The sequence below is a fragment of the Scyliorhinus canicula genome, chromosome 4, assembly GCF_902713615.1.
Source record: "Scyliorhinus canicula chromosome 4, sScyCan1.1, whole genome shotgun sequence".
In the NCBI taxonomy this organism is placed as follows: Eukaryota; Metazoa; Chordata; class Chondrichthyes; order Carcharhiniformes; family Scyliorhinidae; genus Scyliorhinus; species Scyliorhinus canicula.
In genome coordinates, this window is record NC_052149.1 from 38636218 (window position 1) to 38707922 (window position 71705).

Here is a 71705-nt window from a genome sequence, read left to right on the forward strand (position 1 = left end):
TTTTCCTACAAGTGGAAACATCTTCTCCACGTCCACTCTATACAGGCCTTCCAGTATCCGGTAAGTTTCAATAAGATCCCCCCTCATCCTTCTAAACTCCAACGAGTACAGACCCAGAGTCCACAACCGTTCCTCATACGACAAGCTCTTCATTCCAGGGATCCTCCTCTGGACCCTTTCCTAGGCCAGCACATCCTTCCTTAGATACGGGGCCCAAAACTGCTCACAATACTCCAAATGGGTTCTCACGAGAACCTTGTATAGTCTCAGAAGTACATCCCTGGTCTTGTATTCCAGCCCTCTTGACATGAATACTAACATTGCATTTGCCATCCTAACAGTCGACTGAGCCTGCACGTTAACCTTAAGATAATCGTGAACAATGACTCCCAAGTCCCTTTGTGCTTCTGATTTCCTTAGAATCCCCCCATTTAGAAAATAGTCTATGCCTCCATTTCTCTTTCCAATGTGCATAACTTCACACTTTTCCACATTGTAATCCATCTGCCACTTCTTTGCCCACTCTCATAGCCTGTCCAAGTCCTTCTCTGCATAAAGGCATAACTTTAAAATTAGAGCTAGACCACATAGGAATTGAATCAAAAATAATAGGGCAACAAAGGAATGTGTAATTAGATCTGTAGCCACCTGGGGTGGCCACGTCCCGATTCCAAAATGGATACTCGCAAAGAGTGCAGGGAAAAATGGACAGCACTAGAAAAACAAGCAGGTACAAGGTTTCCTGTGGATTGGAACTTGCAGAACCCAGACAGAACTGAAACTATAAGCCATTAGCATAGTAATGAGCTATCTCCGGGGACAAAAAGAAACATTGAAACAATCGGTACCAGGACAGACTCCCCGGCGCCAGTGGAGGCTAAAACAAAGGCAGGCCAACGGTTACCTAGAGCCCGCCCAACGATCGGGGAATGACCCCGTTATTGGGGAGAATCGATACAAACAATTGGGACGTGGTCCAATTAATTGGGACAAAGCCCAGGGTCCGCCCAGAAGGGCGCAAAACCCTGGGGGCTATAAAACAGTCCCCAAGGTCAGTGCGCTCTCTTACTCCTCTTTGTCACCTTCACCTTGGCATTTGGCTCTCAGCGATGAGAGGCCCGCCAAGCACCAGCCAAGTAAGTCTAAGGTCAATGCACGCTACGAGATAGACGCTCCTGGCTACTAGTCTATACCAGTTCAAAGCCAACAGTATCAGAACCGGACAACGGCCATTGTTCCTCTGACTGAGTGGGCACTCAAAGCTAAGTATAGGCTTTTAGTAGTAGTTGTAGTTTAGCGAGTAGAGTTTATGCATGAGTAATAATTTTTTTTTTTTTTAATTTAGATTACCCAATTATTTTTTCCAATTAAGGGGCAATTTAGCGTGGCCAATCCACCTACTCTCCACATTTTTGGGTTGTGGGGGTGAAACCCACGCAGACACGGGGAGATTGTGCAAACTCCACACGGACAGTGACCCAGAGCCGGGATCGAACCTGGGACCTCAGCGCCGTGAGGCGGTTGTGCTAACCACTAGGCCACCGTGCTGCCCTGCATGAGTAATAATTGACTGTGTGTGTAAATAAATGTGCATTGATTTCAAACTTACTAACTGGTGTATCGTGTCATTGATCAGTATTCGGCTTTGAACCTTGTGGTGGTACCAGAATGATACCTGGCGACTCTTGAACAAAGGTAATTAGAACAAAGCAAATTAAGGGAAAGCATAATGAGCAACAGATCTAAATCTAATTGATAGATTTTGTGTTTTAAGGACATTGTTCAAAGTGATTAGGTAGGTTGATTTAAACAGTGGTCAAAATGATGGGTTTTAAAAAGACATTTAAAGGAGTGATATATAGAGAGAGTGGAAATTGCAGATTTAGTAATTTGGTTATTTTCAAAAATATAGTTCTTTCCAATCATAGAATGGGTTACAGCAGAGAAAAGATTAATAGGACATTTTTTCCATGCTTATTCTCTGTCAGTGCAACTCAGCAAGTCCCACACCCTGACCTTTTCCTCTTCCTGCTATTTTTTTCCTCTCGTCAGATAGTTATCCAATTCCCTTTGAGAGCCACAAGGGAATCTGGATCTACCACAATCTCAGGAACTGAATTCCAGCTCCTAACCACTCTATACCAAATAGGTTATCCTCTCATGGCCTTTGGTTCTTTTCACACATAAATCAGTGCCCTCTATTTCCTGACCCTTTTGCCAATCGGTAGTTTCTCCCCATCTCTTCTGTCTAGATAGACCTTCTGTAATTTTGAACATCTCTGTCAAATCTACTCTCGACCTTCTCTTTTCTACTCGCTGCTTCCTGTCACTCACCCAACCTCTTATCCATATTGTACCTTTTATTCAACTTTGCTGTTACGTGGCACATTATCAAATCCCCTTTTGAAGTCCATGTGCACCACATCAATAGCATTACACTCCCCAATCCTCTCCGTTACATCATCAAAAAACTAAATTAAGGTAAACATCATCAAGGTAACCAACATTATCAAACTAATGCTGGTTTTCCTCAATTAATCCACATTTGTCCAAGTGACTTAAACTAGTTTTTGTTTCTAATGGTTTTCTCCCCATCAAGGTTAAATTGACTTCTCTGTAGTTGCTGGGTATATTTTACACCCTTTTCTAATCACGGGTTTAATGTTTATGATTCTTTCTGGCATCACCCCTGTGTGGCCACCTAAAATGGTGTCCAGCAAGGGATGCTGGGAAAAGTGGTCAGGGTATGGACAAGCAGGCTGCAGAACAGATCAAACAAATTTGCAGCCCAGGCTTTGCAGACTTCAAAAGATTTTGCAGGTCGTTGCAAACAACATAGGCAAAAGGCCATCTCCAGGTCATCCCAGATGGGGCAATAGAACTGTCCTGTCAATGACACTTATTTACCAGGCACAGCGGCAGCTAAACTCCTTATTTGGAAGGGCCTACCTGCCCCCTACACTTGCAGGCATAGTCACTGAGTGCCCAGCCCAAAATTGATGTGGCAGCCCCTGATTGCACTTGATCGATCAGGCTGACCGATCCCTGATCTTTTATTGATAGCTGACCCAAAAACAGCCCACCAAAGGGCACAAAATCCAAGCAGGATTAAAGTTACTTTACAGCCCTCATTCTCTCTCTGCAGCAGCAACCAACAACGGCGACCCTTCACCGACCAAAGAAGGAGACCATCCACAGAAGGAAGACCAGAGCCAGAAGTGAACCAGATGTTAACCAACTGACAGAGGCTACAAGACTGCGATCACTGATAACAGGCCTGTATCTGCCTAGCACTTGTCGGTCACTGCCAAGTTTAATTAAGATCTTGGAACCAGTGGTGTATAGTGTAACCTATGATTGAGAGTGTGTGATTGAATAACCATTGTGTGCGTGTGAATAAATATTGTTCTGTTTTATAAACTGAGTCTCATAGTCATTTGTCCACCATTTATAGGGTAAAGACACACTGTGGTTCAGACAGGTACAATACCTGTAATTAAGGAAGATTGGTATCCTCAGATGCATCTGATCCAGTCCTGGTTGTTTATCAAGTTTACATACAGTCAGCCTTTCTAATATCTACTCTTTAATAAATTACAGCCCATTTAGTGACTCAACTATAATAATAATCTTTATTAACACTGTATGCTTTCATTAACACTGCAATGAAATTCCTGTGAAAAGCTCCTAGTCGCCACATTCTGGCGCCTGTTTGGGTACACGGGGGGAGAATTCAGAATGCCCAAATTTCCAAAAGGCACGTCTTTCTGGATTTGTGGGAGGAAACCGGAACACCCGGAGAACATGCAGACTCTGCACAGACAGATTCCCAAGCCGGGAATCGAACCTGGGACCCTGGCATTGTGAAGGAACAGTGCTAACCACTGTGTTACCGTGCCGCCCACTAGCTCTACTCCAATGATTTTGGAAGATTCTTCTTCCTCAGTAAAGAGGAAGTAAAGAGATACATAGTAACCATATAGTAGCTCAGCCATGCCCGCTGCCTCCCTGCATGCATATCCTTCTCTGGCCTTTAGTAGGTCCCAATCCCACCTTTACCATTTTTCTGCTATTTATGTGCTTGTTCCCTTTTATATTACTTGCCAGAATCTTCTCATACTCTGCTTTTCTTATTTATATTTTCACTTCCCTACTGAACTTTCTCACTTTTACTTTCTGATTACTTACATCTGCCATATGTATCCTTTTTCTGTTTCATTTCACTATCACTTTTGTCATCCCAAGGAGCTATGGCTATAATTGTCCTACTTATTTCCCCTTTGGGAATGTAGATCAACTTTATCTGAACCATTGGTCACCCATGTGTTGTTCCATTTTGCTGGGCAACGTTTGGTTCCAGTGAAATCGACCCTCCTCCCAACAGTTTTAGTATGGATTGCTCTTTGTTCTTTTCCATAGCTAACCAAAACCTTATGATTCCAAGATGACTGTCTTCTAAATCAGAGTTTTTCGAAGTGCGGATCACAACCCGCAGGTGGGTCGCGGGCAGTTTCAGAAGGTTCAGGGAATTAAGAGTCGCGGTCTGTACTTTTGTTAACGGGGGAAGTGTGGGGGATTCAGGTTATTGGACACACAGTCCTATCCCTCAGACAGTCCACTGAGAGTGAGTGAGAGACAGGTCTGTGACAGAAGAGTTGGGGAAAATACCGAAGCAAAGGATAGTCACTGAGCTTACTCTGACAAATAGAGGATTTTAGGAATATTGGAATCTAAGCATTGGACAATTTAAGGATTAAAAGGCTGGGATTATAGTGTGTTTGACTGCAGTGGTCATGCTATTAAAAAGGATCCTGTTTTGCCGAGCTTGGAAGCTTTTAGGAGCCAGAACGTGAGATTGACCAGAGGAATGTGTTTTTCAGCCTGGGCTAATGCAATGTGTTTTGACACGGGAAGTCCCTGGAGAGTTAATGTGTTTTTCAGCTTGGGGAGAGGATGCCATTGTTGGGTGAAACTAAGAGATTCAGAGAAAGACATTTTGAGAAAGCTTTGGAGAAGACTTGAAGTCTGATCTGGCAACCCTTGTTTTGACCATAAGTAAAGGCAGTTTTCTCTCCCAGAAGGATAGTTGTAAAAGGAGAAATAATACTTAAAGCAGAGCAGTCTTGTCTGAGAACAAGGAAGAAGCTAAAACACACCAGTTGAAACAGCTTTTTGAAGATATCCAGACATAGTCTGCAGAGGTTGTAACATGAGCCAAATCTGTTCTGTTAACCATGTATTATTCTATGGCATGCTGCTTTAAGCTTGATTGAGAGCTAGCTGTATGTTTCTTTTCTTGTTGTTTAATGGGGAATTGAGTGGTAGTGTTTAAGGGCTAATTGTAAGCTGTTCTTTTTGGATGTTAAGTTAAAGACTTTAATACTGTATTCATAATAAAATTTTGTTTTAAATACCAAATCCCTATTCCTTCATGCAACACTCCTGGAGTGAATCATTCTATCAACACAGCCTTACAAAATAAATTAAAATATTGGGGTTTTGGTCCAGTATCCTAGCCGCTGTTGTGGTCTGGTCTGTGATTGTAATATTAGTTGCTTCACCATTATTAATAATTCTTTACGGGATGTGGGCATCGCTAGTTAGGCCAGCATTTATTGTTCATCCCTAGTTGCCCTTCAGAAGGTGATGATTTGTTGCCTTTGTGAATCACTGCAGTCTTTGAAGTGTAGGGACATCCACTATGCTGTTAGGGAGGATGTTGCCCCAGCGACAATGAGGAAACGGTGATATAATTCCAAGTCAGGGTGCTGAGTGACTTGGAGGGGAACCTCCAGGTGGTGGGGTTCCCAGGTATCTGCAGCTCTTGTTCTTCTAGATGGTACTGGTCGTGACTTTGGAAGGTGCTGTCTAAGGAACCTTGGTAAGTTACTGCAGTCCATCTTGTATATAGTGCACACGGCTGCCACTGTTCGTTGGTGGTGGAGGGTTTGAATGTTTGTGGAAGGGGGAGCAATCAAGCGGGCTGCTTTGTCCTGGATGGTGTTGAGCTTCGAGTGTTGTTGGAGCTGCACTCATCCAGGCAAGTGGAGAATATTCCATTACATTCCTGACTTGGGCCTTATAGATGGTGGGCAGGCTTTGAGGGGGTCAGGCAGTGAGTTACTCACCGTAGGATTCCTAGCCTCTGACCCATCCTGGTGGCCACAGTATTAATATGGCTAGTCCAGTTCAGTTTATGAACAAAGGTAACCCCCAGGATATTGATTGTGGGGTATTCAGCAATGGTAATGCCATTGAACGTCAAGGGACGGTGGTTAGATCTTCTCTGTAGGAGATGGTCATTACTTGGTACTTGTGTGGCGTAAATGCAACTTGCCACTTGTCAGCCCAAGCCTGGATATTGTCCAGGTCTTGCTGCATTTGGACATGGACTGCTTCATTATCAGAGAAGTCGCGAATTATGCTGAACATTGTGCAGTCATCCGCAAACATGCCCACTTCTTTTATTTTTAAATTCAGAGTACCCAATTCATTTTTTCCAATTATGGGGCACTTTAGCATGGCCAATTCACCTACCTTGCACATCTTTGGGTTGTGGGGGCGAAACCCTCGCAAACACAGGGAGAATGTGCAAACTCCACACGGACAGCGACCCAGAGCTGGGATCGATCCTGGGACATTGGCGCCGTGAGCCAACAGGGCTAACCCACTGCACCACCGTGCTGCCCTACGTGCCCACTTCTGACCTTATGATGGAAGGGAGGTCATTGATGAAGCAGCTATAGAACATTGGGCCTAGGACACTATCCTGAGCAACTCCTGCAGTGAAGTCCTGGAGCTGAGATAATTGACCTCCAATCATCACAACCACCTTCCTTTGTTCCAGCTATGATGTTCCAACCAGCGGAGAGTCCCCCCACTTCAGTCTACTGCCGGGATACTGTCATGACCCATAGCCTTTGCAGTATCCAGTGCCTTCAGCCATTTTTTGATATCACATGGAGTGAATCGTATTGGCTGAAGACTGATATCCGTGATTCTGGGGACCTCCGGAGGAGACCGAGATAGATTATCCACTCGGCACTTCTGGCTGAAGATTGGTGTGAATGCCTCAGTCTTGTCTTTTGCACATATTTGCTGGGTTCCTCCATCATTGAGGTTGGGGATATATGTGGAGTCTTCTTCGCCAGTGAATTGGTTAATTGTCCATCACCATTCACAGTTGGATGTGGCGGGACTACAGAGATTAGATCTGATGCATTTGTTGTGGAATCACTTAAATCTGTCTATTACTTGCTGCTTATGCTGTTTGGCACACAAGTAATCCTGTGTTGCAGCTTCAACAGGTTGGCACCTCATTTTTCGGTGTGCCTGATTTTGCTCCTGGCATGCTCGCCTGCACTCTCCATTGAACCAGGGTTGATCCCCTGGCTTGGCGGTAATGGTAGAGAGGGGATATGCTGGGCCATGACGTTGCAGATTGTGGTTGAATATAACCCTGTTGTGCCTGATGGCCCACAGCGCCTCATGGATGCCCAGTTTTGAGTTGCTAGATCTGTTCAATATCTATCCCATTTAGCTTGGTGGTAGTGCCACACAATGAGTGCAATGAATGTCTTGTGCTGGCTGTGCGCCACCTCATTCGCTGCCCTTAGCCTTGCTCCTGACTTGTTACAACTTCTCAGTGTTGGGAATCAGTGGCTGCTGGGCTCTCTGTGGCTTTTGTGGGGCATTGCACTCTCGTGCAAAGTGACCTAATTGTCCACAGTTATAACATTCCTGCGGTTTCTGTGGGGGGCTGTTTCTGCCTTCGTTCACCTATGCGGGGTTGTGGTGCGCTTTAATTGCCTGGATATCTGCATCTGCCTGTGATTCCTCGGGTTTTCTAAACGCGGGTTTATTGTGGAAAGATTGCTCCCAAGTGCGGGACAACCTTTTTAAAACCCATTTTTCTTTGTGGGCCTCCTCTGAGGGGTCATAATTAGCACAAGCTCTCTGTCCTGCCTCTGTGTCACGAGAGATAAGGGTTCGGGTCCATTTGGCCATGTTGTCTGAGGACAAATGGGTGCGGTCTAAGTTTCCGAAAACGGCTGTAAAATGGATCCACAGGCATCCAGCAAACGCTGTGGGGTGTTCTGTTTTCTTCTGCCTGCACTTATTCAGGCCTTCTATGGGGTCACCTCTATTATATCCGATCGTGTCTAGGATCGCCGTGTGCATCTCTGCAAGGGTGCCTCCTCCTACATTCTGTGGGTCAGGAAGGGCTGCTACAACAGAAAGGTCTAAACTTAAAATTGTCAGCTTCACTTGCTCTCGCTCATCCAGGCCGTACATGGTCGCCAGCTGCTTCACTGTAGCAAAGAATTGGTGGCGGTCTGAGGTGGGGAGGAACGGTGTGATCTTTTTGCATGCGTCCCGTAATTGGGTCACGGTTAAGGGTGTCATGTAAAGGAATTCCGCGTCTCCGTCCGATGCGGCTCTGCGGTGCGTGGTCACCGGATTCATGGGTGTGTGATCTATCTGCTCGTTGGGGGGTTGGGGCGCTCTTCTCTTTTGGGGCTTTTCTTGCGCACATGTTCCCTGTACATATCTATGCGCTGTCTCATTTAGTTCTTGCCAATCAGGGCCGTCTTCTTCATCTAACTGGGATCCAAATGTGCTTTGGAATCCGTTTTGGACTGAAAGCAGAGACTGCAGTTCTGCAATCTGCTTCCTGCACTTTGCGTGATCTACTGAGCTTTGTCTCTGCTCTGTGGTGGCAGCATGGAGTGCTCGTAATGCTGCTTTTAAATTGCTGCATTGCTTTTGCAATGCCTCTACCTGTATCTCTGTCTCTTCTCTTACCAGGACTGCACATTGTGTGTCCTGATAGGCCTTATCGTATTGGGTTTGGAAGCTGCTCAGGTGCGCTAGACAAGACTGGTGTGCCCTCTTGGCATCATCCATCTCTCTGTCCATTGCTGCCAACTTCCTTCTTAATTCTATGTTCTTTTTCTCGATCTCACTGACATCGTCTTTACTCATTCGATTCCTCTCATCTTTCTCTTTGCGGAGTGTCCGAACTACCTCCTCTGTGCCTCGCAATTGTGCCAGACAGGACACAATTGCCATCGGCTTGCGAGCTTTCCCTAAGCTCTTTTTATGGATTTCACTAAGGTTCTCCCACCAAGTATATCCTATACTCCCAGGACCTGTTTCCTCATTTGAACAAAAGTCACTCCAAAGGGGCCATCCCTTCCCTTTGAGGTACCTTCTATTCTCAACTTCCCAAACGGGACACTGTCCTACTCTGCTGGTCGCTGCGACCACAAATTCTTGAGAGTTCATGAGGCATTCCATTGCCTTCATTGCCATTTTTCCTATCTGTGCTCTTTTTAAATTTGGAACGAGGGATACTAAGGCGGTGCTGCAAACACGGGTATGGCTTTCGCTAATTTCCGGAATACAAACTCCCGACAGATTTTGTTTTACCTTATATCCCTGTTAGTACGCTGGTTTAGCTCACTCAGCTAAATCGCTGGCTTTTAAAGCAGACCAAGCAGGCCAGCAGCACGGTTTGATTCCCGCACCGGCCTCCCCGGACAGGCGCCGGAAAGTGGCGACTAGGGGCTTTTCACAGTAACTTCATTGAAGCCTACTCGTGACGATAAAGCAATTTTCATTTTAATTTTCATTAACACACTTCCGAATTCTGGAGGATTGATCAGAACTGCTTGAACACTTGTGGTTATTTCTGTTCCCAATTGGATTCTAATTCAAATTTTTGGGTTCTCTCGGAGTGGGGGGGCTACTTCTAAGTCGAGTCCTGTGAGAGTTCGCCAATAAATGTTACTAATTGTGTTTAACGCTTAATTTGCTCTGTTTAATCACCTTGCTGTAGAGTCACCAGGTATCTTTATGATACCACCACGAGGTTCAGGTTAAAGTGCTGATCAATAACTCAATACACCAGTTAGTAAGTGTCAAATCAAAACACATTTATTATATACACAGTCAATCACTACTCATGCATAGAACTCTACTTACTAGACTATCTCTAACACTAAAAGGCCTATACTTAGCTTTGGAAATGGCCCACCAGGTCAGGGGAACAATGGCCTTCGGTCGATTCAGAGTCTGCAGGCTTCAAGATGGTATGGACTAGTAGCTAGGAGCGCCTATCTCATAGCGTGCGTTGACTGGAGACTTACTTGGTTGGTGCAGCTGCGAGGCAGGTCTCTCGTTGTTGAGAGTCACGGTCAAGAGTTGTTTCGAGCTGCTGAGAGACCCTGCCAAGAAGACCTGCCAAGAAGGACGAATTTAACTTGGGGACTCTATTTTATAGTCCCCAGAGGTTTCGCGCCATTTTGGGCGGATCCCGTACCTGGTTCCAATTGATTGGACTAAGTCCCAATCATTTGAATCGATTTCTCCAATACTGGAGCTGTTCCCTGATCGCTGGGCGGTCCCTATGTGTCCGTTGGCCTTCCTTTGTCCTGGCTCCCGCTGGCGCCGGGGAGTCTGGTTTGGTCTTGATTACTTTAATGTATCCAATTGTTCCTGGGGATCGCTCATTAATATGCAGATAGTTGCTGGTTTCAGTCCAGTCTGGGTTGCTGCAAGTCCTAATACACAGGAAACTTTGCACCTGCTTGTTTCCCTGCTCCTGACCAGTTCTCCCTGCATTCTTAGCGGACCTCCATTTTGGAATCGGGATGTGGCCAACCCACGTGGCTACAGACGTCTGCCTTGTCGAATGATAAAGGCGGCAGGTGCATGGTAACTTGAAGGTTGCCCTCTAATATCACGTTTATGCCTAACTTTATTTTTGAAAGGGTGGCAGGAAGGAGCACTGAAATAGGGTCAGAGATTCTGTGTTTTTAAATAGTATTAATTTGTAAATATTTCATAACCTTCAATGAGTTTTCTGATATCTGAGAATGCAGTCTTCCAACCTTCACAATAGAAATGCTCCTTTGGCTTTTCATAATTGTCAGGGATGTGGAAATGCACAATCTCAAGCTTTGCTTGATTACCTTTCGAAGTCATGGGGAAATTTTGCAGAACTTTCCCAGTGGAGATTAACCTTAAGTAGAGTCTATCATAGAGTAGTGTGTCTGGATCTTCCTTCACCGCAGTTTTTGCACAGTAATAACATAAGGCTATATATACATTTACTGCAGGTGACATTTAGTATTTTAGGGGGTTATAGGTGTGAGATAAATTAACTTTAATGATGAAATCCGAAAACCAGAGCAACCAACATTTCAGAAACTATTTGAGTGAATTCACCATTGTCATGATATGCAGACACACACATAATGATATACAGACAAGCAGCTAATGGACACCGAGAACAGGACATGACCAATAAGCAGGCAGGACACTCGGGTGGGATCTGACTATAAAAGACACGAGGCACTCACACTCCGCCTCTTTCCAATGATGAACATCTAGAGAGTCAGTCAAGGGTGTTGTTACAATCTCACACCTCCACCATGTGGCAAAGAGCTAGTCTGGCTCAGTCAGAGTAACCACACAAGTTAGCAGAGAGTCGAACTCACGGAGAACTGTGCTAACTGTGCTACTAGGTCAATAAACCGGATTGAACTAACTTCAAGGTCTGGAGTATCTTTCTGATCTAAGCTGCATCCAATTGCAGCCAGTGTTAGACCAGTGTACCTAACACAACATGATACCAGGAGACTACTAATTAAGGTGGCTTATCTCAGTCCGTTCCGTGACGCATGGAGAAGATTCAGGCTCCTCACCAGCTCAGGACCTCTGGCAATCTCAGTGCTAACTGGCAGATATTCAAGCAAAAGTTTCTGCTGTACATCGAAGCTATGACCCTGCCAGTTGCGATTGAAACATGCACAGTGCATGAGCATGCATAAAATTGGTATTCCCAATACAAATCGGCTGAAAATGAGAAACATGCCTCCCACGAGACATTGAGTGTGCAGGCCATCTCCCGGATGCAGCGCCTCAGCATTGAAGACAGCGGCCGTCTCGCACGCTTTTCCCGGAGCCCGCTTTTGCCGACCGTACTGCACTTGTGCGACGACGTACACCGCGTCACGACGCCAACATTATGACGTGCCTGAACTGTGGCAACGCCCACATAAAGGGACACTGCCCTGCAAGAGGCAGGCAATGTTTAAACTGCGGGAAGCCTGGACACTATGCAGCGTTGTGCAGGTCTGCACCACCAGTCAGAGGCCAGCGCTCCCAATTCCAACGATGGCGCGTCCAGAATGTGGAACGATGATTGCAGGATTCTGATCCTGGCAGTACAATGGATCCAGAGGACGAGTGCCCAGAGTCCTCCTCCCGAGTGGGCATCATTACCACACGTGAACAAGCCACACCAGGGGCAGCAGGGTAGCATGGGGGCAGCAGGGTAGCATGGTGGTTAGCATAAATGCTTCACAGCTCCAGGGTCCCAGGTTCGATTCCCGGCTGGGTCACTGTCTGTGTGGAGTCTGCACGTCCTCCCCCTGTGTGCGTGGGTTTCCTCCGGGTGCTCCGGTTTCCTCCCACAGTCCAAAGATGTGCGGGTTAGGTGGATTGGCCATGCTAAATTGCCCGTAGTGTCCTAATAAAAGATTAAGGGGGAGGTTGTTGGGTTACGGGTATAGGGTGGATACGTGGGTTTGAGTAGGGTGATCATGGCTCGGCACAACATTGAGGGCCGAAGGGCCTGTTCTGTGCTGTACTGTTCTATGTTCTATGTTCTAACTCATCTCGCATTCAGTCCATCCTCGCTGTGGATTCGGAAGACAAATGGCATGCGGTGATGCAGGTCAACAGCTGCTCCATCCAGTTGAAGCTGGACACAGGTGCTTCTGCCAACCTCCTCTCACAGGCAGACTTCAAATGCATCAAGAAGCCCCCCAAGGTCCTTCCAGCAGCCTGCCAGCTCCTGGACTATAACGTAATGCCATCACGGCACTGGGGTGCTGCCATCTACCCGTCTCCAACCGGAGTACCCATGCACGGCTAAGGTTTGAAATTGTCAAGCCGGACAAGGCATCCTACTGGGCGCGCATACCTGCAAAAAGCTAAACCTGGTGCAGCGGGTTTATTCAGCGACATCCTCCAGCGTAGATCTTCAAGCTGACATTGATGGCATCCTCGCTCAGTATCCAGATGTGTTTGACGGGATGGGCACTTTGCCATACACGATCCTACTGCGACCTGATGCCAAGCCAGTGGTCCATGCACCACGCCGGGTCCCGGCTCCGCTGAAGGAGCGCCTGAAGGAACAGCTCAAGGAGCTGCAGCAGCAGGGGATCATTTCCAGGGAAACTGAACCGATAGCCGAACCGACTGACTGGGTCAGCTCGATGGTGGTGGTTAAAAAGCCCTCTGGAGACCTGCGCATCTGCATTTATCCCAAGGATCTCAACCAGAATATAATGCGTGAACACTACCCCATTCCGAAGCGGGAGGAACTCACCAGTGAGATGGCACATGCACGGTTTTTCATGAATTTAGATGTGTCACATGGATTCTGGCAAATCCAATTGGATGAGTTCAGCAGAAGGCTCTGCACCTTCAACACACCGTTTGGCAGGTACTGCTATAACCGTATGCCGTTCGGCATCGGAGATATTTCATCGCATCATGGAGCAGATGATGGAGGGCATCGAAGGGGTTCATGTGTACATGGACGACGTCACCATATGGTCCACGACCCCTGAGGAGCATGTTTCCCGTCTCCAGCAGGTATTCCGCCATGTCCATGCCAATGGCCTGAAGCTGAACAGGGCCAAATGTTGCTTTTTCATGTCGACACTCAAGTTCCTAGAAGACCAGATCTCTCAGCAGGGCGTGTGCCCCGACACAGACAAGGTCAAGGCCATCGCAGCCATGAAGGTGCCGGAAGACAAGAAGGCGGTATTGCGCTTCCTGGACATGGTCAATTTTCTGGGCAAGTTCATCCCAAACATGGCCTCACACATCACGGCCCTACGAAACCTAGTGAAGAAGTTCACTGCCTTCGAGTGGAAGGCAGCCCATCAGGCAGAGTGGTTGGAGCTGAAAGCCAAACTCACCACTGCACCTGTATTGGCATTTTTCGACCCAGACACGGAAACAAAAATCTCGACAGATGCGAGCCAGGTTGGCATCAGTGCGGTCCTGCAGCAACGCGATGACACTTCATCCTGGGCACCGGGTTCCTTCGCATAAGGGCAATGACACCCACCGAACAAAGGTATGCACAAATCAAGGAGGAATGCCTGGGCCTTCTCACTGACATTCTCAAGTTTCACGCGATGTCTACGGCCTGCCGACATTCACAGTCGAGACGGATCACAGGCCCCTGGTCCAAATTATCCACAAGGACCTTAATGACATGATGCAGTGCATCCTCCTCAAACTCAGAAGGTACGACTTTGACCTGGCCTACACGCCTGGCAAGAAGCTCATCATTGCCGATACATGCTCCATCACTGTGCCTAGTGAACCACTGAACATCATCCGGCAAATTGAGTCACAAGTTGAGTCACGGGTGCAGCTGTGTGCTAACACCCTCCCGTCATCTGATGAGAAGGTGATTCGTATCTGAGGAGACAGCCAAAGACCCCCTCTTGCAGCGTGTTATGCAACACCTAGCCAATGGCTGGCAAAAAGGGTAGTGCCCTCAATTTTTCAATGTAAAGGACAACCTGACGGTGGTTGATGGTATCCCCCTCAAACTGGACCGGATTGTAATTCCACACAGTCTCCAAAGCTCGGTGCTCCGTCAAATCCATGAGGGCCACCTGGGTTGGAAAAGTGCAGATGCAGAGCCAGGCAGGCTGTCTACTAGCCACGGGATCAGCCAGGACATCGCGAACATGGTCCTTAACTGTGCGACCTGTCAAAGTTTCCAGCCTGCGCAGAGTAAGAAGACACTTCAGCAGCATGAAATCGAAACTTCGCCGTGGTCGAAGGTTGGCATTGGCCTCTTTCATGCAAATGGTCATGATTATGTGTTAACCATTGATTACTTTTCCAATTACCCTGAAGCCGTGAAGCTCTCAGACCTCACATCTTGGACCGTCATCAAGGCCTGTAAGGAGATGTTCTCCAGGCATAGTATCCCACTCACTGTCATAAGTGACAATGGCCCGTGCTTCAGCAGCCATGAATGGTCTCTGTTTGCCCAGTCGTATCAGTTCAAACACATCACTTCCAGAAGAAAGGGGTGCACATAGGGAAGCAGCTCATCTGCAAGGCCGCGGATTCTGTGTCTGACATTCACCGTGCTCTACTTACATACAGGGCGACCCCACTGTCCACTGGCTCAACTCCTGATGAACAGGGACCTGCGAGCGACACTTCCAGCCATACACGTGCCCAACCTGGATCACCTCCCGGTGCTGCAGATAGTGCAGCAACTCCGAGACAGGCAGAAACAGGGCTATTAAGTTCGTACCATCGATTTGCCCGTGTTATCCCCGTCAGACACTGTTCGGGTCAAGATTCCTGATGGAGGCTGGTCAGCTTCAGCTGTCGTTGTTCGACAGGCTGCCCCCCACTCGTATGTTGTATGTCTGGCTGATAGTTCTGTTGTGCGACGAAACAGACGGGCACTGCGCAGATTTGCCTGCCCGCAACTACATTCCTCCGTTTCCTTCTGTTGTTTTGCCACCTCCTGATACCTCAACTCACGAGGCCACCAGTCCGGCTTCAATCCTGCCCATCAAGGCGCTGTCATCCCACCACCACCTCTCCGGCGGTCGACCAGGATCAGAAGCTAGCCACAGAGACTGGACTTATGAACATTTGTTCTGTTTGCTATGTTCTGTGTTCTCGCATTAGACAGCTGTTTTCACATGTACATATGTTCACATCCACTGCATGTATATATTTTAATATTGGCCTTTTCTTGTAAATACGTTCACATATGTCATCCAAACATTAAAAAAAGGGAGATGTCATGATATGCAGACACACACATAATGATATACAGACAAGCAGCTAATGGACACAGGGAACAGGACATGACCAATAAGCAGGCAGGACAATCAGGGGTGGGATCTGACTATAAAAGACACAAGACTCACACTCCGCCTCGTTGCACTGATGAACATCTAGAGCAGGGGTGGGCAAACTACGGCCCGCGGGCCGCATGCGGCCCGCCAAAGGTATTTCTGCGGCCCACCAAGTCATTAAAAAAAAAAAAAATTTATTTAAAAAAAAAAATAAATTTTTTTTTAAGGTTAATGGGGGGGGGGGGGGCTGTTGGGTTACTTACTGGTATAGGGTGATACGTTGACTTGAGTAGGGTGATCATTGCTCGGCACAACATCGAGGGCCGAAGGGCCTGTTCTGTGCTGTACTGTTCTATGTTCTATATGAGGCGCCCAGAATCATAACCGGGTGAAGTAATTATTTTACTTAATATACTATGCGGCCCTTTGTGAATTGTGAATTTTTGAATGTGGCCCTTGCACGGAAAAGTTTGCCCACCCCTGATCTAGAGAGTCAGTCAAGGGTGTTGTTACAATCTCACACCTCCACCAGGTGGCCAAGAGCTAGTCTGGTTCAGTCAGACAGAGTAACTACACTTAAGTTAGCAGAGAGTCGAACTCACAGAGAACTGTGCTAACTGTGCTATTAGGTCAATAAACCGCATTGAACTAACTTCAAGGTCTGGAGTATCTTTCTGATCTAAGCTGCATCCAGTTGCAGCCAATGTTAGACCAGTGTACCTAACACGGCAACCATCACAATGACTCCGCACCAACTCACCAATGCTTCAGAACCATATGAAAAGAGTTAGAGTGCGGGTATATATTTCCTCTTATTGGATTGGATTGAATTTGTTTATTGTCACGTGTACCGAGGTACAGTGAAAAGTATTTTTCTGCAAGCAGCTCAACAGATCATTCAGTACATGGAAGAAAAGGGAATTAAACAAAATTCAAGAAAATACATGAGAATACATAATAGGGCAACACAAGATATACAATGTAACTACATAAGCATTGGCATCGGTTGAAGCATACAGGGTGTAGTGTTAATGAGGTCAGTCAATAAGAGGGTCATTTAGGAGTCTGGTGACAGTGGGGAAGAAGCTGTTTTTGAGTCTGTTCGTGCGTGTTCTCAGACTTCTGTATCTCCTGCCCGATGGAAGAAGTTGGAAAAGTGAGTAAGCCGGGTGGGAGGGATCCTTGATTATGCTGCCCGCTTTCCCCCGGCAGCGGGAGGTGTAGATGGAATCCATGGATGGGAGGCAGGTTTGTGTGATGGACTGGACGGTATTCACGACTCTCTGAAGTTCCTTGCGGTCCTGGGCCGAGCAGTTGCCATACCAGGCTGTGATGCAGCCCAATAGGATGCTTTCTATAGTGCATCTGTAAAAGTTGGTAAGGGTTAATGTGGACATGCTGAATTTCCTTAGTTTCCTGAGGAAGTATAGGCGCTGTTGTGCTTTCTTGGTGATAACGTCGACGTGAGTGTACCAGGACAGATTTTTGGTGATGTGCACCCCTAGGAATTTGGAACTGCTAACCATCTCCACCTCGGCCCCATTGATGCTGACAGGGGTGTGTACAGTACTTTGTTTCCTGAAGTCCTTTCTCTCGGTGAACACCTTTCTCTCAACTCTGAAGGAAAAGGTTGAAAAACCCATTGGTTTACTTATAACTGATGTTCATTATAACACTATCAGGAGCAGCACGTGGTATAGTGGTTAGCACTGCTGCCTCATGGCACCGAGGACTGGGTTTGTTTCGGGTCACTGTCTGTGTGGAGTTTGAATATTCTCTCCGTGTCTGCATGGATCTGACTTTCATAACCACAAAAGATGTGTCGTTGTATTGGGTACTCTACATTTATGGGAACTTACTAGTTGCCCCTCACAAAGATGGCGCAGGTACTGGGCCAACCGCCCCTCAGAGAGATGGCGCCTGGTTGTCCCTTACAAATATGGCTCGTCTCCGCGCGGCTGCCCTTCGCCCTCCTTTGCCTTTCACAAAGATGGCGCTGTCCCTTTCCCTGACCTCGTTATGCCGCTCCCAGTGAGATCTCGCGAGAGTTGGAACCGACTTATGGCCCAGAAATCTTTGGGTTTCCTCTTTCCAATCGGCGCCTGAAAATGGGTAGGTGAGGTTGCAATGTTTGTGCGATGAAATCGGAATCCATCTGGCAAATATATCGGATCAGGGCTGACTAAAGGTCGCTGACTTAGTTTGAGTCAGTATGGTGATGAAGATGGAGTGTGTTTGGGACAGCTGCTCCGGCTGATTCTGGTGCAATTTTAATGATTTAATGTGGGTATGGCGGAGGGATCCGACATGGCGTCCTTCGGCCTCTACCTGCAGTGGGGGAGGGGGGAAAGGGGCTTCAGTAGCCGAATGGTGCCCTTAAAATCTGCTCATCACCACCTCATTTACAGGTGGAAAAGCCCCAGGTCGAGTGGCAAGCACCAGGGCCCGACTGTTGGGGATACGTGGAGGGAGCACAGGAGGCTGAAGCCCTGGACTGAGGCCCTGTTCATACACAAATAAATAACCTGGAGACGCGGTGCAATAATGTCCGTTAATCACTTTGCCCCAGAACATGTTTCGCTAGGGACTGATTATCAATATAAAGTGATGCCCCATGCCAGAAGCTGCATTCTCACCCAGGTAGGACTGAAATTGTTAATACGGATAATGGGGCAGTAGGACCTGATTCATGTCCGTCATAGCCTGATTATCCTGCACTGCCCCCACTTAGATTGTAGATTATGATTTACGTTAGCTCTATTTTTTTCACCCGGTAATTTGAGATTTAATCTGTTTGGCGGAGCAGTTGAAGTACATAACTAATTTATATCAACAAGGTGTTATTGCTTGATACCAGACCTCATTTTAAAACTTTATTATAAAACCTTTGACTTGTAACCAACCGGATGTAAACAATGGAGCTCATTTGCTATGATACTTCGAATTTGCCTTCTGGAGAGCTAAATACATCTGTCTGTTTTGTATAGAACATCGAACATTACAGCGCAGTACGGGCCCTTCGGCCCTCGATGTTGCGCCGACCTCTGAAGCCTATCTGACCTACACTATTCCCATTTTCATCCATATGTCTATCCAGTGACCACTTAAATGCCCTTAAAGTTGGCGAGTCTACTACTGTTCCAGGCAGGGCGTTCCACACCCCTACTACTCTGAGTAAAGAAACTGCCTCTGACATCTGTCCTATATCTACCACCCCTCAATTTAAAGCTATGTCCCCTCGTGTTGGTCATCACCATCCGAGGAAAGAGACTCTCACTGTCCACCCTATCTAACCCTCTGACTATCTTGTATGTCTCTATTAAGTCACCTCTCAGCCTTCTCTCTAACGAAAACAACCTCAATTCCCTGAGCCTTTCCTCGTAAGACCTTCCCTCCATACCAGGCAACATCCTAGTAAATCTCTGAACCCTTTCCAAAGCTTCCACATCCTTCCTTTAATGTGGTGACCAGAACTGCACGCAGTACTCCAGGAGCGGCCGCACCAGAGTTATGTACAGCTGCAGCATGACCTTGTGGCTCCGAAACTCAATCCCCCTACTGATAAAGGCTAGCACACCATATGCCTTCTTAACAGCCCTATTAACCTGGGTGGCAACTTTAAGGGATTTATGTACCTGGATGCCGAGATACCTGTTCATCTACACTACCAAGAATCTTGCCATTAGCCCAGTACTCTGCATTCCTGTTACTCCTTCCAAAGTGAACCACCTCACACTTTTCCGCATTAAACTCCATCTGCCACCTCTCAGCCCAGCTCTGCAGCTTATCTATGTCCCTCTGTATCCTATAACATCCTTCAGCACTATCCACAACTCCACCGACCTTCGTGTCATCTGCAAATTTACTAACCCATCCTTCTACACCCTCTTCCAGGTCATTTATAAAAATGACAAACAGCAGTGGCCCCAAAACAGATCCTTGCGGTACACCACTAGTAACTGAACTCCAGGATGAACATTTGCCATCAACCATCACCCTCTGTCTTCTTTCAGCTAGCCAATTACTGATCCAAACCGCTAAATCACCTTCAATCCCATACTTCCTTATTTTCTGTAATAGCCTACCCTGGGGAACCTTATCAAACGCCTTACTGAAATCCATATACACCACATCAACCGCTTTACCCTCATCCACCTGTTTGATCACCTCAAAAAACTCAATAAGGTTTGTCTAGTTAAATGGGAACTATTTTAAACATGGTACTTTATTACAGGTATTTCCCGGAACAATTGGCACAAGCGTCGCAAGACTGGAGGTAAAAGGAAGCCATATCACAAAAAAAGAAAGTATGAACTTGGACGGCCTCCTGCAAATACTAAGGTATGGGAAAACGGGACTGCTTTTGGACTACGCTCATGGCTATATTAGAATTGATAGACGGGTGGAGGGAATTGGATGTGGTTCACAAAGGATTATTGTCGGTAATATTTTCTGGCAGTGTGAATGATGAAAATATGACTTTAGGATAGGTGGGTTTGTCTTGACTGTTCTGGTCATATTTAGACCCACCAATGTTACTCTTGTCATAGTTACACTGACTATACTGCCTGTCTTAATATTTGCTTTCCTCTTGTAGGTTCTGATCATTTAAAACATTATTTCCATGTAATTTGGTAGAACTGAACGTCTTTAAGCTTAAGGGGTGAACATCAAAAAGCAGTGATTTGCATGTTATAATCTGTATATTCTCCATTTATAGATTTTACAGGTTTGACATTTTGGAAATAAAAGCATGTCAAACCTAGCATGATTGAAGCTGCATAACAACTGTATGTAATGCAGTTGTACGGGTTTTAAGTATTTGGTTCCCAAAATGTTGGTATGAGTGGCAGTTTAATTTAGGATTTGCACTGTTGATAATGACTGATATTGAAGTTCATGAAATGCTGAGTGATATTTTGACCCGCCTGCAGATTGGACCACGCCGTATTCACACAGTGAGAGTTCGTGGCGGAAATAAGAAGTATCGAGCACTAAGGTTGGATGCTGGAAACTTCTCCTGGGGTTCTGAGTGTAAGTTATTTTTGCACAACGACTGCAACAATTTCTCCTCTGTCCACACTTTTTATTTTCTGTGGACATTTTCCAGTCAGCTATACCATATCTAAATCAGTGGTAAAATATTTCTCCTTGCAGGTTGCACACGCAAAACCAGGATCATTGATGTGGTGTACAATGCCTCTAACAACGAACTGGTTAGGACAAAGACATTAGTAAAGAACTGTGTTGTTCTAATCGACAGTACTCCCTACCGGCAGTGGTACGAGTCTCACTTTGTCCTCCCCCTTGGCCGGAAGAAGGGAGCTAAACTGGTATGTGGAGCATCGTTTTGATCAAATTAAGTAACCACAAAGTTAATCTCTAGTCTACTGTTGGGTTACCGTTGTGTTTATTTCCAATATTTTATCAAAAGTAGAAACATAAATTGCGAAGAACACAAGACGCGGCAGTCTCTGGGGAGAAAAAGCAAGACCATAACCACTCATTGAAATTCAGGTGATACCAATCAATGAATGACCATTTAAAATATATTCAGGGAAGTTGCAGTCAAAGCAAAAATGTAGGGAGCAGATGTAACTAAATTGGAAAATAATGATAAGAGCAGGCAAAGGGGCCTCACTATGACTTTCCTCTTTGCCAGATTTTCCGTACTTCCCACTTTTATTATACTGCCATGACCATATACAGCTATGGACTTGTTTGTTTTCACCTTGAAATATTTAATCGCTTCGCCCCATCACACATCTCTCCCTTTTTGTTCTTTCCTGTTGCACTGCCACTGGCTCTGTACATATGAATGGTTATTGACCAAAATTGGCATCCACGGGTATTCTCTGAGCTGTTTAGCATTTTCTGTTTCGGTGGTTCCACTTTTGGTGACTATTTAAGATTTGATGCTGATTTAATAATTAGTGGGTTTGGATATATTCCTACTTATGGTGCTTTCTTTGATGCCTTTCAATACTAGTATGCGGGCGGTGTAGTATAACTGGTTAGCACTGCTGCGTCAGGGCGCTGCGGACCTGGGTTCGATCCCAGCCCCGGGTCACTGTCCGTGTGGTGTTTGCACATTCTGTGGTTAAATGGAGGCTATTTAACCGTGCCAGCATCGATCCCACCCCCACAACTCTGATGTGCAGGGTAGGTGGATTGGCCTTGCTAAATTGCCCCTTAATTCAAAAAAATAATTGGGTACCATAAATTTATTTTTTTTAAAGCAATATTAGTAAGCAGTTAAGTTAATTTTCAATATACATTTCAGGCCCAGATGCACAGTTGGGTGGTGACATCACCCTTATTTATGCAGTGGTCCTATAAACCTCTTTAATATTTGATGTATTAGTTTAAAGTCAACTAATTGTGGTTTTTGTTCTATGGAATTGAATTAAGCTAAAAATAAGTGCTGATTAATTTATTCAAATTGTTTGAATTAAGCACAATATAATATTTGGAGTATAACTAGTTGCTCCGAAAGCATCTGGAAAATCAAGCATGTGATTATAGTGCAAATCATTATCATCCATAATTTCATGGCACATAATCTAGTTTTTACTTCTCACTACACATAACATTCACTTGGTTATTTTTTTAAATACTTTATCCCTGTCCTTCAATGTGTTACAGACTCCTGAAGAAGAAGAAATTCTGAACAAGAAGAGGTCGAAGAAAATTCAGAAGAAATATGATGATCGGAGGAAGAATGCAAAAATCAGTTCACTGCTAGAAGAACAATTCCAGCAGGGGAAACTGCTTGGTACGTAATTACAAATCTGGCCATTGAACATATTTCTTCACTTAAGATCCCAAGTTTACAAAGACAAAGTTTTATGTTCTGATGAACATGCTTGTCATCATGAACATTTTGTATAGTTCTGCTGATGTGTAAGATATCTGAAGAGGGCTGGTATTCAAATTGGGGAACAATGTTCCCCTGATGGCTGTGGGTTACAAGCTTTGGTGCCAAACACCAAGTTATCCATTCTATTTTGGAAAGAGCAAGTGGAAGTTGTTTTTTTCATTATTTCATGGGCTGTGGACATTGCTAGTGATACCAGCATTTGTTGACCATCCCTAAATGTCCGTAAACTGAATGGCTTACTGTGCCATTTCAGAGGGTAGTTAAAAGTCAGGCACATTGTTGCTTGGCAGTCACCAGAGGGGCTGGTTTAGCTCAGTGGGCTAGACAACTGGTTTGTGATGCGGGCCAAGACCAGGAGCATGGGTTCAATTCCCGTGCCAGCTGGCAATTCTGAATTCTCCCTCTGTGTACCCGAACAGTCCCCGGAATGTGGAGATTAGGCGCTTTTCACAGTAACTTCATTGCAGTGTTAATGTAAGCCTACTTGTGACAATAAAGATTATTTAGTTATTTATTTACATTTAGGCTAGTCCAGATCAGGATGGCAGATTTCCTTCTCTAAACAACATCGGTGAACCAGATAGAGTTTTAAAACTATCTTTGACAGACTAGCTTTATATTCCAAATTTATTAAGTCAGTTTACGGGCAGCTTGGTGGCACAGTGAAGCTGAGGACCAGGGTTCGATCCTGACCCTGTACTATTGTTCATGTGGAGTTTGCATGTTCTCATGTCTGGCGTGTCTTTCACCTCCACAACCCCCAAAGATATGCCGGGTAGGTGGACAGGCTATGCTAAATTGCCTCTGTGTCCAAAGGATGGGTGGGGATACAGGGCTAGAGTGTGGTTTGGACCTAGATAGGGTTGTTATGTGGTATGGACTCGATGGGCCAAATGGCCTCTTTATGCACTAGGGATTCTATGATTCTTAATTTGGGAGGGTGGGGGGTAGAATTGGGTACTTTAAATTTAAATCCCACCAGTTGCTCTGGTAGGATTTGGACCCATATTCCCAAAGACTACACTACTGTCTCCCATAAATTGTGGATTGACAAGAGTTGTGTACAGATGAAGGTTGACTTAAGCTCAATTGTGCTGTCTGGACATGTTGTGGAGAGTTGTCCTTGGTTCTGTAACCCAAAATACCTTGTGGGCAAGGAAGTTTGCTCCAAAAGATAGAACAATGTTTTGCACAATAACTAGTGTGATAAATAAACTGCTAATTGTTGATGGGTGTGGAGCTATCTATAATAATCTTTATTGTCACAAGTAGGCTTACATTAACACTGCGAAGTTGAAGTTACTGTGAAAAGCCTCTAGTCGCCACATTCCGGTGCCTGTTTGGGTACACAGGGAGAATTCAGAATGTCCAAATTACCTAACAGTACGTCTTTCGGAACTTGTGGGAGGAAACCCAAGACGAGAATTGAACCTAGGACCCTGGCGGTATGAAGCCGTAGTGCTAACCACTATGCTACCGCGTTGCCCATCTCCAGCATTTTTATGCAAATAATTTATTTTTCTTGGAACGGTCTGGGAAGATGCAAAGATTTATGACTTTGATTTGGAAAGAGCTCTGTTCCCTTCCATTAAATGAGTCTTTAGACAATGATCCGGTGATTTCATGACCCAACTTATTTTTAATCCTCCATTTATGTGTTAAAAACAACTTGATTGTTTGTAGAGTGTACATAAAATAGAGATTCTAGACTTTAGCCCTGATTTGCAGTTGGTTGATGTAACAAATGATCCGAGTACTATAGATAAATCCCGAGTTAAGAAAGGGAGAACAAATTTGAGTGTTTCAATTCCTTATCGCTTCATAGCACAAGTAGATAGCTAGTATCATTCTGGGTGCTGCATCCAAGCAGAATTAGTTGTAATTGTTACCACACAAAAACCGAAGCCAGCATCAGGGTACCACTGTCTGTCTTTATATACAAATGGCTACTTGTGTGCAAGGCAACCATAGGAGAGACACCAGTTGAGTTATGTACCTAGTTGATGTTTGGATTAAAGTGGTCAGTCTGATAAGGGGGAATGTTTTTCTTTTGCAGCTTGCATAGCTTCAAGACCTGGCCAATGTGGCAGAGCTGATGGCTACGTCCTTGAAGGAAAGGAGCTGGAATTCTACCTGAGGAAGATCAGAGCAAAGAAGGGCAAATAAACATAGTACTTTAAGGAAAATGTGATTAATAAACCATTTTTCACCAATATGCTGTACGGTTGTGAAATGAGAATCTTTAGTTTTTGTGTATATTTTGCATATATATTTGTCAGTCTGGTATTTGTCAGCAAGGTAGGTAAACCAGTAAATCCTACTATGCTGCTTCTGGAAGAGTTATTATGCTGGGATAAGCATCGCAGTAGTTGGATCCCAAATGTGAAGTGAATAGCTTCAGATTTGCATTTAGTAAAGTTGGCTGATCTATCTAGCTTCCTTCCAAGGTGCACAGCAATTCGCCTTGCTCAAGCTTTCATCATGTGCTGCTGTTTATAAGACCGGAGTAGCTATTTGCACAATATAGTGTCTTGGTGTCCTGCTTGTGGCTTTCCAAGTCTCATTCTTGTGCGAGATCAAATTCCAGTTTGCAGAAGGGCTGAGCTTGTACCTGTGGCTTCTCCCTTTCGAAGGCTGGGGACAGGTTAAACTTGTTTTGAATCATTTCTATGGAACAGAATTTGTAAAAGTATTGAACTATTTCACATGAGATTAGCCACACGAGTGGGAACCACATGAGCAAAATCGGTTTGCATGATCGTATATGAGAAACTTCACATTGGCGGATGAACAGGATGCCATGGATTTAATGTGATTGGCAATATAATGAAAGGCAGCATGAGGGAAATCTTTTTAATAGCTGGCTAGGATCTGGAATGTACTACCTGATTAAAGCCTGAAGAGAAATAATTGAGGTCTCTTCGGGAAAAGGCAGCTGAGTTCTACCAGGAGACAGCATAGACATTGTGCAGTTACCATTTTTGTTTTTTTTAATGGATGTGATGGATAGAAATGGCAAGATAATTTTAGAAGTAGTGTCCCCTCAGCTCCCTTGATGTGGAAGGGCCGATTCTTATCTGGTGTAACCATTTCTAGGCCAGGTGAACTTTTATTAAAAAGCTGGAAGTAGCTTTGATGTAATGTGCCATATGATGTTGGCAGCTACCTAACAGGATGTTGCATTTGTAAAAATACAAACAAAATGCTGGACATACTCCGCACCAGGCAAAACAAGAATTAATGTTTAAGAGTTGTCAAGATATTGCATTTCTTTGCTTTGCTTTGCATTTGTTTTACTTATGTAGAAGTATAAGCAGAATTAGCATTGAGTTACAGATTGAATCACAAATTAAAACATTGACTTTAAATACCAAAAAGATAAGGCAGCACGGTGGCCTAGTGGTTAGCACAACCGCCTCACGGCGCTGAGGTCCCAGGTTCGATCCCGGCTCTGGGTCACTGTCCGTGTGGAGTTTGCACATTCTCCCTGTGTCTGCGTGGGTTTCGCCCCCACAACCCGAAAATGTGCAGAGTAGGTGGATTGGTCACACTAAATTGCCCCTTAATTGGAAAAAATAATTGGGTAACCTAAAAAATTTTTTAAAATAGCAAAAAGATAGGTGGGTGTGCTTTGTCACTTTGTGAAACGGCCATCAATTTAGATGAGGGTTAATGGTGAGCAAACTTAGCATTTTGGATTATACATCTTCTACACACAAAATCCATCAATATTGCTCATTGGTTGTAATTTGAGATTTAAAGCTGTCTTTTATCCAGGCTTTTTCCAGTATACAGGACAATAGTGAGTGATGAAAGATCAATCATTACAGGGAAATAAGCAAAATAATTGGTCCGCTGGTAAACGTTTAATTTGCAGTGAATTCGAGACCAATAATATGCAGGCACATATTTTTTCAAGTATACAGAAATGGGCCAAAGAGAGATTGATTGATTTCCAGAACCTAAAGTGCTGTAGAAAACAATGTCAACATTCCAACAGTGTGCTTATAATATTTTTGGAAGTGCAACGGTGTTGTGTGGTCTATGCTCTCGCAAGCTGATGTGTAATTTTTGTATGTGCCACAGTTGTATTTCCAATGCTTTCAACGGTGAGGAAATTGAAAGTAAGTCACAATAGACCCAGGTGACCATAGGTTGCTTTCCCCTTTCGAGGGTGAGAGCTGACTGGTGATTTAACCTGAGGATCACCATACCTCTTGAGGTTGAGAAGGCTGGGCTTCATGAATAACCTCGGCTGGTACGAGAATTGAACCCACATTGCTGACCTTGCTTTGCATCACAAACCAACTGACTAGCCAAGTGAGCTAAATTAGCTTATATGGTAACATACGGTCAGTTACAAACCAGAAAATCTCAATCGATACTGTCAGACGAAGACTATTTGATCCATCTTCTCCCCATAACCCTGCACATTATTCCTTTTCAAATACTAGTTTAATATCCTTTTTGAATGCTTTGAACAGTTGGGTAGTGCATTCCAGACTTTGAGCACACAGCATTTGAAAAATAAATGCAGGACTATGGAAGAATGATTGCCTTTGTCGAAAGTCCAAATAGCTGTGTGTTCTAAACATTTTAAGTTTGCAAGTAAACCAGAGCAAGATATGCGCATCTGCCTTGATGCAGGAAGGCTCACTGGCTGGGGATTGAACATGTGACTTTGGTGTTGGAACCATGCTTTTACCTGAGCTAACTAGGCAACATGAACATTCAGCAGCATGAATGAACTAATTCAGTGCCTGGGTTTACTGAAAGGTGGATTTTGAGGTAATAAGTGAAACCAACAGCATTCACCGTTATTTAGCAAGTGTTAGCACATGCAGTCAGTCGTAGAATCCAGGAATTTTAAGTATTCATTTACCATGGTTGGAATTAAACATGGGATTCATCCATCTGATTGGTTGAAGATATGCTGTTGCTTGAACTGTTTGCACAGGTTCCAGACTTTACCTTGAAATGAGGTCTGAATAACCAATGGCTGGCTGCAAAAATCCAATATTAGGCTGTAAGTGTATTGAACAGCAATTGTGGTTTAATAACTGCTGACCAGGGAATTGGGACCATTGGTTTAAATGTTAGGATTTCCTCCACCCCCATCTATTTTGTCTTGAAACCTAATCCATGCTTATGACCAGACAAACTCCACTGAGTGCTTTGGAACTCCCAAAATGTGAGGTGTATTGATTACTGAGCACAGGTAATAAATCAACTGATCAGAGACATAAGTAGTCACCAGCCCATTAACGTTTTAAAATTTTTGAGTACCCATTATTCCAATTCTGGGGCAATTTAGCATGGCCAATACACCTACCCTGCACATCTTTGGGATATGCGGGCAAAACCCGCACAGACATGGGGCAGAATGTGCAAACTACATGGACAGTGACCCAGGGCCAGGATCAAACCTGGGACCCCAGTGCTGTAAGGTGGCAGTGTTCACCACTGCACCAGTGGGCTGTGCTGCCCATAACATTTTAAACAATCATTTAATGCTTATAGTTTATTTTCAGAAGCCCAACCAGTAATAGGAAGCTTAACATGGGCGGTTGGAAAAATAATAGAATCCTTACCAAAGAAGGAATAGAACAGTAGTTAGTACTAGTGCTTCGCAGCACCAGGGAGCTTGGGTCACTGTCTGGGCGGAATCTTCACATTCTCCCTGTGTCTTGAGTTTTTGGCAGGTGGCCTGGTTTCCTCTCCACAAGTCCCAAAAGATGTGCTGTTAGGTAATTTGGACGTTCTGAATTCGTGTACCCGAATAGGCTTCGCAGTGTGACGACATGGGGCTTTTCATGGTGTTCCATGTAAGCCTACTTGTGACAAAGATTCTTTTAGAAGCCAAATGGCTTTTATAAGGTGTCACATTGTGGGGTCATGATCGCTGTGAGCTGCTCATTTCAACGAACATGTATGCAGAACTGCTGTACAGAAAAATTTAAGGCTGCAACAAAAAAAAACATTGGCACGGTACAATAATCTTTATTATTGTCACTGGTAGGCTTACAGTAATACTGCAATGAAGTCACTGGAAATCCTGTAGTTGCCACTCGGTCGGTGCTTATTCAAGTAGCAGAGTGGTAGCTAGATTCAAGACAGCAGGGTTGAGTGGTTATTCACGGCAGCTGAATTTGTAAATGGTGTTACACAAGGACCAGTGTTCACAATTTATATTACCAATTTAGAATATTTAGTGTTACAAGAAGGCTGAAAAAAAAAGTTACACGTCAGCTTACATTAGCACTGCAATGAGGTTACTGTGAAAATCTAGTTGCCACACTCTGGCATCTATGTGGACAAACTGGGAGAATTCAGAATGTCCAATTCACCTATCGAGCACGTTTTCGGGGCAAGAAAGTAAACCGCTCTTAGGTTTATTTTTCAAAAGTTATGTGAAATGTGTAACAAGTCTTGGTTAGACCACATTGAGATGCTGTGCACAGGTCTGCCATATAATGAGAAGAATATTGAGGTGCTGAAGGGGGTGTAGAAAAATTTACATAAATGTGTTGCTGTACACATGAACATACAGTGCAGGAGGCCAGTTTGGCCCATCGAGTCTGCACCAATCCACTTAAGCCCTCACTTCCACCTTATCCCCGTTATGCAATAGGGCTGGTTTAGCTCACTTGGCTAAATCGCTGGCTTTTAAAGCAGGCCAGCAGCACGGTTCGATTCCCGTACCAGCCTCCCCGGACAGGCGCCGGAATGTGGCGACTAGGGGCTTTTCACAGTAACTTCATTGAAGCCTACTCGTGACAATAAGCGACTTTCATTTCATTTTTCATTTCAATAACCCCACCTAACTTTTTTGGACACGAAGGGCAATTTAGCATAGCCAATCCACCTAACCTGCACATCTTTGATCTGTGGGAGAAACCGAACCACCCGGAGGAAACTCACGAGGAGAACGTGCAGATTCCACACAGACAGTGATCCAGTGGGGAATCGAACCTGTGAAGCCACTGCTGCCCTAAATATGTTTATAAATTCTTTTAAACTACCTTTGTTTTCCTATACATATAAGTGATGGACTGACAAGCTGAGCATAGTATCGTTCCCCTTGGGAAAAAAAAGAGTGGGCTGGGCTAAAAGCATTCTTTAAAATTATAGAATGGACGCAGAATATTTCCACTTGTGGAGAAGAGCAAAACTGGAGGCCCTCAATAATAGAATAAAAGGGGCAGCATGGTGGTGCAGTGGGTTAGCACGGCGCCGAGGTCCCAGGTTCGATCCCGGCTCTGGGTCACTGTCCGTGTGGAGTTTGCACATTCTCCTTGCGTGGGTTTCGCCCCCACAAACGGCCAGCATGGTAGCATAGTGGTTAGCATCAATGCTTTACAGCTCCAGGGTCCCAGGTTCGATTCACGGCTGGGTCACTGTCTGTGCGGAGTCTGCATGTCCTCCCCGTGTGCGTGGGTTTCCTCCGGGTGCTCCGGTTTCCTCCCACAGTCCAAAGATGTGCGGGTTAGGTGGATTGGCCATGCTAAATTGCCCGTAGTGTCCTAAAAAGTAAGGTTAAGGGGGGGTTGTTGGGTTACGGGTATAGGGTGGATACGTGAGTTTGAGTAGGGTGATCATTGCTCGGCACAACATCGAGGGCCGAAGGGCCTGTTCTGTACTGTTCTAAATCAAAACCCAAAGATGTGCAGGCTCGGTGGATTGGCCATGCTAAATTGCCTCTTAATTGGGTACTCTAAATTTATAACCCAAAAAAATCAAATATGGAATTCAGAAGAAATATCTTTACCCAGAGAGGTGACAATGTGAAACAGCCACAAATGGTAGAAGCGGGTGGCCTAGATGCATTTAAGGAGAGGCTGGATAAGCATACAATGGAGAAGGTGGTTGTACTGACAGATGAGAAAAGGAGGGAGGCGGCTGGGTGGCGTGTATCTGCTGTATATCCTATGTAATCATACTATACCTTTATAAATCAGTGATAGGCTTCAGTTTCAATATTGCACACACATTACGAAGGACGTCAAGATAGAGGAAGCTTATAGAACAGCACAGAACAGGCCCTCGATGATGTGCCGAGCTTTGTCCGAAACCAAGATGAAGCTATCCCACTCCTGTCATTCTGGTGTGCTCCATGTGCCTAAACAATAACCACTTGAAAGTTCCTACATCTGAAGAGTTTGAATGCTGATGTGCTGTTTTTGCAGGAGATACATCTGCGGGTTAATAGATCAGACACAGCTACAAAATTATAAGAGTGACAGCAATAACAAGGGACTTCAGCTGGGGGGGGGGGGGGGGGGGGGGGACTTCAGAAGTTAGGATTGTTCTGACAGCAGCACACCTAATGGGGCTATTCAAAATGATATGGGATTACAATGTAACAATTGAGTATTAGAAATGCTCCAGGTGTAGATGAACATGGGAACAGGAATAGGTCAGTCAGCCCATTAGCATGCTCCACAATTTTATACGATCATGGCTTCAATGTCGTTTACCCACATTTATTTCCCTAACCCCATAAGTATTATTAATGAGAAATCTATCAATCAGTACCTTAAACATACACAATTATCTAGCTTCCATAGCTCTCTGGGAGAGGGAATTCCAAAGATTCACAAACCTCTGACATGGTAGCACTGTTGCTTCACAGCGCATTGGTTCCAGGTTCAATTCCCAGCTTGGGTCACTGTTGGTGCAGTGTCTGCATGGGTTTCCTCTCACGAGTCCAGAAGACATGCTGTTAGGTGAGTTTGGACATTCTCAATTCTCCCTCTGTACCCAAACGGGCTGGAATGTGGCGAATAGGTGCTTTTCACAGTAACTTCATTGCAGTGTTAATGTAAGCCTACTTGTGACAATAAAGATTATTATTATTTAATAAATTTCTAGTCTTAGTCCTAAGTGGCATCCCCCTTAATTTGAAAGTGCCCCCTGGTTCTAGACGCCCCAAGCAAAGGAAATATCGTACCTGGATCTATCCCGTACCAGCCTCCCCGGAGGGGTGCCGGAATGTGGCGACTAGGGGCTTTTCACAGTAACTGTGGGGCGCTTGATAGTTACAAGGAAGCGAGGAAGGATCTAAAGAGAGAGCTGAGACGAGCAAGGAGGGGACATGAGAAGTCTTTGGCAGGTAGGATCAAGGAAAACCCAAAAGCTTTCTATAGGTATGTCAGGAATAAAAGAATGACTAGGGTAAGAGTAGGGTCAGTCAAGGACAGTGGTGGGAAGTTGTGTGTGGAGGCTGAGGAGATAAGCGAGATACTAAATGAATACTTTTCGTCAGTATTCACTCAAGAAAAAGATAATATTGTGGAGGAGAATGCTGAGACCCAGGCTATTAGAATAGATGGCATTGAGGTGCGTAGGGAAGAAGTGTTGGCAATTCTGGACAAGGTGAAAATAGATAAGTCCCCGGGGCCCGATGGGATTTATCCTAGGATTCTCTGGGAAGCCAGGGAAGAGATTGCTGAGCCTTTGGCTTTGATTTTTAGGTCATCATTGGCTACAGGAATAGTGCCAGAGGACTGGAGGATAGCAAATGTGGTCCCTTTGTTCAAGAAGGGGAGTAGAGATAACCCCGGTAACTATAGGCCGGTGAGCCTAACGTCTGGTGTGGGGAAAGTCTTGGAGAGGATTATAAAAGATACGATTTATAATCATCTAGATAGGAATAATATGATTAGGGACAGTCAGCATGGTTTTGTGAAGGGTAGGTCATGCCTCACAAACCTTATAGAGTTCTTTGAGGAGGTGACTGAACAGGTAGACGAGGGTAGAGCAGTTGATGTGGTGTATATGGATTTCAGTAAAGCGTTTGATAAGGTTCCCCACGGTCGGCTATTGCAGAAAATACGGAGGCTGGGGATTGAGGGTGATTTAGAGATGTGGATCAGAAATTGGCTAGTTGAAAGAAGACAGAGTGGTAGTTGATGGGAAATGTTCAGAATGGAGTTCAGTTACGAGTGGCGTACCACAAGGATCTGTTCTGGGGCCGTTGCTGTTTGTCATTTTTATAAATGACCTAGAGGAGGGCGCAGAAGGATGGGTGAGTAGATTTGCAGACGACACTAAAGTCGGTGGAGTTGTAGACAGTGCGGAAGGATGTTGCAGGTTACAGAGGGACATAGATAAGCTGCAGAGCTGGGCTGAGAGGTGGCAAATGGAGTTTAATGTGGAGAAGTGTGAGGTGATTCACTTTGGAAAGAATAACAGGAATGCGGAATATTTGGCTAATGGTAAAATTCTTGGTAGTGTGGATGAGCAGAGGGATCTCCGTGTCCATGTACATAGATCCCTGAAAGTTGCCACCCAGGTTGATAGGGTTGTGAAGAAGGCCTATGGTGTGTTGGCCTTTATTGGTAGAGGGATTGAGTTCCGGAGCCATGAGGTCATGTTGCAGTTGTACAAAACTCTAGTACGGCCGCATTTGGAGTATTGCGTACAGTTCTGGTCGCCTCATTATAGGAAGGACGTGGAAGCTTTGGAACGGGTGCAGAGGAGATTTACCAGGATGTTGCCTGGTATGGAGGGAAAATCTTATGAGGAAAGGCTGATGGACTTGAGGTTGTTTTCGTTAGAGAGAAGAAGGTTAAGAGGTGACTTAATAGAGGCATACAAAATGATCAGAGGGTTAGATAGGGTGGACAGCGAGAGCCTTCTCCCGCGGATGGAGGTGGCTAGCACGAGGGGACACGGCCTTAAATTGAGGGGTAATAGATATAGGACAGAGGTCAGAGGTGGGTTTTTTACGCAAAGAGTGGTGAGGCCCTGGAATGCCCTACCTGCAACAGTAGTGAACTCGCCAACATTGAGGGCATTTAAAAATTTATTGGATAAGCATATGGATGATAAGGGCATAGTGTAGGTTAGATGGCCTTTAGATTTTTTCCATGTCAGTGCAACATCGAGGGCCGAAGGGCCTGTACTGCGCTGTATCGTTCTATCTATCTTCTAACTTCATTGAAGCCTACTCGTGACAATAAGCGATTTTCATTTCATTTTAATTCTGTCTATTCCTTTCAGTATTTTGTAGGTTACAATGCGATCACCTCTCATTCCACGAATCTCTATAGAATGCAGGTTCAGTTTGCCCTATCTTCATAAGACAGTACCACCATCCCCAGAACACGTCTGGTGAACTTTTGCTGCACTCTATGGCAATAATATATTTTCTGATTTAATGGGACCAAAACTGTATGCAGTACTCCCCTTGCATGCTCCTATACAATTGAAGAAAGACCTCACTGTTGCTGTACTCAAACCTTTTGAAATAGCTACAAAACATCTAAAATCCGTTGGAGAAAACATGAGAAGTGATAACAGAAATTTGTGATCAAGGGATACCTTCCAAGTAGCTCAGGACATTCATTATTCATTCAGGTACCTAAGAAACCTAAAGCAATGGAGTGCAATCCTTTTAGAACTATAAGCTTAATGAGTCATCTCATTAAAGTGACCTTGAAAATCATAATAGAAATAAATCATAGCATAAGTTGGTGAACTTAATTGAGAAGAGTAGGAACGGGCAGCACGGTGGAGCAGTGGTTAGCACTGGGACTATGGTGCTGAGGACCGAGGTTCAAATCCCGGCCCTGGATCACTGTCTGTGTGGAGTATGCACATTCTCCCTGTGCCTGCGTGGGTTTCACTCCCAAAGATGTGCTGGTTAGGTGATTGGCCATGCTAAATTACCCCTTAATTGGAAAAAAAAATAATTGGGTGCGCTAAATTTATTTCAAAAAAAGTGAAGAGAGGAGTACCACAAATTTGTTTACAGTCATCAAAATTACTCAATCTGCATGGATCAATATTAAGAAAACTAGATATACTTCCTGGGGTAAAGGTTGGAGGCAACATACTTGCAGTATGTTGATAACACAGCAGTACATCAAGCCCTACAAAATATCGCAGGTCAAATGAAATCTGGAAGTGTTACATATAAACTTTAATTATCACAAGTAGGCTTACATAAACACTGCAATGAAGTTAATGTGAAGAGCCCCTAGTCGCCACTTCAGGCGCCTGTTTGGGTACATAGAGGCAGAATTCAGAATGTCCAAATTACCTAACAGCACATCTTTCGTGACTTTTTGGAGGAAACCGGAGCACCTGGAGGAAACCCACGCAGACACGGAGAATGTGCAGACTCCACACAGGCAGTGGCTCAAGCTGGGACCCTGGAGCTGTGAAGCAACAGCGCTACCATGCTGCTTAGAATATGGATCGAGTATGAATACAAAAAATAAAGAACAATGGGAGTTAGAAGGAATAAATGAGAAGAAACCAGATTGAAGATCCAAGTGGGGAGTGTCATATTGGAACAAGTAGATATTTTTGTCTATTTAGGACTAATGATAACAGTAAATGCCATGATGAAGTCAGAAGAGGGATAAAGGTGGCCAGTAATAATTTTGTGAAGGTGGCGGATTTGTTACCAAGAAGAAAATTAAAACTTGTAGCAGGAAAAGACTCACAATCTGACATTCTATCCACCTTCCTCAATACCTCAGACATTTGGACAATAATTAAAGATCTGTGAAGAATGCTGAAGAAGTGCTTGAAATTACAAGAATCAAAAGTAACATCCAGAAAAGAAAATGTAATTTGATCCGAGCTCAAAAAAGCTACAGAGATCTATATAGAGCCCTGTAAGTTCTTTAACGTACAGGGGCTTTAGATGTGACTATACCACCCTTTTTCCTTGTGAGAACATGTTTACTCCACTGACCCATTATTCACCATTTCCAGTGGGGCATTATTTAACGTGATCAGGAGCGGAGATGCATGACCACTAGTTTTCTTGATGCTTATAGTTAGAGAGAACTAGGTACATAGATGGAAGAGAGAGACCCTAATTTGTTGTACCTGAGTTCCCATGTGGGTTGAGAGAAAAGGATGGAGTCCTTACAGGGTGTAGGGTGTGAAGAGCTGTAGTCCAGATAGCTGTGGGAGTCAGTGGGCTTGTAGTGGATAGTCTATTGCCGGAAATGGAGACAGAAAGATCAAGGAAAGGAAGGGAAGTGTCTGAGATTGTCCAGGTGAAAGTGATGGAGAGGTGGAAACTGGAAGCGAAGTTGATGAATTTTTCCAGGTCCGGGCGAGAGCATGACGCGGCACCAAAATAGTCATCAATGTATCAGTAAAGGAGTTGTGGCAGGGGGCCCGGATAGGCCTGGAACAAGGAATGTTCCACATATCCCATAAAAAGGCAAGCGTAGCTAGGACCCATCCAGTACCATTGCTCCACCTTTGATTTGGAGAACGTGAGATGAGTTAAAGGCGAAATTGTTGAGAGATAGAACGAGTTCAGACAGGCGGAGGAGGGTGGTGGTGGATGGGAATTGTCCGGGTCTCTTCGAAAAAGAAGCGAAGGGCTCTCAGGCCATCCTGGTGTGGGATGGAGGTGTAGAGGGATTGCACATCCATGGAGAGTAGAATGCGGTTAGGGCCCACGAACTGGAAGCTGTCAATATGACGCAGGGCATCAGAGGAATCCCGGATGTAGGTGGGGAGGGAATGGACCAGAGGAGTGAGGATGGAATCGAGATAAGGGGAAATACGTTCGGTGGGGCAGGAGCATGCTGACACAATGGGCCTGCCGGGACAGTCCTTTTTGTGGATTTTGGGAAGTAGGTAAAAGTGGGCTGTCCGGGGTTGGGGAACTATGAGGTTGGAAGCCGTAGGGGGAGGCATCCGGAGGAAATGAGGTCACTAACGTTGTTGGAGATAATGCTTTGATGTTCAGTGGTCTGGTCCTGGTCCAGGGGGAGGTAAGAGGAAGTATCGGAGAGTTGGTGCTCAGCCTCTGCGAGGTAGAGGTCAGTGCGCCAGATGACAACAGCACCTCCTTTGTCGGCAGGTTTGATGGCAAAGTCAGGGTTAGACCTGACAGAGTGAAGAGCAGAAAGTTCAGAAGGAGAGAGGTTGGAATGGGTGAGGGGGGCAGAAAAATTAAGACGGCCAATGTCCCGGCGACAGTTCTCAATGAAAAGATCAAAGGCAGGTAATTTTCCCAGCTGGGGGTCCACTTGGAGGCAGAATGTTGGAGGCACATGAAAGGATCAGTGGAACGGGGGGAGGATTCTTGCCCAAAGAAGTGGGCACGGAGACGAAGGCAACAAAAGAAGAGTTCAACATCATGTCAAGCCCGGAATTCATTGAGGTGGGGACGTAAGGGTACAGAGCTGAGTCCTTTGCTGAGAACAGCACGCTCAGCCTCAGAGAGGGGAAGGTCAGAGGGTATGGTGAACACGCGGCAAGGGCTGGGATTGGGAGAAATGAGGGATTGGGACTGGTGGAGGGCCTGGGATGGGCAGCGGTGTTGATACTGGGAGAAATAGGGTACGAGGGATTAGGACTGGTGGAGGGCCTGGGATGGGCAGTATTGTTGATACTGGGAGAAATTGAGTATGAGGGATTGGGACTGGTGGAGGGTCTGGGATGGGCAACGGTGTTGATACTGGGAGAAATGGAGTATGAGGGATTGGGACTGGTGGAGGGCCTGGGATGGGCAGCAGTGTTGATACTGGGAGAAATGGAGTACGAGGGATTGGGACTGGTGAGGGTCTGGGATGGGCTGTGGTGTTGGTGAGTTGTTGAAGCTTGCGATCCTTACCATTGTAAGAACAGGAAAAGATTCTTGTTAAAACGTCGAATGATGCGAAGGATGAAATGAAACTGGGGACAGGGACAGCTTTGAGAGAGTAAGACGGTGCTGTTGGAAAGAGATGTCGAGTGTCTTCATGTGGCGCAGCATGGCACTGAGTGTGGCATGGGGCGAGAGCAGCAGTTGGAAGAATGCTGTATATCCTGGAGGTACCTGTAATCCTGGAGGTTACATGCAGGGTGAAATTTAAATTGAAATCCCCGTGGGGTAAGTCGGAGACGAAGACAGTCACTGAGGAAGGAAATATGGCTGTGGAAGCGAGTCTTGATAAATACCTTGTCCAACACTAAGAGAGAAATGGAAAGTAGGGTAGTGAGGGAGGGACTTACGGAAATCCTGTCGGAGAGAAGAGCAGTACTTCTTCAGGGTAGGCATTCCTGAAAGAGAGGTGGCAGTGAGTTAAACACTGGATAAAAGCAAATTATTGCGGATGCTGGAATCTGAAACGAAAGGGACAATGCTGGAAAATCTCAGCAGGTCTGGCAGCATCTGTAGGGAGAGAAAAGAGCTAACGTTCGAGTTCAATGACTCTTTGTCAAAGCTGAGACCGTCCGTTGTTCAGTGAGGAGAGTGAATCTCCTGCCGGCCAGGTAATGCCTCCAATGCTGCACAGCTTCGACGATGGCCTGGGCCTCCTTCTCGACGGAGGTATGGCGGATTTCTGAGGCGTGGAGGGTGCGTGAAAAGAAGGCCACGGGTCTGCCCGTCTGATTGAGAGTGGCAGCCAGAGCCATGTCTGATGCGTCGCTCTCAACCTGGAAGGGGAGGGACTCATCGATTGTGTGCATTGTCGCCCTGGCGATGTCTGCTTTGATGCGACTGATAGCCTGGCGGGCCTCTGCCAATAGGGGAAAAACCGTGGACTGGATTAATGGGTGGGCCTTGTCCGCATAATTGGGAACCCACTGGGTGTAATAAGAAAAGAAGCCCAGACAAAGTTTCAGGGCCCTGGGGCAGTGGGGGAGGGAAAACTCCATGAGGGGGCGCATGCGTTCGGGATCTGGGCCTATGAATCCATTATGAACTACGTAGCCAAGGATGGCTAGGCGATCAGTGCTAAACACGCATTTGTCCTTGTTATAGGTTAAGTTAAGGATTTTTGCTGTATGGAGGAATTTGCAGAGGTTGGTGTCATGGTCCTGCTGGTCGTGGGCGCAGATGGTGACATTGTCAAGGTACGGGAACGTGGCCCGCAGACCCTTGTGTGACACCAAAGGGAACCCTTAGAAAGTGGTAGAGCCGCCCATCTGCTTCGAATGCAGTGTACTTGCGGTCGTCCGGGCGAATGGGGAGCTGGTGGTAGGCCGATTTAAGGTCTACTGTGGAGAAAACCTTGTATTGTGTTATCTGGTTGACCATTTCAGATATGCGGGGAGAGGGTACACGTCGAGCTGCGTCTACCTGTTGATGGTCTGACTGTAGTCTATGACCATCCTGTTTCTCCCCGGTCTTTACAACCACCACTTGAGCTCTTCAGGGGCTGTTGCTGGCCTCGACAATGCCTTCCTTTAGTAACCATTGGACTTCTGACCTAATGAAGGTCCGGTCCTGGGCACTGTACCATCTGCTCCTGGTGGCGACGGGTTTGCAATCGGGGGTAAGGTTTGCAAACAGAGAAGGCGGGTCGACCTTGAGGGTCGCGAGACCGCAGACAGTGAGGGGGGGGGGGGGGGGGGGGGTTATGCGGCCGCCGAATTTGAATATTAAACTTTGCAGGTTACACTGGAAGTCCAGTCCCAGGAGTGTGGCAGCGCAAAGATGGGGGAGGACGTAGAGTCGGAAGTTCTCCACGCCCTGGACCGTGAGTTTGGCTATGCAGTACCCCCGGATCTCCATAGAATGGGACCCAGAGCCCAGGGAGATCTTTTGTTTCATCGGGTGTACAGCGAGGGAGCAGTGTCTTACCGTATTGGGATGGATGAAGCTATCCTTGCTCCCAGAGTCGATCTTGTACCCGTTGATGAGTACCGACGTCGTAGCGGTTGAAAGTGCTCGGGGCCAAGACTGGTCCAGTGTCACTGAGGCAAGTTGTGGCAGAAGCTGAGAGATCTCGTTGGGCGATACACGGCCACCCGAGTCGGGGTCCTGAGACGTCATCCAAGATGGCTGCCCCCATGAATCGCACATGGCCGGCTGGGAGATCTCATCAGGCAATACATGGCCAGCCGAGTTGGGGTCCTGAGACATCATCCAGGATGGCTGCCCCCATGAATTGCACATGGCCTGTGAGGAGAGGAATGGCAGCGGGCCTGGTTCGCCTGTGTAGACAGCGGCGACTGACCAGTCCTGGCATACTGCCACAAGGTGCCCCTGCATACTGCCACAAGGTGCCCCTTCTTCCCGCAGCCCTTACAGATTGCGGATCGAGCCGGGCAGCGTTGCCGGGGGTGTTTGTTTTGCCCGCAAAAATAGCATTGCCCCCCCCCCGGGGTTTCCTGGCTGCCGCACTACACAAGCTTGTGGGGAATTTAGGGGTACTTTGGAATCGGCCGCAGGTGGGTCCATGCGGGTACCGCGCGGTCGGGAACGTAGGCCTGGGCATTGCAGGAGGCTATATCTAGGGAGTCCGCAATTTTCCGTGCCTCTTTAAGCCCTAGCGTGTCGTTTTCCAGCAGTCGCTGGCAGATCTTAGCAGCATGCCTGCAACAAAAGCATCCTGTATTAAGAGTTCAGTGTGGTCATTGGCTGAGACTTGTGGACAGGTACAGTTTCTACCTAACACTAACAATGCACGGTAAAAATCGTTGTGTGATCCCCTGGGATCTGCTGTCTGGTAGCTAAAAGATGCCGAGCGTATATACCTGATTCACAGTGCGGACGTAGTGCTCTTTTAACAAAGTCATTGCGTCCTCGAAACCGTCCGCGTCTTTGAAAAGCGTGTAGATTTTTGCGTTTGACAATTGAAGGCTTAATGCGGAGAGCAGCCATTCTTCAATTTTGTTCATTAAATTGATGCACGATCAATCACTACTGAAGCAAGATTGTAGTCCAATTGAAGGCTTTAATGAACAAGTAGTTACCCCAGCAGCTCCGGTACAGAATGACTACTGTGGGTGAAACAGACTCTAATGCTCCACGTGCTGGGCAGAACCAGCAGGCAGGTTCTACCACTCATACTACAGCATAAGGTACATCCCACGTAGGTACCCCGATACCCCTAATATAGCCTACCACAATAGGCAACAGCATCTCCTCCACAATAGTCCTTAACACCAGAGCCCCGGCGCCAAGGTCCCGGGTTCAATCCCGGCTCTGGGTCACTGTCCGTGTGGAGTTTGCACATTCCCCCCCCCATGTTTGCGTGGGTTCCGCCCCTACAACTCAAAGATCTGCAGGCTCGGTGGATTGACCATGCTAAATTGCCCCTTAATTGGAAAAAATTAATTGGCTTCTCTCAATTTATTAAAAAAAACACCAGAGCCCCGCAAGGATGTGTGCTCAGTCCTCTACTGTACTCCCTATACACACATGACTATGTGGCAAGATTTAACTCCAATTCAATCTATAAGTTTGCGGATAATATGACTGTGGTGTGCTGTATCTCAAACAACGACGAATCAGACTACAGGAGGGAGATAAATCAGTTGATTGCATGGTGTACCGAAAACAACCTCTCTCTAAATGTTGGAAAGACCAAGGAACTGATCATCGACTTCAAGAAGCTTAACACAACACACACTCCCATCTGCATCAATGGCTCCGAAGTGGAGATGATCGATAGTTTTAAGTTCCTGGGGGTCACCATCACCAACTGTTTGTCCTGGTCCACTCATGTTGATGCAACAGTCAAGAAAGCCCAACAACGTCTCCACTTCCTACAGAGGCTAAAGAAATTTGGCATGTCTGCATCAGGTCTCACAAACGTCTACAGATGTGCGATAGAGTGCATCCTATCCGGCTGCATCACAGCCTGGTATGGTAACTGCTCGGTCCAAGATCGCAAGAAACTGCAGAGTGTGGTGAACTCAGCCCAACGCATCACACAATCTTGCCGCCCCACATTGATTCTGTATACACCTCCCGCTGCCTCAGGAAGGCAGACAGCATTATCAGAAACCCCTCCCACCCAGGCATTGCCTTCTTCCAGACCCTTCCATCAGGCAGAAGTCTGAAGACCTGCACATCCAGACATAGGACCAGCTTCTTCCCCACAGCTACAAATCTCCTCAACGACTCCTCCTCGGATTGATCTGTTCCTTGTAAGAACACTATTCATGATGCCCTATGCTGCTCTTCCTCAAGTATTTGCTTTGATTGGCCCCTTGTTCCGCACTGTAACCAATCAATTTTTGATGGTCGATTACCATTTGTCAATGTTCTGTGTTGATTATTCTTTTGTCTACTATGTACGAAGTGTGTACATTCCCTCAGCCACAGAAACATATTTTTCACTGTCCTTCGGTATATGTGACAATAAATCAAATCACATTCTCTCCATCTCTGCATGGGTCTCAACCCCACAACCCAAATGTGCGGGGACCTGCATTGGCCACGCTAAATTGCCCTTTAATTGGAAAAAAAATAATTGCATACTCTAAATTATATATTTTTAAAATAATTGGACACCTCTTTCACAGGGGTCAGCACAAGTCACAATGGGCTGAATGGGCTTTCTGAGCCGTGCGGCCAATGGAATTGGCAGGCGCGACAATGGGGCGCCGTCCACCAATCAGAAGCTTGGGCTAAATGGCGGGCGGGACGGCGGTAAAGGTCCGCCCCTTCTGATGTCATGCTTCCGGTGCTATCACATCCGGCAGCGCCGCCTGTATATAAGGGTTCGGGGGGCAGCTCTTCGCCCTTTCGCAGCTGGTGTTTGACTATGACGGTTGGTGCTGTGTGCGAGTGGCGGCTCTCGGGCTCGACGGCGCCCCTTGCGCCACGTGCGGTAAGGAATGTGAGAAGGGAGACCCCAGGGCGGGAGGTTGTGAGCTCGGGGAGCGGTGGAAGGCCGCCGACTGCACGGACTCGGGCCGCGTGAAGCGAGCCGTGAGACGCGGGGCCTAGTGGTGGGGGAGGGGCGGGAAGCAGCCCGGCACGCGGCCGGGAGCAGAGCAAGTGTACATGATGAGAATGATTTTGCTGCTTATATCCCGAATTCACTTTGTGGAGATTTATCTTGGAGAACTGAACACTTGCTGATTCACTAAATATTTCCAGCATCTCCTGGTCCGCCTGGTTTGAATCTGAACTTTTATTCTTCCATTTCTCTGTCTTTTCAGCACCATCCCGGGCGGCACGCGGTTCAAAGTGCTTGTGGAGTTGACTGGGTATTCGTGAATTCCGGACCTTGAAAGGTATTAAATTAAATACTCATGTATTGCATGTGTAGGATGGGAATAGAGGGATACGGACCCCGGCAATGCAGGAGGTTTCAGAGGCACCATGATCTGCGGAGGCGTGGGCCGAATGGCCTGTTCATGTGCCGATACAGTATTGAAAATGCAGCCTCATCATATATACGGAGAAAATGCACGTTGATTTTTTTTCTTGTCCCCTGCACACGCAATACTTTGTTGACACTGCACAATCAATTAATTTGGCTTGATTCATTAAAACTCGGAAAGGGATGTGTGCAACTTCAATTTAATATATTTGTGATATCATACACCACTGTGTATAGTTTGCACATTCTCTTCCCCCCCCCCCCCCCCCCCCTGTCTGCGTGGGTATCGTCCCATAGTCCAAAGATGTGCAGGTTCCAGGGTAAATTGCCCCTTCAGCCTGAATAGATGTGCCAGTTAGGTCGGGTTATGGGGATAAGTGGGGTGTTTTTGGGGGGATAGTGCGCACTCTGGGCTGAGTTGGTAGGAATGCTGAAAATTTGTAGCTGGTCTTATTTTCCCCATATTTAATAATCATGTGTATCTTTGAAATGCAGTCTGGTTTAGGGTTTGTATAAGTTTTTTGCATTGATTTTATCCCTATTAAATATGCAGATTTGAGAAAATCAACATGAGCATGTCGGACTGGACATGATGTGCTGTTGCGGCATTAGAAACAAAAAGTAAACTCAATTCTAATACCAGGCTAATTTGTGATGTGCTGTTGTGTGCAGTTACCATGGTATAGACCAGGGGTGGGCAAACTTTTCCGTGCAAGGGCCACATTCAGAAATTCACAATTCACAAAGGGCCGCATAGTATATTAAGTAAAATAATTACTTCACCCGGTTATGATTCTGGGCGCCTCATATAGAACATAGAACAGTACAGCACAGAACAGGCCCTTCGGCCCTCGACGTTGTGCCGAGCAATGATCACCCTACTCAAGTCAACGTATCCACCCTATACCAGTAAGTAACCAAACAGCCCCCCCCCCCCATTAACCTTAAAAAAAAATTTAAAAAAAAAAAAAAAAAATTTTTAAAAATTTTTTTATTTTTTTATTTTTTTAATGACTTGGTGGGCCGCAGAAATACCTTTGGCGGGCCGCATGCGGCCCGCGGGCCGTAGTTTGCCCACCCCTGGTATAGACTGCTATTTAGATATGATATGTTTTTGTTTGGTTTTGTGGGACACTGGTAGCACACGTGGCTAGCACTGGATTCACAGCACCAGGGTCCCAGGTTTGATTCCCTGCTAGGTCACTCTGCGGAGTGTGCATGTTCTCCCCGCGTCTGCGTGGATTGCCCATGCTAAATTGTCTTTAGTGTCTAAAAGTTTCGATTGGGTTACGGGGATAGGATGAAGAGAGGGCTTAAGTGGGTCGGTGCAGACTTGATGGACAAAATGGCCTCCTTCTGCACTGTGATATCTATGTATGTGCCGTACTTTCATTTTGAGCAGTTGCTTGCATCTTTCTCACTTCACCAGAAAACTAATAGTGGAATTATCCATCTTTAAATGTCCACGGTTCTGTTACACAAACTCTTGTTACTCAGTTTTCAAGTCGCCCCAGAGCAATCCAGTTCTGCTACTGAATTGAAGTGGTGATACTACTAGAGTTAAAAACTAATGGAGCATTTAGAAAAAAAGTGGTGGCTTCTACCTCTGCTTCAATGTTTTGTGTATATAATTGAGGTCAGCAGCTTGCTAAGTAGTTATCCTGGGGTAAGGTATACATTCTAACTTGTGATCTGGTTTGTTGCAATCTTTTAAAATATATTGGCCTGTCCTCATATTATTTTGAAATGTTAATTTAAGGTTTTAAGATCAATTTTATTCCTATTAAATCTGCAGATCTGAGCAAATCAACATTGAGCATGTGGAATTAAGGGACTTGATGTGCCAAGTTGGGGCATTAGAAACAAAGTAAGCTCATTTCTAATACGCAAGGCTAACTTGCGATTTCCCATTTTGTGCTGATATGCAATAGATCAAAATTATCCAATTGTCTATGGTGTTCTGTTACACAAGCCATGTTGATCTGTTTTCAAATAGCCCAGTCTTCTCATGACGAGAAATCCAGTTCTGCTACTGAATTGAAGTGATGATAAGGATTTTATTCTGAAGAAGACTTGGAAGTGTTAAAATCTAATGGAGCATTTAGAACAAAGATGTTAAGACTTTTCTAGTGGCATCTACCTCTGCTTCATTGTTTTGTATACATAACCGAGGTCAGCAGCTTGCTAAGCAGGTAACCCAGGATAGGGTCCAGGATATACATGCCAACCTGTGATCTGGTTTGGTGCAGTCTTTTAAAATAGATTGGCCTGTCTAGTATTCTTGAATAATGTTAATTTAAGCTTTTATAATTAAATTTATTCCTATTAAATCTTCAGATCTCAGCACTGACTTGTGATTTCCTGTTTAGTGGAGATATTTAATGTGATGCTTTTGTTTGGTAGCATACTTGCATTTTCAGCATTTGGGGGGGGCATTGCTTATATCTCAGTTCACTCAAGTCTAAAGCTAATATTGGAATTCATCCAGTATATGTCCATGGTGTTTTGTTGCACAAGCCCTGTTAATCAGGTAGCTTAGTCATGAGAAATCCAGTTCTGCTACTGAATTGAAGTGGTGGTGGAAATTGATCTGAAGAAGATTGGAAAGAGTTAAAATCTAATGTAGCATAGTTCTAAATCTGCCTCAGTGGTCAGTGGCTTCTGAACCTATGAATAAAGCAGCTATCTTATAACTCGCCCATTATAATTTTTTTGATAGATTTACAAAACTTTCTAGGATTAACAACTAACCAATGTTGCTATTCCTTAAATAACTTGCATTTGAATTGTCTTTAAAATAGTGCACTGGAGTGTCACTCAGCATCATTCTCTGCTCAGGTGTAGCACGGTTAGTTGTTGACTATAGGTTGTAGAATGTAGTCACTGCAGCATCAGTAAGTGTACCCTCTTGTGCTAGTATAAACAACCACAGCCATCCTTCTGAGCTCATGCTGCATTTTTGGGATTGACAATGTTCACAAGTAGAAATTGGATCATGGAACATTATCAGGTTTCAGTGCATTTTCTATATAATCTTTGTCTTTGCACCCTTTCTTAGACTTCTAAATGTCTACATTCTTCATGTGAAATAAATGCAAGAGGTGGGAATAAAGAGCAAGAAATCTCCCCAAGTCTTCATGGTGAGTAATGTCCTTTAGTGAGGCTGAGAATGCATGGTAGCTAGTAATATGACACCTATTGTATCTGGGCCATGATAACCATTTCCTTATCTAATGATGATGACAACTTCCAGTTCTGCTACTGAAGTGTAATGATGCGACTGTAGTAACCTGAAGACTTGGAAATGGTTGCCATCTGTCAATAATATAATGCTTCGACACTTAAGCTGTCTACCGTTAGAGCTGCTTCAAAGCAATTGAAAAGTAAAATCCTTTAACTTTTCAGCTGCTAATTGCATGATAACACAGAGCCATATTTTGAATATACTTTAACATTGCAATGGCAGCATTTATGTTTGTACTGTCCATTAAATGCAACATCTAATTGCTGAACCAGAATTTGATTTGTTGCATTAATTAACTTTCTCCTTCCAGTTTCTGAGGAATAACCCATGGCGCAACAGAGGTACATCAAGTGAAGATGCTGAAGTTGGAAGATCAGTACTTGTGTTTCTGCAATGTAATTTAAAATGGCTTAATAAAACTGATTTAAAACCATTTAAATTTGTCTGGTCTCCAAGTGCTCTGTGAAATGTACAGAAGGCCTAATATGATCCTGCACAATGTTTTTGTTTCAATGACCATCTCCAGTAAATGTCTTGCATTTGCATTGCTGCTATTCACATTAACATTGCTGTTTGAGTAGGCATTCCTGTGTAACTCCCTTGAGAGCAGTCTGGATTTTTATTTGTTCTGGGTCCAGGAACAAAATGCCTCGGCCTGGTGATTTTGAACATAACGGCAAGTCCTGCTAAAACTATACAAGGCACTAGTTAGACTGCACTTGAAATACTGAGGTTTCACTCAGTTGATCCCAGGGGCGGCATGATTTTACTATGAGGAGAGTCAATTGGGGCTGTAGGACTTGAGTTGAGAAGAAAGCGAGGTGACCTTATTGAGCCAATACAGGAGTCTCCCGGGGGGGGGGGGGGGGGGGGTAGAACTTGACAGGGTTGATGCTGACAAATGTTTCCTGTTGTGGGCAAGTCGATGACCGTACAATTTACAGTGCAGAAGGAGGCCATTCGGCCTATCGAGCTTGCACTGCTCCACCCTATCCCAGTGTCCCCACCTGGCCTTGTGGGCACTAAGGGGCAATTTAGCATGTCAATCCACCTAACTTGCATATCTTTGGACTGAGGAAACTCGTGCGAACATGGGGAGAAATGGTCATCTAAGGACGAAATTGAACCTGGGTCCCTGGAGCTGAGGCAGCAATGCTAACCATTGTCACTGATTGTGTAAGTTCTGCCCATTTATGGCAGGATTTTGACGAATCCTCAAATGGAGAGCGATAGAGGATGGGTTGTTAATTAGGCAAGGAATAGCATGTTTATGGGGATACGGTGGGAATATGGAGTTTATTAGATCATGTCTCACTGAATAGTGAAGCAGACTTGATAGGGCAAATAGCCTGCTTTGCTACTGCTTTATGGCCTTTAGGAAAATAAGTGAATGCACTCAACAAATGTAGAAACTGGTTACTCTGGGCAAAGATGCCTCCTAGGACACATTTCACGAGAATACCAGCCTTTTCGTAGAATTTACAGTGCAGAAGGAGGTCATTTGGCCCATCGAGTCTGCACAGGCTCTTGGAAAGAGCACCCTACCCAAGGTCAACACCTCCATCGTATCTCAATAACCCAGTCACCCAACACTTTTTGGACACTAAGGGAAATTTATCATGGCCAATCCACCTAACCACATCTTTGGACTGGGAGGAAACCGGAGCACCCGGAGGAAACCCACGCACACATGGGGAGGATGTGCAGACTCTGCACAGTCAGTGACCCAAGCCGGAATCGAACCTGGGACCCTTGAGCTGTGAAGCAATTATGCTATCCACAATGCTGCCCCCTTTTTCACAGTAACTTCTGAGTTTTCTTTTTTTCCTTTTAAATATTTAGAATACCAAATTATTTTTTTTCCAATTAAGGGGCATTTTGGCGTGGCCAATTCACCTCGCCTGCGCATCTTTGGGTTGTGGGGGCGAAACCCAAGCAAACACGGAGAATGTGCAAACTCCACATGGACAGTGACCCAGTGCCAGGATCGAACCTGGGACCTTGCCGCCTTGAGGCAGCAGGGCTAACCCACTACACCACCGTACTGCCCAACTTTTTGACATTGCTGCTTGGTGAAAATGCAGTAGGAGATTTTAAGTAACAAAGCATTTAAAGAACAAGCTACCTGTTCCATGGAGACCAAACAATCCCTGAAGGTCGCCTTGCAGAACGAAGATCGGAGGCTGAAATGTTTCCTGACTGTTAAGGGAATATTCCTGCCTGATTGTCGAGTGATTTCCGTTCATCCATTGTTGCAGTGTCTGCATGGTCTCGCCAATGTACCATGGCTCGGGTGCATTGCAAAGCAACTTTGACCTCATGCTATTTTCCACTCATTACCGAACCCACCAGCGCTAACGGAAGTGCAAAATCCTGGCCCCAATCATCCATAGATAATTAGGCTGATATTTCAGTACAGCACCATATTGTGTTTTCAGATGAGGTGTAACCATTGCTCAAACTGTCACATTCTGTGACACAGTGGAGATCAGGAAGTTCCTGAGTACCTGGCCAATATTTTTCCATCAACTGAACTAGCCATTCATCTTGCTTTACTGAAAATAAGACCTTGATGTGTGAACATTAGTTACTTTACTTGTCTACACAATAACGGTCATCGAAACATTGAGTTAAGCACTTTCATTACCATGTCCTGGGTATGTTGAGTTGATGTGGAGATGCTGGCATTGGACTGGGGTGAGCACAGTAAAGATGTCTTGCAACACCAGGTTAAATTCCAACAGGTTTGTTTGGAATAACTAGCTTTCTGGAGCATAGCTCCATCATGCGAGACTCCTGATGAGTCGAGCGCCATATCCCATTCTTACGAGGACATCTTTCAGCATCTGTAGGTGCCTGTTATGTTCCTCCTTGCCTGAGCAGATTCTGTATATGGAGGGCTTGACTAGAGGATGGCTTCTTTAATGTGTTTAGGGTGGAAGCTGGAGAAGTGGAGCACAGCATAAGCTTATCCGTGGGCTTGTGGAAAAGCAAAGTGCTGACGTGACCGTCTTTGGATATGTGCGTCGAAGAATGCAACCGATTCTGAAGAGTAGTCCATGGTGAATCTGATGATGGGATGGAACTTATTGATGTCATTATGTAGTTGTTTCAGTGATTCTTTGCCGTGTGTCCAAAGGGAAAAAATGTCATTGATGTATCTGGTGTATAACGTCTATTGAAGGTCCTGTGCAGTGAAGAGATCTCGTTCGAAATTGTGCATGAAGATGTTGGCGTATTAAGGTGCGAATTTGGTCCACATGGATGTTCTGTGTATCTGGATGAAGAACTTGTTGTTGAAGGTGAAGACGTGTGATCCAGGATAAGGCAGATGAGTTGCAGAATTGCGTCTGAAGGTTGGCAGTTGCTGGTGTTGAGTACTGAGGCTGTTGAAGCAATATCGTAGTCATGGGGGATGCTGGTGTAGAGTGCTGAGACATCCATTGTGACGAGGAAGGTTCCTGGTTCAACTGGCCCATGGGTGCTGAGTTTCTGTAAGAAGTTTTTTGTGCCGCAACAGAAGCTGGAGGTTCCTTGTATGTTGGGTTTCAAGGTGCCCTCAATGTACCAGAGAGGTTCCCTCATGGGGTCCCATTGCCTGATACAATAGGGCAGCCTGGAGTGTTGGCCTTGTGTATTTTCGGCAGGTGGTAGAGATCTCCAACGTGGGGAGTATGTGGGATGTGAGCATGTAGGGTGCTCTGAAGGTCTAGATCCAAGGTCTTGATCAGTCTTGAGTTGGTGGGTGTGTTCTTTGGTTGGACCTGCAGGTACCTCTAGTGTTCCTGGCTGTTGAGTTGTACACTTTTCAGAAGTCCGATCTGTCCAGTATGACGGTGGCTCCTCCTTTGTCTGCTGGTTTGATGACAATGTTGCGGTTGCTCTTCAGAACACGAATGGCGTTGTGGTGTGCTTGGGTGACGTTTGAAATGAAAATCACTTATTGTCACAAGTAGGCTTCAAATGAAGTTACTGTGAAAAGCCCCTAGTCGCCACATTCCAGCGCCTGTTCGGGGAGGCTGGTACGGGAATCAAACCGTGCTACTGGCCTGCTTTGGTTTGCTTTCAAAGCCAGTGATTTAGCCCAGTGTGCTAAACCAGCCCCTTTGGAGCTGTCTTGTGAATGCGACTGAATCTGGCATTGACATGATTCCTGATGGCTTGAGCATACATGTCGAGTCTAGGGCAGTGGCCTTCTGGAGGTGTCCAATTTGATTCTTTACTCTTTGGTTCCTGCACCGCAGATCTCTTGGGCTGCTGTTCCGGTTCATTGGTTGTCTCATTGGGTTCACTGGCGGCCTCTTGGGGTTTGTGGAAGAACTCCTGGAGCTTCATTCCTCCCTGTCTGCTGTGAGACTGCTGGGGTCCATTTTGGTGGTGTGCTCTGCTGAGGGCTTTGATTTTGTCTGGTTGAAGGCTGTAGTCTCAACCGGGACCTTGGATTCATGTCACACTACATTCAACTCCCCTCCACCCCCCCTCCCCAAATCAGGCCTGGGCTTGTGAAATCCTACCAACTGTCCTGGCTTGAGACAATTCACACCTCTAGCCTGTGATTATCTGGATCTGTAAGGATCTAATTACCTGCAAAGACTCATTTGAAGTATCATCTTGCATCATTGACTGTCTATATACAGTATGTGTTTGTGGAACTTACCTTACAACACCTTATGCTGCTCTTTTTTTTTATAAATTTAGAGTAGCCAATTATTTTTTTCCAATTAAGTGGCAATTTAGCGTGGCCAATCCACCTAACCTGCACATCTTTGGGTTGTGGGGGTGAAACCCACGCAGACATGGGGAGTCCTTATGCTGCTCTTGTTTGCCCCTTGTTTCGCACTGTAACCAATCACTATTTGTTGATGTACTGTTGTCAATGATTATTCTTTTGTCTACTATGTACATTCCCTTGGCTGCTGAAAAATACTTTTCACTGTACTTCAGTACATGTGACAATAAATATCAATCATGCATCTCTTCAGTCACCCGATGAAGGAGCTGCGCTCCAAAAGCTAATGATTCCAAATAAAGCTGTTGGATTTTAACCTGATGTTGTAAGGTGGGGGCTGAGACATGGGCGGAGGCCTTGAGGAGGGTGAATGCATCCTTGTGCAAGGTTAAGCAGGTTCTTTGAGGTAGAGGCTAGGTGTGGGCGGTGCGCAGAGGTCCCCGCGATCACATCCACATGTTCTGGGGTGTACAACACTGATGAGGTTCTGGCAGGGGTTCTCGGACATGATGTCCAAGATGCTGGATGTGGAGATGGTTCTGAGTCCAGAGGTGGCGATGTTTGAGGTGTCAAAAGACCCGGGAGTCCATGGGGTGAGAGGCCGTGTTTTAGTCTTTGCATCCCTTAAAGCCCGGAGACGGAATTTGCAAGGATAGCGGGAGTCTGAGGTGCCAAATCCGGGAGTGTGAGTGGGTGGGGAATACCTGAGGCTGAAAAAAGTTTGCTCTGAACGTGTCGGCAGAGGGGTTCAACCAGAGGAGGTGTTTATTACTTTCTTTAAGGAGGATTGAGGAATCAGCACAAGGAGGGGGGGGAAAGGGGGTTAATATGGGGATGGCGGGTGTTGGTGTCGGGGGGGGGGGGGGGGGGTAGGCAGGTTGAGGTTGTTTATTGAATTTTGTTCTTCTGATTCTTTGTGTGTATATATGTGAAAATGTCTTGAATGAATTATTTTTTGAGCAAACAATGCTACAGGCAGTTCCACAGAGAAGAATTCACTGGGTACTGCAAAGAGTTTTACTAAGTTTTCAAATACACCTTCCAGGCATCCAAAAACTCCCAACCTTCAGTTAATAATAATGATAATCATTATTATTGTCACAAGTAGGTTTACATTAACACTGCAATGAAGTTACTGTGAAAATCCCCTAGTCGCCGCACTCCGGCACCTGTTCATGTACACTGAGGGATAATTCAGAATGTCCAATTCACCTAACAGCACGTTTTTCAGGACTCGTGGGAGTAAATAGGAGCACCCGGAAGAAACCCACGCAGACACTGGGAGAACGTGCCGACACAGCACAGTGACCCAAGCCGTGATGCGAACCTGGGACCCCAGCGCTGTGAAGCAATACTGCTAACCACTGTGCTACTACCTCCGTCACCATTCATCCATTTACCTAAATAATAGTAGGCTTCATGGCTTGAGGAGTCAAATATTGTTTTGATCCCTGGTGCATTCTCCATGGCAATGTCTCTACCAATCAGAGTCCACTTGCCACCCAATCAGCACGCATGCAGTATAAAATTGTCGTCCTTTTCACTATTGGTCCTCTTGCAGACGGACTGTTCTGAGGAGTGCAAGACAATAAGCTTCAATTGCAAGTCTCTTTCAGCAAAATGTTTCATTAGCTTTCTCACAGTGACGTAAATTTATTGATGTTTTCTTCAGTTTCTTAACTTCATAGTGTACATGTTTGCATGGATATATTTATTTACGTCTCCCTTGCAAGAAATCAAACTCCATTTATAACATTGTGAATGATTCACATTACATTGTGTTTTCCAGAATCCAGTTAAGCCATAATTTCCTATGACTTCATATTCTTATTTAAAATAAATTCATTTACATTTCTAAACTTTCATTTATGTAAGGGCAAATTTTAATGTCTCATAGATAGGACATTTGTATTTTGAATCCGTTTTCATGAAATCTCTTAAGCAGAGGAATGGTAGTAACTTATAGTTATATAATGCTTTATGCATGAGGCAGTTAACACCTTTTTTTGGAGAAGCATGGGTGAATCAGGGACAGCCAGCATAGATTTGTTAAATGGAAATTGTTTTTAAATTAAAATTCTTTTGAAACGGAGGGCCAATGGGCCTGGTCCTGTGCTGTACTTTTCTGTGTTCTTTGAGTCGATTTAGATGGTGGAGTTGATGCAAGTTATGGCCTATCACTGGAGTGGAAATACACGAACCTTGGACTGGATTCTCCATTTTTGGGACTATGTTCCCCCCACCGTTGTGAAAAATCGGGGGCGGGATTCTCCAATAATGGGCCTATGTCCCCACTCCAGCTTGAAAACCCGGGTGAATCAGTCTGGACTTTCCTGAAGAAAGTCCAGAGTGATTCTCCTAGCTGGAGGGGGCAAGCAGGGCCCCAGAGTAGTCCTCACAACTCCAGCTGCTGATACGGGGCCCTGCACATCCTGTCAGGGGTCCGGGCATGTGCACGCCAGTGGCCTGCATTGGCCACCCCGCGTGACATCGCGGACCCACACAGTGGACTGGCACCAAAAAGATAGCCCCCTTCCCCCCGAGATCGCACGCGCCTGCAGATCGGTGGCCCCCGATCGATAACCAGACTGTATGTGAGGCCACCCCCCCCCCCCAGTGAAGGATCCCCTTGCCCCCACCAGGGCGGTCGTGGACTGAGTTCGCAGCCGCCACACCGTGAGAGACCCACGCCATCGGGAACTCGGCTAGTTATACTTGGAGAATCGCCGTGGGGCCTTTGTCAATGGCCCCTACCCACGCCGCATGCACCGTGATTCGCGGTGATTCTCCGGCAACTGGAGAATCTCGGGAGCGGCATCACTCTGGATTTCGGTGTCAACGCCCATTCTCCGTCCCCGGTAGCAGGGAACTGTCGTGGAGCTCGCAGCTCCAGCAGCCAATACGGCTCCCCAGCACTTCTGGGTCAGAGGCCGTGCTTCATGGCATTCAGCTCGCCCGACCTGGACCACCCGCACACATAGCCCCCAGTCCCAAATGAGGGCCCCCCTCCCTCCGATCGGCTCGCTCCTGACTGGTGGCCGCAGACTGAGTCCACAGCTGCATCGCAAGTTTCCCGAACGGCAGGACCACATTAGAAATATGGCGTCAGTAATTCGGCCGGTCGGGGTCGCAGAATAGCAGGGCGAGCCTCAGGCAATGGCCTGAGGCAGTGGATACTTGGCGCGGCGTACTCCCTGGGCACGTCGCTTTTTGGGAGGCGGAGAATTGCGGAACTGGCGCCGGTCCCGATTTCGTGCAGGAAAAAGGATTCTCCGCCCCGCTGTCGTGGAGCAGAGAATCCAGCCCCTTATGTATGAAGATGTTGGGCTGGATTCTCCGTCAACCACGCTGGAATCGCAAAACACAATTGGTTGGAGAATCGCTTTTGACATCAAAATCGTGGCAGGTGCCGTTTCACACCAAATCGCAATTCTCCGGTGCCTCGACAGCGGTGTCAATGCATTCCACCCTGCTCATACAGTAAATGCCATTGGCAAATCATTAGGGGCCTGATCCAATATTCACAGGACTCTGTAATTCTCCACATCCACTGGAGTGAATGCCCGACGATGAAGTTCACTTGTGCTTTTAAGAATTGTAAAACAGGTGCCTTGGCTGCTGATGGGGGAGAGGGGTACGGAAAGTATCCAACTTCACCATAGTGTGCTGACTTGTGCCACAAGCAGGGGGGGCTTCTGTCAGGGCTGGAGGGAGTAGCAGGGGGTGGCCTGGAGGTGGGCTGTGGGTTGGGGGTGGACGGGCACGGAGCACCATTGTCGCAGCTTGCAAGGCAGGTATGAAGCTGCACACCGCTGACTGCCCACTGTGAACATAGTGCCACAGGCCATAATGGTGTCCCCCCAAGCCACCCCCCTCTCTGCCCTCTGGCAGATCCGACCCATCAATGGGATAGGCGTGCTCCAGCACAACCAGTGTGATCTTGTTGGCTGGGATGAGTGTGTGTGGGGAACGAAGTGTGTTTCGCGGCTGCAGCTTGTCAGCCGAGTCTCAATCTTGAATCCGGTGAATCAGACACAGTTTTTCATTGGAATCACTCCTTTTCCACGTGGCGCTGGTGCTAACCCCTCAATGGTCGCTGAATTGGTCCAGGAGTGGCACCAGTTTTCCTGTCGTAGAAGTCCACGAACCCTGCACCGGCGTTAACTTAGACTCAGGAAGGGAGAATTCTGCCAGTTACGTCTGGACAGAGACAATTCTGACAAGGGTTTTTCATTGGGTTATCTACTGCAATTAACAAAGCTACTCGTGTTTTGGAAATTCTGATGTTTTATATCTGAGGAACCTTACGGCTGATGGCACCAGGACTAGAAGGTTCACTGGGCTTGTGTTGATCCTCATTTTGTGAGTCCTCTTCGTTGATGGGCACCACCAAATCAAGTTCATTCGGCTGGAAGTTGGAAGAACTACTGTCCACACGCTTGCATAACACATTTGTCCCTCCTTTGCTGCTGCCCAAGGTTTTGAGACTTATAGCTGGTGAGGCAGCAACACTAAGGAAGCGACTGAGTAAGGGGGTCTGCATCCTGAGTTCCATTTCCGACTTTTGCTCAATTTGTCTGCTGAGGACGGGGCTATCGATCACACTGAAACATAAAGTGAAAACGTGAACAGCATAAGCTGAATAATTCACTTTGCAATAAAAAATAAAAGTTTTTCACATTTTTTTAATTGAGCTAGAAAGCCACCTTTATTTCGTAGATTTTTTTTCATTTTCCCACCTGGCTTCTGGCAGTTTGTTCGGGATTATAAAACATTAATAGCTGTGATTTGTGTTAAGAAATTAGACCAAGACACAGTAATGAAATGGATGCTCTAATTTCTGAGGTCAATAGAATGCTGTAAATTCTGCACTATGTATTCATCGTGTAACCTATTTTTGCAGTTCTATACTCAAAAATGGGAATACATGCAAAATACAATGGGTCTTGTGATTTATGCTATGGTACTTTGATTTACTATCTGTGAGGAGAGCTAATCAAGCTTATTGGTGCTTTGCACTGGTGGAATCTTTGCAGTGAGCTGGCTAAACTCCAATCTCTCTTACTTGGAAATTCATAATTATTCACAGTGCCAAACCTATTATTGAGTTTTCTAGAATAAAAATATATGCTGGGAATGGTTTGCTCAGGCAGCTTTTGGAGATGTGAGCTGGAAAAATTTAGGGATGCAACAGTGTTGAACTGGAAGGAGGGTAAACAAGAAGGAAGAAGCGTCAGGGCAGAAGCAGGAGTAATTAAATGGCAAAAGTGATAATGCAAATTAGGTTTGTAAATGGGACAACTAAAGAATCAATCTATAAATGACGAAAGCAGAGCTCTTACCAGAACCAGCGGTTGGAGGACAAGTGGGGGCAATGGTGGTTATAAACTGAGATTGTTGAACTCTGTTTTGAATTAGTACGGTTGTGCCTAATTGAAAGATGAGGTGCAGTTCCTGAATTGGAACCATGTAGGAGGTTGGGGTCTGAGTGGGGCTGAAGCGATTGGAAGCGAGTGGTCAACGCTTGGGGATGAGCAATCATCCAGTCTCCATAATGTAGAAGAGACCAAATTGTGAGCTGCGAATACATTATAGTCAGTTGAACGCACAAGTAAGTTGCTGCTTATTCTGGAAGGAGTGCTGAGTTCTCTTGGCTTAGCAAGGCAGTAGAATTGGTGTGCATAGAGATGACGTGCCAGGCAATGGAACTTTAAGGGGTGATTGCAGAAACTGAGCAGTTTTATCACCCAGTTTACTACTGTCTGGGAGCTGACCAGTTTGAGTTTTTTGCCCCAGATTTCCTGCATAGGCAGCAAGGAATATCGCCCAATTCTGGTTAGTGTCCTTAATACGATGTCATCGGGTAACTAATTAGTAACTAAAAGCGAAATGCTGTGCATGCTGGAATCTGAAACCAAAACAGAACGTGCTGCAAAAACTCAGCAGGTCTGACAGAATTTGTGAAGAAAGAAGAATAGAGTTTTTTTTGATTTAAAAAAAAAAAATTTATAAATTTTAGTCTATCCAATTCATTTTTTCCAATTAAGGGGCAAGTTAGCGTGGCCAATCCACCTAACCAGCACATCTTTGGGTTATGGGGGCGAAACCCACGCAAACACGGGGAGAATGTGCAAACTCCACACGGACAGTGACCCAGAGCCGGGATCGAACCTGGGACCTCGGCGGAGAAGAATGGAGTTAACGTTTTGAGCCAGTATGACTTCCTCACAATTAAAGAGAGGTAGAAATGTAATGCGTTAAAGGGGGTGGAGCAGCTGGAGCAGAGCCACCAGACCATTTGTCACTTGTTAAGTTTTGTTTTCACTGAGCACTGCCCTTTTTCTCCCATTCACTCACTCTGCTATCTTACCTTTATGCAACTACCAGCATCTACTAATGCATTAATGCTTCCTCTGTCTCGTGACCCACACTTCTTTGTTGCAATGTCTCCGAGCTCCCACCAGTCGTGACCTACTCTTACTCCAGCTCCAGTGTTGAATGTGCAAATGACATTCAGCAACAAAAGGGAAATATCTTGGTGATTTTCATAAAAATGACCATTGAAACAAAAATAAATGAAAACCTGCCTGAAATGAATTCATGTGATAGGTTTTACTGTTCTAATTAGCTCCATATTAACCAGGATAACTTTTAATTTCAAATTCCTATTACTACTTAGAACATAGAACATAGAACAGTACAGCACAGAACAGGCCCTTCGGCCCAGGATGTTGTGCCGAACAATGATCACCCTACCCAAACCCACATATCCACCCTATACCCGTAACCCAACAACCCCCCCCCCCCCCATACCTTACTTTTTAGGACACTACGGGCAATTTAGCATGGCCAATCCACCTAACCCGCACATCTTTGGACTGTGGGAGGAAACCGGAGCACCCGGAGGAAACCCACGCACACACGGGGAGGACGTGCAGACTCCGCACAGACAGTGACCCAGCCGTGAATCGAACCTGGGACCCTGGAGCTGTAAAGCATTTATGCTAACCACCATGCTACCGTGCTGCCCCTAGTTTGCTTTCATTGATTGCTTGATTTTGTGAACTCCCATCACTCAGGGGAATGTGTGAAATAGAATCTTTACTGACCGCATGTCAAAGGTAGATCCTAAAAATGATGGTTTGTGGATCTCGTTGGCTGTAGCGATGGTGTACGGAGGCTGAGCTGTGGTTTCATTCCAATACTTGTCCTTCTGCATGGGTGGAAGATTCTGGTACATATCATCCACAGAGAGAAAGGAAACCTACACAAATAGACAGATATATTGATCATTATGTGTTCATTGTAAGGATGGGCAATGCCAGGGATTTTTCTTTTATATTCAGCAACAAACAGTTCCAATACAGATCTGACATCAAAAAGCTCTTCCTAACCTCTAACTCATGTATCCTTTATACCTTAACCTTAGAAGAGCTCCTTCTGTTCTTCTGTAAAGAGATGTGTTTTCATTGCACCATCCATGTGAAGCACTGAGTTGTAGTTGGATTTGTGCTGGGGATTTGCTACCTGAAGGATTTCCCCCAGAGAAAGGGACAATGCTGACTCAGAAGTCATTTGTGAATAGAATCATAGAATTTTTACAGTGCAGAAGAAGGCCATTCAGCGCATCAAGTCTGCACCGCCCTTGGAAATAGTACCCTATCAAGGCCCATGCCTCAAACCTATCCCCGTAACCAGCACCATGAGGCAGCAGTGCTAACCACTGCACCACCGTGCCGCCCACCTTTTTCACATTCTAATATCTTCAGGAGTTCAAAGAGGGTTAAACAATGAAGGTTTAATTAGGCAAACAAAAGTAAAGGTGCAACGCGGCATACAGCACCTATGTCCCAGCCAGGACTGCCGATCATGCAGATCCCAATCCGGGCAGCCTCTTAAGTACCTGGTTCACGAGCCCAGCTGTTCGGTCTCTGCCCTCAGCGAGCGAGCTCGTATTCCACAACCCCTATGGTGAGATCAATTGGGTCATCCCTGTAGGTCACGTGAGGGTTGTTACACACATGCAGCAAATCACTTGCCTTATTTGCAATAGTTAATGGTCCAAATCCACAATATTAATGTACCTGAAGATTGCGGTCAATCAGCTTGTTTGTTTCAAAATCATCGTCGTCCTCTCCAAAGGGGTTAATGATCTGTTCTGCTACCTGATTAAGAATAAAGACATAAATTCACCTTCATTATTTTTGTTTTCGATATTTTTATTCAAGGCTTTTTACATATATACACAAAGTATCAGAAGAGCAACACATCAACCTGAACAAACAGCCACAAATACCCAACCTCCCCAATACCAACACCCCGCCACATCTCGTCTTCCTGATTTTTTGCCCCTTATTCCACCCCAAACCCCCCTCCCCCACCTTGCTTACCCCTCAACCCTTCTTGAAGAAATCAATGCATGGTTTCCACCTCTGGGTGAACCTCTCTACTGATCCCTGCAAAGCAAACTTGACTTTCTCTAACCACAGGAATTCTGCCAGGTCGCTCATCCTCGGCAGCTCTGAGACCCGCAAACACAATAGCATCCGTCTCCAGGCTATCAGGGGGGCAAAGGCCAATATGTTGTCCTCTCTCCCTACACGGACTCCTGGATCTTCTGACACACCAAACATCACCATGTCCGGACTCAGGGCCATCCCCACACCCAGCAACTTGGAAATCACGTCTGAGAACCCGCTCAGTCTTGTACACACCCAGAACATGTTGATGTGATTCATGGGTACCCACATGCACCGCTCACTCATGTCCTCCACCCCAACAAAGAACATACTCATCCTTGCCACCATCAAGTGATGTGCCTGTTAGGTGAATTGGACATTCTGAATTCTCCCTCAGTGTACCTGAACAAGTATAGTGTGGCGATTAGAAGATTTTTACAGTAACTTCATTGCAGTGTCAATCTAACCCTACTTGTGACACTAATAAAGATCATTAATATTATTATTATGTGAGCCCACTTTAAACTGGCTGAGGCTTAATCTCACACAGGACGAGGACGCGTTCACCCTCCGCAAGGCCTCTACCCACGTCTCGGCCCTGTTATGGGTCAGGGTTAAAAGAACCCCAAAGTGTATCATGGAGTTCACCTGACCCACAACTTTTAATAGATTGTGGTATGGGGAGCACACGGTTCACTCTACAGGTGTGGTACAGCAGAAATGGACAAGTATTTTTTTAAACAAAACAATGTTTATCCTATGAACTCAAGTTAACCGTTTTAAAACAGACAGTGAATGTCTTAGCAACCATTAATTCAAAGATAACCCCCAAAGACTACAACACTAAGTAATCCTTTAAGCTGCCTTTTAACATCCAAAAGACTTAACAAACCTTTCAACAGGAGCATATTAGGTTCACATTCACTATTGGGAACATTTATAATTCTGAATTCACCAAATGATCCAGAAATAGTCTTTGGATGGCAGAGATCAACAGAGCAGCTTTGTTTAACTTCAGCTGCAGCTCACTGGAAAACCCATACACACCCAAGCTTTTTCTCAAAGTGAAACTAAAAAGCAGAACCAGAGCTCAGCTCCACCCACACTCTGACATCACTGCAGTAACATGAGCAGCTAACCATTTCTTAAAGCGACATTCTCATGATAGCCAGCACCTCCCCATCTAGCTCTTACCCCCCACTTGCGCTTAATCTCCTCCATTCGGGCACCCTCCCTCGCCATCAATTCCTTTGAAATATTTGACACCTTCCCCTCCGCTATCTCATCCTCTGACAACAACTTTCCTCACACAATTCCTCACCTGCAGGTACCGAAAGCCGATCTCTTTGGGCAACTCATACAATTCTCCCACCTCCTCCAGCCCCCCGAACATGTCCCCAATAAACAAGTCCCTAAAGTACTCTATCTCCACGTCTCATCCAGCTCCGCTGGCACAAACCTATGGTTGTTGCATATCGGCGCCCACAGCGACATACCATCCAGTCAAAATGCTGCCTGTACTGGCTCACACCCGTAACGCCGATACCACTACTGGGTTCACAGAGTATCTGACCGGCGAGAATGGAAGAGGTGCCAGCAACAGAGCCCTTGTTCCCCGACATGATGCTGCCTCCATCCACCCCAAACCAACTTCTCCTCCGCAGCCCATTTCCTCACCATCGCAATATCCATCATCACCAGCAGCACAATTCAATTCCCGTACCAGCCTCCCCGAACGAGCGCTGGAATGTGGCGACTAGGGGCTTTTCACAGTAACTTCATTTGAAGCCTACTTGTGACAATATGCGATTTTCATTTCATTTCATATTTACCGCCCATTAGAATTTATCAGATTTGGCAATGTCTCACCTGCATGGCCTTCCCCCCACCACAAACTCTGAATTTTAACCATTAACCTTCCTGAAAAACGACTTGGGAACAAAGGTAGGAATGTTCTGGAACATGAACAGAAACCTGCGCAGCACCATCATTTTCACTCTCCGCACGGGCCCAGCTAGCGACAGCGGCAACACGTCCCACCCCTTGAAATCCGCCTTAACTCCCTCTACCAATCGTGCTAAGTTGAATTTGTGTAGCTGGGCCCAGCTCCATGCCACGTGAATTCCTAAATATTTAAAACTCACCCCAACCACCATGAACAGCAACTCCCCCAACCTCCTTTCTTGCCCTCTAGCATTGATCAGGGACACCTTGCTCTTTTCCATGTTATACTTGTGCTCGAAAACCAACCAAATTCCCCCAAAATTCAGGTGGGGAAGGACCGAAAAAATCCGCCGTGAGTGGGAGCCACCAAAATGCGACCACTCACTCCATGGCTGCAACCACAAGTCCCAAGTCACCTTCATATTGATGTTAACTATTTGTGGCTATTTTTTCTGCTTTTGTCTATTTTCTATCTTGCTGAAAGAGGAATAACTATATGCATTTGCAGCAAAGCATGCCAAAGTGCTTGCAAAGATGATTGAAAACCCAGTTGAAGAGGACAGTCTTAAGAAAACCTACAGTGGAGAGAGAGAGAGATATAGGAAGACAAGGCATTTTAAAGAGAGCTCCAGAGTGTGGGGCACGATGACTGATGCACTTGGCCTCACTGCTCAGAAAAACTTTCATTTACATACACCTTTAATTAATTCTATAGGTCCAGAAGCACTCTACAGCCAATGAAGCAATTTTGAAGTGTAGTCACTGTTGTAATGTGGAGCAGAGGGTGGGAGATGTAAAGTAGGCCAAAGAGGAAGCGTGGAAGAGCTTGCAGAGATAGCAGAGGGCAAGATCTGCGAAGGGATTTGAAGTTTTGAGGGTTTTAGAATCGATGCACCAAGGAACAGGGAGGTTGACAAAAATTGAGCTCAGAGCTGACTGAATGTTTGGGTTGGATGCAGACAGACGAGTACTGGATGAATTGGAATTATATAAAGGTGGAATTCAGAAGGTCAGCAACGTATGCAGAATAATATGTCGGAGAGAAACTCTGAATTAGTTAGGATTTATACAAGGAGGAAATCACATTGAGGAAGGTGTTGGAAGAATTGAGTCTACAAATAACAAATTCATGACTGATTTTAGCAAGAGAGGAAATCAGGTAAGACTGATGTTTTGCAGGTGAAATTTGGCAGATGCAGTGATGGGCTGGATGAAGGGCTTGATGCTCAGCTCTTGACCCAAAGGGTCATGGGTTGATATTGAGCCAATGCAACAGTTATGAAACAGAATCATAGAATTTACAGTGCAGAAGGAGGCCATTCGGCCCATCGGGTCTGTACCGCTCTTGTAAAGAGCACCCCACTTTAGCCCACACCTGCACCCTATCCCTGTAAGCCAGTAACTCTACCTAACCTAAGGGCAATTTAGCATGACCAATCTACCTAACCTGCACATCTTTGGACTGTGGGAGGACACCGGAGTACCTGGGGGAAACCCACGCAGACATGGGGGGAACATGCAGATTCGCACAGACTGACCCAAGCCGGGAATCGAACTGGGACCCTGGAGCTGTGAAGCAACTGTGCTAACCACTGTGCTACCATGATGCCCAACTGGCTTCAGTCCTGCCAAGTTAGTGCTGCAAGGCAGTCAAATTCAGCTTGGCATTGGATAGATTGTCTTTCAGCACGATAACAGACAGGGCATTAAGAAATTGAGTCAGAAGGTAAAGTTAGGATTGTTGGCATACATAAAAGAACATGTTCTATGCTTGTGAGTAATATATTTTGAGGGGGAAAGTATAGATAAAAAATAGGAGGACCCAAGAATACAACCCTTTTCAATTTTCATGCAAATAACAGCCATCCAATTCCCCTTTGATCCAGCCCCTTAATATGCAATGTATCCAATTGAATGCAAAACCCTGACCTTAAGCCAGCCCGCATAAAAGAAGAATTGCAGTAGAGTGAAGATGGGAACATAAAAGTCTATGTTATCTTCTTCGTAGCCTGCCCTTGGTTCAAGAAACTGGCGTCCAATCAGACAGAAGGCAAAGAAGGAATAGACTGCAATAGTAACCACCTGCGGAGAATTAAACAGAAGAGACAGTCAGCAATCATGGAATGCGGAATGTGGAAATACTTAGGACAGGATATTTCCCGTGCTGCACTCTGTTAGATGGCAAGCCAGCACTTCACTAAGTTCATAGAATTTCTGGGGGTGAATCTGTACCAACTGCAGGTCAAAAATCACGGAAGTGAATGAAAATTCACTGAAATCTCCACACCATTAAATTAATGATGCCCTAGCAAAAGTATTTAACAGAAATGTGATGCAATGGAAGTCCAGCAAATCATGTCAATGTAGGATCAATGGATAGTAGGACATATATGCTTGTTCCGTACATTTCTGATTTCAGTGAAGTAGATATGAGGTAGGATGCCAGGGTTGGTGAAAGAGAAATGAGCAAGAACAAAATGTGTGTCAATTACAGGCAAATGAGAGTTCATAATGTAGAATAAAGAAATGGCAGAAAAACTAAAGATGTCCAAAGATGTGCAGCTTAGGTGAATTGGCCATGCTAAATTGCCCCTTAGTGTCCAAGGATGTGCAGGTTAGGTTACGGCGATAGGGTGGGGTGAATGGAGAACCAGACCTGGATAGAATGCTCTTTCAGAGGGTCGGTGCAGAAAATCTCCCCAAGATATTAGTGCACCAAGGGACTCATGAAAAAGAGCACCTGAAATGAATTAGTATTAATAAAGAGGTAGTACTCAAAAATTTAATTGGGCAGCACAGTAGCATAGTGGTTAGCACAGTTGCTTCACAACTCCAGTGTCCTAGGTTCAATTCCCGGCTTGGGTCACTGTCTGTGTGGAGTCTGCACGTTCTCCCCGTGTTTGCGTGGATTTCCCCCGGGTGCTCCAGTTTCCTCCCACAGTCCAAAGATGTGCAGGTTAGGTGGATTGGCTTCGCTAAATTGCCCTTAGTATCCAAAAAAGGTTAGCTGAAGGGCAACACGGTGGCACAGTGAGTAGCACTTCTGCCTCACGGAGCCGAGGTACCAGGTTCAATCCCAGCTCTGGGTCACTGTCCGTGTGGAGTTTGCACATTCTCCCCGTGTTTGCGTGAGTTTTGCCCCCACAACCCAAAATGACGTGTAGGGCAGGTGGATTGGCCACGCTAAATTGCCCCATAATTGGAAAAAATGAATTGGGTACTCTAAATTTATTTTAAAAAAAGGTTAGCTGGGGTTACAGGGATAGGGTGGAAATGCGGGGGTAGGGTGGAGATGTCAGTTTGGGTAAGGTGCTCTTTCCAAGGGCAGACTCGATGAGCCAAGTGGCCTCCTTCTGCACTGTAAATTCTATGATTGAAGATTAATAAATCCCCTTGACCAGATGAGCTAGATCCCAGAGTATTGGAGGAGGTGGCTACAGATGAGTGGATGCATTGATGGTGATCTTTCAAAATTCTATAGATTCTGGAACGGTTCCTGTAGACTGGAAAGTAGCAAACGTACACTATTAAGAAAGGAGGGAGGGAGAGAACAGAGAACTCCAGACCTGTTAACTTGACATTAGTAGGAAAATGTTAGAATCTATTATAAAGAATGTGATAACTGGACACTGAAAAAAAAAATGATTGATTGGATAGAGTCAGCATGGATTTATGAAAGGGAAATTATAGTTGACAAACCTGTTGGACATTTTGATTATGTTACTTGCAGCATAGATAAAGGAGAACCCGTGGATGTAGTGTATTTGGAATTTCAGTAGGCTCTTGATTAGGTCCCACAAACTTGGGAAACAAAATTAGAATACATGGGATTGGGGGTAATATACTGGTTTGGTTAATAGACAGAAAACAGAGCAGGAATGAATGGGTCACTCTCAGAATGGCAGGCTGTTATTAGTGGGGTACCACAAGGATCAGTGCAAGGACCACAGTGTTCACAATCCCTCAATGATTTGGTTGTCGGGACCAACTATAATATTTCCAAATTTTGTAGAAAATGGCAGATGTAATACAATCATAGAATTCTGACCTATTGAGTCTGCACCGGCCTTTTGGAAAGAGCACCCTATGTAAGCCCATGCCTCCACCCTATCCCCATAACCCCACCTAACCTGCATATCTTTGCATCTTTGGACTGTTGGAGGAGACTGGAGCACCCGTAGGAAACGCATGCAGACGGTCTTCCAGTGGCGGCCATGCGTGGGTAGATCGCGTTATTGGCAGCTCCCGCCACTAACGGATCAATGGGCCCTTTTAAGGAGCTTTGGTGGCCCCTGTTTGATGAAAATCGGCAGGCAAACGGCGCTAGAAGGCTCCCCACATCAGTTTATGGAGGGGACCAGGAGCATGAACGGGCACCGAGAAGTGGCAGGAACGGGCGCGGGAACAGAAAATGGCGGCCGGCTCGGAACAGGCAGCGTGGGCCCAGCGGTCGCGGGAACAGCAGGAGTTCCTTAGAAGCTGCTTTGCTGACCTGAAAACGGAGATGCTGGCCCCAATGAATGCCTCAATGGAGAAAATGGTTGAGACCCAGAAAATGCAGGAGAAGGCGATCAATGAGATTGACAAAAAGGTCTCGGATAACGAAGACGAGATACTGGGCCTGGCTGTCAGGGTGGAGCCACATGACGCCCTGCATAAGAGGTGGCAGGAGAGGCTGGAAGACCTTGAAAACAGGTCCAGGAGGCAGAACCTGCGCATTCAGGGCCTACCTGAGGGTGCGGAGGGGTCGGATGCGAGTGCATTCGTGACCACGTTGCAGGGACCCTGATGGGGGCTGGAGCATTTCCTAGGCCTCTGGAACTGGATGTGGCGCACAGAGCCTTGCAAGGAAACCAAACACGAATGAACCGCCAAGGGCTATGGTGGTACGGTTCCACCGCTTCTCAGATAAGGAATGAGTCTTACGATTGGCTAAAAAGGAGCGGAGCAGCAGGTGGGAGAACAGTGTAATCCGCATTTACCAGGATCTGGGAGCAGAACTGGCCAAGAGGCGCGCTGGGTTCAACCAGGCTAAGGCGGCCCTCCACAGCAAAAGGGTGAAGTTCGGGCTGTTGCATCCAGCGAGGCTTTGGGTCATGCGTCAGGATCGCCACCATTACTTTGATACACCGGATGAGGTGTAGACTTTTATCAAGCAAGAAAAGTTGGACTCGACCTAAAGGACAGCCACGCTGGGACGATATTCTGGTGGGGATGTTAATTGCTGGATAGCCGGAGGGTGCGACATTATGTTGTTCCCTCTTATTTTTGTTTGTTCCCTGTTTCTCTGGCCATGTTTTCGGCTTTTGTGGAGTTCGGCCGCAGAGGGAGGAAAGGGGCCCTACATGTAGGGGTCCTCTTCTGGCAGCCGGAGCCGTTTCTTTTGTGGGGCCGGATTTTCACCCGAGGTTTGTTGTTTGTTTCGATTCGGTTGGGGGGGGGGGGGGATAATGTTCTTTGGGGGCTGTTAAGGCAGTTAACTTGGGCTTTTCACAGGGAGGGAGGGGCCCGAAACATGAGGTATCTGAACAATCGGAGACTGAGGCGGGAGCGGACGGGGTCAGCATGGGTCAGCTGACTCACGGAAATGTAATGGGGGTAGAGTCAGTGTTAAGCAGGTGCTTGACCTGGGGGTTTGGGATCGGGGGGCTGCCGGGGGGGGGGGGGGGATGGGATGCTGCCTTGCTGACGGAAAAGGAGCCAATGTGGGAGAACAGAGGGAGAGTCGGGTCGGGGGGGTGGGGGGGCTCCAATGGGAGGGTTTGAGTAAGCGGGAGACGCAGTCTCATGGCTGGTCGAAAAAAGTAGATGGCTAGTCGGCAGGTGAGGGGGGGGGGGGGTTTAACCCCCCCCATCCAGGCTGATCACGTGGAATGTGCGGGGCCTGAATGGGCTGGTCAAGAGGGCTCGCGTGTTCTCGCACTTAAAGGGGCTAAAGGCAGACTATAGCCATGCTACAGGAGATGCACCTAAAACTTGTGGACCAAACAAGATTGAGAAAAGGGTGGGTGGGCCAGGTGTTCCATTCGGGGCTGGATTCAAAGACCAGAGGAGTAGCAATCCTGGTCAGTAAACGGGTGGCTTTTGAGGCAGGGAGTATTGTGGCTGACAAAGGGACAGATACATAATGGTTAGCAGGAAGCTGCAGGCGACTCGGGTGGTGCCAGTGAACGTTTATGCTCTGAACTGGGATGACGTGGAATTCATGAGACGCATGTTGGGTAAAATTCCGGACTTAGACTCACACAACCTGATCATGGGGAGTGACTTTAACACAGTCATCGGCCCTGTATTGGACCGGTCAAACCCCAGGTCAGGAAAGCGACCAGCGGCAGCTAAAGAACTGATGGGATTCATGGAACAGGTGGGGGGCGTAGATCTATGGAGATTCGGCCGGCTGAGGGCGAAGGAGTTCTCCTTTTTTTCCCACGTCCACAAAGTTTATTCCTGTATAGATTTCTTTGTGATGAGCAGGGCGTTGATCCCTAGGGTGGAGGGGACAGAATACTCGACCATTGCATTCTCTGATCATGCTCCACACTGGGTGGATTTGCGTCTTGGGGGGGGAGAGAGGTCAACCCCACTATGGAGGCTAGATGTGGGGCTGCTGGCAGACAACGAGGTTTGTGGGCGGATAAGGAGGAGCATCAAGAATTACCTGGAAACTAATGATACGGGGGAGGTAGTGGCGTCCACGGTGTGGGAGGCCCTGAAGGCAGTTATTGGAGGGAAGTTGATCTCTATCAGATCCCGTAGGGCAAAGAAAGAGCGGAGAGAGAGAGGCTAGTTGAGGAGATGCTCAGAGTAGATAGGAGTTACGCGGAGACCCCCCCCAAGACAGGGCTACTGAAAGAGCGCCAGAGACCGCAGGCGGAATTCGACCTGCTGACCATAGGAAAGGCAGTAGCACAGCTGAGGAAGGCTAAAGGAGCTGTCTACAAATACAGGGAGAAAGTGAGTAGAATGCTGGCGCACCAACTTCGCAAGAAGGAAGCGGCCAGGGAAATTGGGGAAGTGCGGGATAAGGAGGGCAACACGATCGTGGACCCAGAGGGGGTGAACAAAGTCTTTAGGGCTTTTTACGGTAAATTGTATGAGTCAGAGCCCCCGGCAGGAGGGGAAGGGATGAAGCAATTCATGGACCAATTGAGGTTTCCAAAAGTGGAAGAGGATCTGGTTGAGGGACTGGGGCCCCCGATAGAGCTGGAGGAGGTTGTAAAGGGTCTGGGGAACATGCAGTAGGGCAAGGCCCCGGGGCCGGACAGCTATCCTGTAGAATTCTACAATAGATTTTCGCAGCTACTGAGCCCACCCCTACTGGGGACCTTTAATGAGGCCAAAGAGAGAGGGACCCTCCCCCCCAACAATGTCACAGGCTTCGATCTCACTCATCCTCAAACGAGAGAAAGATCCGCTACAGTGTGGGTCTTATAGACCAATTTCGCTCCTGAATATTGATGCCAAACTGCTGGCCAAGATCTTGGCTGCTAGAATTGAGGACTGTGTCCCTGAGGTGATAGGGGAGGATCAGACAGACTTTGTCAAGGGCAGGCAATTGAACTCCAATGTACGGAGGCTCTTAAACATCATCATGATGCCCTCAGAGGGAGGGGAGGCATAAATAATGGCGGCGTTGGACACAGAGAAAGCCTTTGACCAGGTGGAATGGGAGTACCTGTGGGAAGCGCTAAGAAGGTTTGGATTCGGTGAGGGGTTCATAGGTTGGGTCCAGCTGCTCTACCAGGCCCCCGTGGCAAGTGTGTGCATGAATAGGTTCCACCGGGGGGCGAGGCAGGGGTGCCCCCTCTCCTCGTTATTATTCGCCCTTGCGATAGAGCCATTGGCCACAGCGCTGCGGACGTTAAAGAACTGGCACGGGCTGGTCCGGGGGAGAGGAGCATCGGGTCTCACTATATGCGGATGATCTGCTCCTCTACATCTCAGACCCACTTGAGGGGATGGGGGAGGTCATGCAGATTTTGAGGGACTTTGGCTATTTTTCGGGGTACAAATTAAACGAGAAGAAAAGCGAGATGTTCGTGATCCAAGCTAAGGGGCAGGAGAAGGGACTGGGAGAGCTTCCGCTGAAGATGATCGAGAAGAGCTTTCGGTATCTAGGTATGCAGGTGGCTTGAAAGTGGTATGCCCTCCACAAGCTTAATCTATCTCGGCTGGTAGAGCAGATGGAGGGGGACTTCAAAAGGTGTGACATGCTCCCGCTATCTCTAGCGGGGGAGGGTGCAGACCGTTAAGATGACGGTTCTCCCCAGATTGCTGTTCGTCTTCCAGTGCCTTCCCATCTTCACCCCCAAGTCCTTCTTTAAGCAGGTGAACAAGATCATCTCGGGATTCGTATGGACAAATAAGACCCCACGAGTAAAGAGACTGGGCGAAATTCTCCGCCCCCCACGACGGGTGGGAGAATAGCGGGAGGGCCTTCCCGACATTTTTGCCGCCCTCCCGCTATTCTCCCCCCCCCCCCGCCGAACTCCCGACCCGAATCGCTGCCGCCGTTTTTTTACGGCCGGCAGCGATTCTCAGCTGTTAGATGGGCCGAAGTCCCAGCCCTTTCCGCCATTTTTACGAACGGCAAACACACCTGGTCTTGCCGTTCGTAAAAACGGCGTCACAAACTCGCTATTAATAACCATGGCACCGATTGGCACGGCAGTACCACGGCCGTGCCAAGGGTGCCATGGGCCCGCGATCGGTGGGCACCGATCGCGGGCAGCGGGCCCGATGCCCGCGCACTACTTGAACTTCCGCCGCCCCGCAGTATTCATTCGCGGGGCGGCTGAGGGGCAACCCGGCCCGCGCATGCGCGGGTTTCGCGCAAAAACGCGATGACGTCACCCGCGCATGCGCGGGTTGGAGCCTTCCAAACTGCGCATGCGCGGCTGACGTCATATGGCGCGTCAGCTGGCGCTAACTCCGGCAAGCGGGCTTAACGATTTTCGTTAAGCCCGTCTTGCCGGAGCCTACGGCGTCGGGCTGCTAGCCCCGACCGGGGACCAGAATCGGTCCCCGGTCGGGAAGGGGCGCGCTGCCGTAAAACCCGCCCGGGTTTTACGGCAGCTTTACGATTTCTCCCGTTTTGGGAGAATCGCGCCCACTGTACCTGGAGCGCAGTCTGTGGTTGGGGGGGGGGGGGGGGGGGGGGGGGGGCTGACGCTGCCGAACGTTTGCAGCTACTATTGGGCGGCTAACATGGCCATGATTAGGAAATGGCTTTTGGGGGCGGGGTCGACGTGGGAGCGGTTAGAAGCCTAGGTTAGACCATCTTAGGGGCACTTGTAACGGCACCTCTGCCGTTCTCGCCGGCCCGTTACTCCTCCAGTCCGGTGGTGGTGGTGGCATTAAAGATCTGGGGTCAGTGGAGAAGGTACGGGGGTGGAGGGAGCCTCAGTCTGGACCCCGATACGCAACAATCACAGATTTGTCCCAGGCAAGATAGACGGAAGGTTTCAAAGCTGGCATAGGGCAGGCATTAAAATAATGGGGGACCTGTTCATAGGCGGGACCTTTCCCAGCCGGAAAGCGCTGGAGGAGAAATTCAGTTTGCCCCTGGAAATGCTTTCAGATACCTTCAGGTACGCGCCTTCCTCAAAAAACAGGTGGTGACATTTCCGTTGTACCCCCGCGTAGGATACAGATTAGGGTGGTCTCCGGCATCTGGGTAGGAGAGGGGAAGGTATTGGATATCTACCGGGAACTTCAGGAGGCGGAGGAATTGTTACATAGTATTGTTCCTTTCTCTGTATATATGGTTAACTTTTTTTTCTGTTATGTTAAATGTTGTTAACGGTTATGCAAAAAATTATGTTTTGTTAAAAATTTGAATAAAAATAATTTTTTTAAAAACAGAAACCCTTGCAGAGATGGGGAGAAAGTGCAAACGGCACACAGGCAATCACCCGAGTTGGGAATTCAACCCGGATCCCTGGAACTGTGAGGCATAAGTGCTAAGCACTTGCCACCGTGCTAACCAATGTTGCACAATGTGAATAATTATGAAGTTATCAACTTTGATAGTGTCATAATATCCACTCATGTAGATAATGAGGTGCAGACAGGCAGTGATTGACATACAGGACGACCAATAAGCACACAACACAGTTCAGCCAATCACCAGACAGGACACTACCACTATAAAGCCAGAGGGCACTAGGTTTCCCACTCTCTCTGGACCAAGCCACTGAGACAGTCAGAGTCCACAAGCTAGCCAGTACAAGCACCATGCGGTAGCTAGTAAGTCTGGTCAGGCTAATACAAGGCCTCCAGTCAGTTCAGTATAGTGTTGACCCACAGCTGAACATGTGTATCAGTTCTATCGTTGAATAAAACAGTGTTGGATTTTCTCCAGTGTTAGACGTCTGCTTCTAGCTTCCCTGCATCAAGTGCAGTCCACATCGAACCAGCCTGCCTAACACATCATGGTACCAGAGTGATACTGATATTTACGGACCTACCTCAAATGAATCAGCATTGACCAG

At 46.4% G+C, this 71705-nt stretch overlaps 2 protein-coding genes, 1 long non-coding RNA gene and 2 other non-coding genes across 7 annotated transcripts in view; 4 read left to right on the plus strand and 1 right to left on the minus strand.

Annotated features, from left to right (window-relative positions):
• The first annotated feature begins 17931 nt into the window (after positions 1-17931).
• LOC119964503 (40S ribosomal protein S8) lies at positions 17932-25021 on the plus strand. Its single transcript, XM_038794071.1, has 6 exons — positions 17932-18038; positions 20161-20267; positions 20861-20960; positions 21084-21259; positions 22572-22701; positions 24863-25021. The coding sequence occupies exons 1-6, from the start codon at positions 18035-18037 to the stop codon at positions 24970-24972; spliced, it is 627 nt and encodes a 208-aa protein (XP_038649999.1). The 5' UTR covers positions 17932-18034; the 3' UTR covers positions 24973-25021.
• Positions 25022-25320: 299 nt separating this feature from the next.
• Positions 25321-25452, plus strand: LOC119965500. The gene has a single exon (XR_005460526.1). It is a non-coding gene; the product is annotated as a small nucleolar RNA SNORA35 (small nucleolar RNA).
• Positions 25453-42189: 16737 nt separating this feature from the next.
• Positions 42190-46515, plus strand: LOC119964504. The gene is made up of 5 exons (XR_005460309.1): positions 42190-42338; positions 42673-42747; positions 44632-44703; positions 45895-45976; positions 46391-46515. It is a non-coding gene; the product is annotated as an uncharacterized LOC119964504 (long non-coding RNA).
• Positions 44841-44906, plus strand: LOC119965538. Its single transcript, XR_005460547.1, has one exon. It is a non-coding gene; the product is annotated as a small nucleolar RNA SNORD38 (small nucleolar RNA).
• Positions 46516-54727: 8212 nt separating the features above from the next.
• The window catches only part of best4 (bestrophin 4), a 189607-nt gene continuing 172629 nt past the window's right edge, over positions 54728-71705 (minus strand). For 2 of the 3 annotated variants that reach the window (XM_038794075.1, XM_038794074.1), the window contains 4 exons: positions 63142-63294; positions 58894-58974; positions 57919-58073; positions 54728-55413 (listed from right to left, as the gene is read on the minus strand). In XM_038794075.1, the coding sequence (XP_038650003.1) occupies positions 55098-55413; positions 57919-58073; positions 58894-58974; positions 63142-63294 (705 nt within the window). In that variant the 3' untranslated portion in view covers positions 54728-55097. The remainder of the gene's footprint in view (positions 55414-57918; positions 58074-58893; positions 58975-63141; positions 63295-71705) is intronic. The other variant, XM_038794078.1, reaches the window with a different exon arrangement.

Excerpts from the sequence above, each read along its gene's own strand:
- LOC119964503 (XM_038794071.1), top strand. Across the intron at positions 21,260-22,571 it reads GGAAGAAGGGAGCTAAACTG|ACTCCTGAAGAAGAAGAAAT; the intron begins GTATGTGGAGCA and ends AATGTGTTACAG. Across the intron at positions 22,702-24,862 it reads CCAGCAGGGGAAACTGCTTG|CTTGCATAGCTTCAAGACCT; the intron begins GTACGTAATTAC and ends TTTCTTTTGCAG.